Source organism: Vipera ursinii, assembly GCF_947247035.1.
Source record: "Vipera ursinii genome assembly, chromosome: 1".
NCBI classification, from domain to species: Eukaryota; Metazoa; Chordata; class Lepidosauria; order Squamata; family Viperidae; genus Vipera; species Vipera ursinii.
Window position 1 is genome coordinate 161,703,398 of NC_139512.1, and position 72,089 is coordinate 161,775,486.

The window sequence follows — 72,089 nt, forward strand, 5'->3', positions numbered from 1 at the left end:
TGTCTGTTACCATTGAGTAGTTCTTGCCGCCTCCAAGTGACCTACACGTGCACTGGCTGTTACCATTGACTAGGTATGACCGTCACTAAGTGAAACACGTCACTAAGTGAAACACATGTGTTGTCTGTTACGATTGAGTTGTTCTTGCCGCCTCCAAGTGACCTACACGTGCACTGGCTGTTACCATTGACTAGGTATGACCGTCACTAAGTGAAACACATCACTAAGTGAAACACATGTGTTGTCTGTTACCATTGAGTTGTTCTTGCCGCCTCCAAGTGACCTACACGTGCACTGGCTGTTACCATTGACTTGGTATGACCGTCGCTAAGTGAAACATGTCACTAAGTGAAACACATGTGTTGTCTGTTACCATTGAGTAGTTCTTGCCGCCTCCAAGTGATCTACACGTGCACTGGCTGTTACCATTGACTTGGTATGACCGTCACAAAGTGAAACACGTCACTAAGTGAAACACATGTGTTGTCTGTTACCATTGAGTTGTTCTTGCCGCCTCCAAGTGACCTACACGTGCACTGGCTGTTACCATTGACTAGGTATGACCGTCACTAAGTGAAACACGTCACTAAGTGAAACACATGTGTTGTCTGTTACCATTGAGTTGTTCTGGCCACCTACAAGTGAACTACACGTGCACTGGCTGTTACCATTGACTTGCCCTGTCCGCCGCTAACTGAAACACGTCACTAAGTGAAACACATGTGTTGTCTGTTACCATTGAGTAGTTCTTGCCGCCTCCAAGTGACCTACACGTGTACTGGCTGTTACCATTGACTTGCCCTGTCCGCCACTAAGTGAAACACGTCACTAAGTGAAACACATGTGTTGTCTGTTACCATTGAGTTGTTCTTGCCGCCTCCAAGTGACCTACACGTGCACTGGCTGTTACCATTGACTTGGTATGACCGTCGCTAAGTGAAACACGTCACTAAGTGAAACACATGTGTTGTCTGTTACCATTGAGTAGTTCTTGCCGCCTCCAAGTGACCTACACGTGCACTGGCTGTTACCATTGACTTGGTATGACCGTCACTAAGTGAAACATGTCACTAAGTGAAACACATGTGTTGTCTGTTACCATTGAGTAGTTCTTGCCGCCTCCAAGTGACCTACACGTGCACTGGCTGTTACCATTGACTTGGTATGACCGTCACTAAGTGAAACACGTCACTAAGTGAAACACATGTGTTGTCTGTTACCATTGAGTTGATCTTGCCGTCTGTAGGTGACCTACACGTGCACTGGCTGTTACCATTGACATGGTCTGACCGTCACTGAGTGAAACACGTCACTAAGTGAAACACATGTGTTGTCTGTTACCATTGAGTTGATCTTGCCGTCTCTAAGTGAACTACACGTGCACTGGCTGTTACTATTGACTTGGCCTGCCTGCCACTAAGTGAAACATGTCACTAAGTGAAACACATGTTTTGTCTGTAACCATTGAGTTGGTCTTGCCGTCTCCAAGTGACCTACACGTACACTGGCTGTTACCATTGACTTGGTCTGAACGTCACTAAGTGAAACACGTCACTAAGTGAAACACATGTGTTGTCTGTTACCATTGAGTTGATCTTGTCGTCCCTAAGTGACCTACACGTGCACTGGCTTGTACCATTGACTTGGTCTGACCGTCACTAAGTGAAACACGTCACTAAGTGAAACACATGTGTTGTCTGTTACCATTGAGTTGATCTTGTGGTCTCTAAGTGACCTACACATGCACTGGCTGTTACCATTGACTTGGTCTGACCTTCACTAAGTGAAACACATCACTAAGTGAAACACATGTGTTGTCTGTTACCATTGAGTTGATCTTGCCGTCTCTAAGTGACCTACACGTGCACTGGCTGTTACCATTGACTTGGTCTGACCGTCACTAAGTGAAACACGTCACTAAGTGAAACATATGTGTTCTCTGTTACCATTGAGTTGATCTTGCCGTCTCTAAGTGACCTACACGTGCACTGGCTGTTACCATTGACTTGGCCTGCCCGCCTCTAAGTGAAACACGTTACTAAGTGAAACACATGTGTTGTCTGTTACCATTGAGTTTATCTTGCCGTCTCTAAGTGACCTACACGTGCACTGGCTGTTACCATTGACTTGGCCTGCTCGTCACTAAGTGAAACACGTCACTAAGTGAAACACATGTGTTGTCTGTTACCATTGAGTTGATCTTCCCGTCTCTAGGTGACCTACATGTGCACTGGCTGTTACCATTGACTTGGTCTGACCGTCACTAAGTGAAACACGTCACTAAGTGAAACACATGTGTTGTCTGTTAACATTGAGTTGATCTTGCCGACTCTAAGTGACCTACAGGTGCAATGGCTGTTTCCATTGACACGGCCTGTCCGCCACTAAGTGAAACACGTCACTAAGTGAAACACATGTGTTGTCTGTTATCATTGAGTTGGTCTTGCCGTCTCTAAGTGACCTACACGTGCACTGGGTGTAACCATTGACTTCGTCTGACCATCACTAAGTGAAACACATCACTAAGTGAAGCACATGTGTTGTCTGTTACCATTGAGTTGATCTTGCCGTCTCTAAGTGACCTACACGTGCACTGGCTGTTACCATTGACTTGGCCTGTCCGCCACTAAGTGAAACACATCACTAAGTGAAACACATGTGTTGTCTGTTACCATTGAGTTGATCTTGCCGTCTCTAAGTGACCTACACGTGCACCGGCTGTTACCATTGATTTGGTCTGACCGTCACTAAGTGAAACACGTCACTAAGTGAAACACATGTGTTGTCTGTTACCATTGAGTTGGTCTTGCCGTCTCTAAGTGAACTACACGTGCACTGGCTGTTACCATTGACTTGGCCTGCCCGCCACTAAGTGAAACACGTCACTAAGTGAAACACATGTGTTGTCTGTTACCATTGAGTTGATCTTGCCGTCTCTAAGTGACCTACACGTGCACTGGCTGTTACCATTGACTTGGCCTGCCCGCCTCTAAGTGAAACACGTTACTAAGTGAAACACATGTGTTGTCTGTTACCATTGAGTTTATCTTGCCGTCTCTAAGTGACCTACACGTGCACTGGCTGTTACCATTGACTTGGCCTGCTCGTCACTAAGTGAAACACGTCACTAAGTGAAACACATGTGTTGTCTGTTACCATTGAGTTGATCTTCCCGTCTCTAGGTGACCTACATGTGCACTGGCTGTTACCATTGACTTGGTCTGACCGTCACTAAGTGAAACACGTCACTAAGTGAAACACATGTGTTGTCTGTTAACATTGAGTTTATCTTGCCGACTCTAAGTGACCTACAGGTGCAATGGCTGTTTCCATTGACACGGCCTGTCCGCCACTAAGTGAAACACGTCACTAAGTGAAACACATGTGTTGTCTGTTATCATTGAGTTGGTCTTGCCGTCTCTAAGTGACCTACACGTGCACTGGGTGTTTCCATTGACACGGCCTGTCCGCCACTAAGTGAAACACGTCACTAAGTGAAACACATGTGTTGTCTGTTATCATTGAGTTGGTCTTGCCGTCTCTAAGTGACCTACACGTGCACTGGGTGTAACCATTGACTTCGTCTGACCATCACTAATTGAAACACATCACTAAGTGAAGCACATGTGTTGTCTGTTACCATTGAGTTGATCTTGCCGTCTCTAAGTGACCTACACGTGCACTGGCTGTTACCATTGACTTGGCCTGTCCGCCAGTAAGTGAAACACATCACTAAGTGAAACACATGTGTTGTCTGTTACCATTGAGTTGATCTTGCCGTCTCTAAGTGACCTACACGTGCACCGGCTGTTACCATTGATTTGGTCTGACCGTCACTAAGTGAAACACGTCACTAAGTGAAACACATGTGTTGTCTGTTACCATTGAGTTGGTCTTGCCGTCTCTAAGTGAACTACACGTGGACTGGCTGTTACCATTGACTTGGCCTGCCCGCCACTAAGTGAAACACGTCACTAAGTGAAACACATGTGTTGTCTGTTACCATTGAGTTGATCTTGCCGTCTCTAAGTGACCTACACGTGCACTGGCTGTTACCATTGACTTGGCCTGTCCGCCACTAAGTGAAACACATCACTAAGTGAAACACATGTGTTGTCTGTTACCATTGAGTTGATCTTGCCGTCTCTAAGTGACCTACACGTGCACCGGCTGTTACCATTGATTTGGTCTGACCGTCACTAAGTGAAACACGTCACTAAGTGAAACACATGTGTTGTCTGTTACCATTGAGTTGGTCTTGCCGTCTCTAAGTGACCTACACGTGCACTGGCTGTTACCATTGACTTGGTCTGACCGTCACTAAGTGAAACACGTCACTAAGTGAAACACATGTGTTGTCTGTTACCATTGAGTTGATCTTGCCGTCTCTAAGTGACCTACACGTGCACTGGCTGTTACTATTGACTTGGCCTGCCCGCCACTAAGTGAAACATGTCACTAAGTGAAACACATGTGTTGTCTGTAACCATTGAGTTGGTCTTGCCGTCTCTAAGTGACCTACACCTGCACTGGCTGTTAGCATTGACTTGGTCTGAACGTCACTAAGTGAAACACGTCACTAAGTGAAACACATGTGTTGTCTGTTACCATTGAGTTGATCTTGCCGTCCCTAAGTGACCTACACGTGCACTGGCTTGTACCATTGACTTGGTCTGACCGTCACTAAGTGAAACACGTCACTAAGTGAAACACATGTGTTGTCTGTTACCATTGAGTTGATCTTGTGGTCTCTAAGTGACCTACACATGCACTGGCTGTTACCATTGACTTGGTCTGACCTTCACTAAGTGAAACACATCACTAAGTGAAACACATGTGTTGTCTGTTACCATTGAGTTGATCTTGCCGCCTGTAAGTGACCTACACGTGCAATGTCTGTTACCATTGACATGGTCTGACCGTCACTAAGTGAAACACGTTACGAAGTGAAACACATGTGTTGTCTGTTACCATTGAGTTGATCTTGCCGTCTCTAAGTGACCTACACATGCAATAGCTGTTACCATTGACTTGGACTGTCCGCCACTAAGTGAAACACGTCACTAAGTAAAACACATGTGTTGTCTGTTACCATTGAGTTGGTCTTGCCGTCTCTAAGTGATCTACACGTGCACTGGCTGTTACCATTGACTTGGTCTGACCGTCACTAAGTGAAACACGTCACTAAGTGAAACACATGTGTTGTCTGTTACCATTGAGTTGATCTTGCCGTCTCTAAGTGACCTACACGTGCACTGGCTGTTAGCATTGACTTGGTCTGACCGTCACTAAGTGAAACACGTCACTAAGTGAAACACATGTGTTGTCTGTTACCATTGAGTTGATCTTGCCGCCTCTAAGTGACCTACACGTGCAATGGCTGTTACCATTGACATGGCCTGTCCGCCACTAAGTGAAACACGTCACTAAGTGAAACACATGTGTTGTCTGTTACCATTGAGTTGATCTTGCCGTCTCTAAGTGACCTACACGTGCACTGGCTGTTACCATTGACTTGGTCTGACCGTCACTAAGTGAAACACGTCACTAAGTGAAACACATGTGTTGTCTGTTACCATTGAGTTGATCTTGCCGTCTCTAAGTGACCTACACGTGCACTAGCTTGTACCATTGACTTGGTCTGACCATCACTAAGTGAAACACGTCACTAAGTGAAACAAATGTGTTGTCCGTTACCATTGAGTTGATCTTGCTATCTCTAAGTGACCTACATGTGCACTGACAGTAACCGTTGACGTGGTCTGACCATCACTAAGTGAAACACGTCACTAAGTGAAACACGTGTTGTCTGTTACCATTGAGTTGGTCTTCCCACATCTGAGTGAGCTAAACATGCACTGGCTGTTACCATTGACATGGTCTGACCATCACTAAGTGAAACACGTCACTAAGTGAAACATGTTCCCTATTACCATTCAGTTGGTTTTGCTGCCTCATCAGGAATTTTCTTCCCCGGACACCAAACAATTCTTGATTTTTAAAAGCTATGAAAAACACCATTTTAAAGAATTAAATCCAACCCCGAATTGCATTCTGATGTCCGTTTTTAGATTTAGGTGAAAAAAAATTTAACCTCGGGGTACAAAAATCCCTGACCCCAGCATCTCGAATTTTCTTCCCCGGACACCAAAAAATCTTGATTTTTAAAATCTATGAAAAACACCATTTTCAAGTTTGAAATTCAACCCTGTATCTAATTCTGGCGTCCGTTTTTACATTTGGGTCAAAAAAAAATTTTCACCCGCTGGGCACAAAAATCCCTGAACCCTGCAACAGGAATTTTCTTCCCCGGACACCAAAAAATGCGTGATTTTTAAAAACTATAAAAAACACCAGTTTTAAGCGTGAAATTCAACCCCGAATGAAATTCTGGTGTCCATTTTTACATTTGGGTCAAAAAAAAAATTCACCTCCTGGGCACAAAAATCCCTGACCCCCGGCATCATGAATTTTCTTGCCCGGATACCAAAAAATTCTTGATTTTTAAAATCTATGAAAAAAACCATTTTTAAGGATGCAATTAAAACTCGAATCTAATTCTGGTGTCTGTTTTTACATTTGGGTCAAAAAAAATTTACCTCCTGGGCACAAAAATCCTGACCCCGGCATCACGAATTTTCTTCCCTGGACACAAAAAAATCTTGATTTTTAAAATCTATAAAAAACACCATTTCTAAGGATGAAATTCAACCCCGAATCTCATACTGTCCTCGGTTTTTACATTTGTGTCAAAAAAAAAAAATTCACCTCCTGGGCACAAAAATCCCTGACCCCGTCAACAGGAATTTTCTTCCCTGGACACCAAAAAACCTTGATTTTTAAAATCTATAAAAAACACCATTTCTAAGGATGAAATTCAACCCCGAATCTCATACTGGCCTCGGTTTTTACATTTGTGTCAAAAAATCTTTTTCACCTCCTGGGCACAAAAATCCCTGACTCCGGCATCAGGAATTTTCTTCCCCGGACACCAAAAAATCTTGATTTTTAAAAACTATGAAAAAACCATTTTTAAGGATTAAATTCAACCCTGAATCTCATACTGGCCTCGGTTTTTACATTTGTGTCAAAAAAAAATTTTACCTCCTGGGCACAAAAATCCCTGACCCCGGCATCACGAATTTTCTTCCCCGGACATCAAAAAATCTTGATTTTTAAAATCTATGAAAAAACCATTTCTAAGGATGAAATTCAACCCCGAATCTCATACTGGACTCGGTTTTTACATTTGTGTCAAAAAATCTTTTTCACCTCCTGGGCACAAAAATCCCTGACCCCGGCATCAGAAATTTACTAGCCCGGACACCAAAAAATGCTTGATTTTTAAAAAGTATAAAAAACACCATTTTTAAGCGTGAAATTAAACCCCGAATGTAATTCTGGCATCCGTTTTTACATTTGGGTCAACAACGAAAAATTCACCTCCTGGGCACAAAAATCCCTCACCCCGGCATCAGGAATTTTCTTCCCCGGACACCAAAAAGCCTTGATTTTTAAAATCTATAGAAAACACCATTTTTAAGCATGAAATTAAACCCCAAATCTAATTCTGGCGTCCGTTTTTACATTTGAGTAAAAAAAAATGTTCACCTCTTAGGCAAATAAAATCCCTGACCCCGGCATCAGTAATTTTCTTTCCCGGACAACAAAAAATTCTTGATTTTTAAAAACTATAAAAAACACCATTTTTAAGCGTGAAATTCAACCCCGAATGTAATTCTGGTGTCCATTTTTACATTTGGGTCAAAAAAAAAATTCACCTCCTGTGCACAAAAATCCCTGACCCCGGCATCAGGAATTTTCTTTCCTGGACACCAAAAAATTCTTGATTTTTAAAATCTATGAAAAAAACCATTTTTAAGGATGAAATTAAAACTCAAATCTAATTCTGGTGTCTGTTTTTACATTTGGGTCAAAAAAAAAATTACCTCCTGGGCACAAAAATCCCTGACTCCGGCATCACGAATTTTCTTCCCTGGACACAAAAAAATCTTGATTTTTAAAATTTATAAAAAACACCATTTCTAAGGATGAAATTCAACCCCGAATCTCATACTGGCCTCGGTTTTTACATTTGTGTCAAAAAATCTTTTTCACCTCCTGGGCACAAAAATCCTTGACTCTGGCATCAGGAATTTTCTTGCCCGGACACCAAAAAATTCTTGATTTTTAAAAACTATAAAAAGCACCATTTTTAAGGACGAAATTCAACCCCGAAACTAATTCTAGTGTCCATTTTTACATTTGGGTCAAAAAAAAAATTCACCCCCTGGGCACAAAAATCCCTGACCCCGGCATCAAAAATTTACTTGCCCGGACACCAAAAAATGCTTGATTTTTAAAAAGTATAAAAAACACAATTTTTAAGCGTGAAATTAAACCCCGAATGTAATTCTGGCATCCGTTTTTACATTTGGGTCAACAACGAAATATTCACCTCCTGGGCACAAAAATCCCTCACCCCGGCACCAGGAATTTTCTTCCCCGGACACCAAAAAACCTTGATTTTTAAAATCTATAGAAAACACCATTTTTAAGCATGAAATTAAACCCCAAATCTAATTCTGGCGTCCGTTTTTACATTTGAGTAAAAAAAAAATGTTCACCTCCTAGGCAAATAAAATCCCTGACCCCGGCAAAAGTAATTTTCTTTCCCGGACAACAAAAAATTCTTGATTTTTAAAAACTATAAAAAACACCAGTTTTAAGCGTGAAATTCAACCCCGAATGTAATTCTGGCATCCGTTTTTACATTTGGGTCAAAAAAAAAATTTCACCTTCTGTGCACAAAAATCCCTGACTCCGGCATCAGGAATTTTCTTCCCCGGACACCAAAAAATCTTGATTTTTAAAATCTATGAAAAAAACCATTTTTAAGGATTAAATTCAACCCCGAATCTCATACTGGCCTCGGTTTTTAAATTTGTGTCAAAAAAAAAAATTACCTCCTGGGCACAAAAATCCCTGACCCCGGCATCACGAATTTTCTTCCCCGGACATCAAAAAATCTTGATTTTTAAAATCTATGAAAAAAACCATTTTTAAGGATGAAATTAAAACTCGAATCTAATTCTGGTGTCTGTTTTTACATTTGGGTCAAAAAAAATTTACCTCCTGGGCACAAAAATCCCTGACCCCGGCATCACGAATTTTCTTCCCTGGACACAAAAAAATCTTGATTTTTAAAATCTATAAAAAACACCATTTCTAAGGATGAAATTCAACCCCGAATCTCATACTGGCCTCGGTTTTTACATTTGTGTCAAAAAATCTTTTTCACCTCCTGGGCACAAAAATCCCTGACCCCGGCATCAGGAATTTTCTTGCCCGGACACCAAAAAATTCTTGATTTTTAAAAACTATAAAAAGCACCATTTTTAAGGACGAAATTCAACCCCAAAACTAATTCTAGTGTCCATTTTTACATTTGGGTCAAAAAAAAAATTTCACCCCCTGGGCACAAAAATCCCTGACCCCGGCATCAGAAATTTACTTGCCCGGACACCAAAAAATGCTTGATTTTTAAAAAGTATAAAAAACACCATTTTTAAGCGTGAAATTAAACCCCGAATGTAATTCTGGCATCCGTTTTTACATTTGGGTCAACAAAAAAAATTCAACTCCTGGGCACAAAAATCCCTGACCCTGACATCAGGAATTCTCTTCCCCGGACACCAAAAAATCTTGATTTTTAAAATCTATGAAAAACACCATTTTCAAGGATGAAATTCAACCCTGAATCTAATTCTGGCGTCCGTTTTTACATTTGGGTCAAAAAAAAAATTTCACCCGCTGGGCACAAAAATCCCTGAACAGGAATTTTCTTCCCCGGACACCAAAAAATGCTTGATTTTTAAAAACTATAAAAAACACAATTTTTAAGCGTGAAATTCAACCCCGAATGTAATTCTGGCGTCCGTTTTTACATTTGGGTCAAAAAAAATGTCACCTCCTGGGCACAAAAATCCCTGACTACGAAATCAGAAATTTACTTGCCCGGACACCAAAAAATGCTTGATTTTTAAAAAGTATAAAAAACACCATTTCTAAGGATGAAATTCAACCCCGAATCTCATACTGGACTCGGTTTTTACATTTGTGTCAAAAAATCTTTTTCACCTCCTGGGCACAAAAATCCCTGACCCCGGCATCAGAAATTTACTAGCCCGGACACCAAAAAATGCTTGATTTTTAAAAAGTATAAAAAACACCATTTTTAAGCGTGAAATTAAACCCCGAATGTAATTCTGGCATCCGTTTTTACATTTGGGTCAACAACGAAAAATTCACCTCCTGGGCACAAAAATCCCTGACCCCGGCATCAGGAATTTTCTTTCCTGGACACCAAAAAATTCTTGATTTTTAAAATCTATAAAGAAACACCATTTTTAAGGAAGAAATTCAACCCCGAATCTAATTCTGGTGTCCGTTTTTACATTTGGGTCAAAAAAAAATTTCATCCCCTGGGCACAAAAATCCCTGACCCCGGCATCAAAAATTTACTTGCCCGGACACCAAAAAATGCTTGATTTTTAAAAAGTATAAAAAACACCATTTTTAAGCGTGAAATTCAACCCCGAATCTAATTCTGGTGTCCGTTTTTACATTTGGGTCAAAAAAAAAATTTCACCTTCTGTGCACAAAAATCCCTGACTCCGGCATCAGGAATTTTCTTCCCCGGACACCAAAAAATCTTGATTTTTAAAATCTATGAAAAAAACCATTTTTAAGGATGAAATTAAAACTCGAATCTAATTCTGGTGTCTGTTTTTACATTTGGGTCAAAAAAAATTTACCTCCTGGGCACAAAAATCCCTGACCCCGGCATCACGAATTTTCTTCCCCGGACACAAAAAAATCTTGATTTTTAAAATCTATAAAAAACACCATTTCTAAGGATGAAATTCAACCCCGAATCTCATACTGGCCTCGGTTTTTACATTTGTGTCAAAAAATCTTTTTCACCTCCTGGGCACAAAAATCCCTGACCCCGCCATCAGGAATTTTCTTGCCCGGACACCAAAAAATTCTTGATTTTTAAAAACTATAAAAAGCACCATTTTTAAGGACGAAATTCAACCCCAAAACTAATTCTAGTGTCCATTTTTACATTTGGGTCAAAAAAAAAAATTCACCCCCTGGGCACAAAAATCCCTGACCCCGGCATCAGAAATTTACTTGCCCGGACACCAAAAAATGCTTGATTTTTAAAAAGTATAAAAAACACTATTTTTAAGCGTAAAATTAAACCCCGAATGTAATTCTGGCATCCGTTTTTACATTTGGGTCAACAAAAAAAATTCAACTCCTGGGCACAAAAATCCCTGACCCTGACATCACGAATTTTCTTCCCCTGACACCAAAAAATCTTGATTTTTAAAATCTATGAAAAACACCATTTTCAAGGGTGAAATTCAACCCCGAATTTAATTCTGGCGTCCATTTTTACATTTGGGTCAAAAAAAAATTTTCACCCGCTGGGCACAAAAATCCCTGAACAGGAATTTTCTTCCCCGGACACCAAAAAATGCTTGATTTTTAAAACCTATAAATAACACCATTTTTAAGCGTGAAATTCAACCCCGAATGTAATTCTGGCGTCCGTTTTTACATTTGGGTCAAAAAAAATGTCACCTCCTGGGCACAAAAATCCCTGACTACGAAATCAGAAATTTACTTGCCCGGACACCAAAAAATGCTTGATTTTTAAAAAGTATAAAAAACACCATTTCTAAGGATGAAATTCAACCCCGAATCTCATACTGGACTCGGTTTTTACATTTGTGTCAAAAAATCTTTTTCACCTCCTGGGCACAAAAATCCCTGACCCCGGCATCAGAAATTTACTAGCCCGGACACCAAAAAATGCTTGATTTTTAAAAAGTATAAAAAACACCATTTTTAAGCGTGAAATTAAACCCCGAATGTAATTCTGGCATCCGTTTTTACATTTGGGTCAACAACGAAAAATTCACCTCCTGGGCACAAAAATCCCTCACCCCGGCATCAGGAATTTTCTTCCCCGGACACCAAAAAGCCTTGATTTTTAAAATCTATAGAAAACACCATTTTTAAGCATGAAATTAAACCCCAAATCTAATTCTGGCGTCCGTTTTTACATTTGAGTAAAAAAAAAATGTTCACCTCCTAGGCAAATAAAATCCCTGACCCCGGCAAAAGTAATTTTCTTTCCCGGACAACAAAAAATTCTTGATTTTTAAAAACTATAAAAAACACCAGTTTTAAGCGTGAAATTCAACCCCGAATGTAATTCTGGCATCCGTTTTTACATTTGGGTCAAAAAAAAAATTTCACCTTCTGTGCACAAAAATCCCTGACTCCGGCATCAGGAATTTTCTTCCCCGGACACCAAAAAATCTTGATTTTTAAAATCTATGAAAAAAACCATTTTTAAGGATTAAATTCAACCCCGAATCTCATACTGGACTCGGTTTATAAATTTGTGTCAAAAAAAAAATTTACCTCCTGGGCACAAAAATCCCTGACCCCGGCATCACGAATTTTCTTCCCCGGACATCAAAAAATCTTGATTTTTAAAATCTATGAAAAAAAACCATTTTTAAGGATGAAATTAAAACTCGAATCTAATTCTGGTGTCTGTTTTTACATTTGGGTCAAAAAAAATTTACCTCCTGGGCACAAAAATCCCTGACCCCGGCATCACGAATTTTCTTCCCTGGACACAAAAAAAATCTTGATTTTTAAAATCTATAAAAAACACCATTTCTAAGGATGAAATTCAACCCCGAATCTCATACTGGCCTCGGTTTTTACATTTGTGTCAAAAAATCTTTTTCACCTCCTGGGCACAAAAATCCCTGACCCCGGCATCAGGAATTTTCTTGCCCGGACACCAAAAAATTCTTGATTTTTAAAAACTATAAAAAGCACCATTTTTAAGGACGAAATTCAACCCCAAAACTAATTCTAGTGTCCATTTTTACATTTGGGTCAAAAAAAAATTTCACCCCCTGGGCACAAAAATCCCTGACCCCGGCATCAGAAATTTACTTGCCCGGACACCAAAAAATGCTTGATTTTTAAAAAGTATAAAAAACACCATTTTTAAGCGTGAAATTAAACCCCGAATGTAATTCTGGCATCCGTTTTTACATTTGGGTCAACAAAAAAAATTCAACTCCTGGGCACAAAAATCCCTGACCCTGACATCACGAATTTTCTTCCCCTGACACCAAAAAATCTTGATTTTTAAAATCTATGAAAAACACCATTTTCAAGGGTGAAATTCAACCCCGAATTTAATTCTGGCGTCCATTTTTACATTTGGGTCAAAAAAAAATCTCACCTCCCGGGCACAAAAATCCCTGACTCCGGCATCAGGAATTCTCTTCCCCAGACACCAAAAAATCTTGATTTTTAAAATCTATGAAAAACACCATTTTCAAGGATGAAATTCAACCCTGAATCTAATTCTGGCGTCCGTTTTTACATTTGGGTCAAAAAAAAAATTTCACCCGCTGGGCACAAAAATCCCTGAACAGGAATTTTCTTTCCCGGACACCAAAAAATGCTTGATTTTTAAAAACTATAAAAAACACCATTTTTAAGCGTGAAATTCAACCCCGAATGTAATTCTGGCATCCGTTTTTACATTTAGGTCAAAAAAAATGTCACCTCCTGGGCACAAAAATCCCTGACTACGAAATCAGAAATTTACTTGCCAAAAAATGCTTGATTTTTAAAAAGTATAAAAAACACCATTTCTAAGGATGAAATTCAACCCCGAATCTCATACTGGACTCGGTTTTTACATTTGTGTCAAAAAATCTTTTTCACCTCCTGGGCACAAAAATCCCTGAAGCCCGGCATCATGAATTTTCTTGCCCGGATACCAAAAAATTCTTGATTTTTAAAATCTATGAAAAAAACCATTTTTAAGGATGCAATTAAAACTCGAATCTAATTCTGGTGTCTGTTTTTACATTTGGGTCAAAAAAATTTTACCTCCTGGGCACAAAAATCCTGACCCCGGCATCACGAATTTTCTTCCCTGGACACAAGAAAATCTTGATTTTTAAAATCTATAAAAAACACCATTTCTAAGGATGAAATTCAACCCCGAATCTCATACTGTCCTCGGTTTTTACATTTGTGTCAAAAAAAAAAATTCACCTCCTGGGCACAAAAATCCCTGACCCCGTCAACAGGAATTTTCTTCCCTGGACACCAAAAAACCTTGATTTTTAAAATCTATAAAAAACACCATTTCTAAGGATGAAATTCAACCCCGAATCTCATACTGGCCTCGGTTTTTACATTTGTGTCAAAAAATCTTTTTCACCTCCTGGGCACAAAAATCCCTGACTCCGGCATCAGAAATTTACTTGCCCGGACACCAAAAAATGCTTGATTTTTAAAAAGTATAAAAAACACCATTTTTAAGCGTGAAATTAAACCCCGAATGTAATTCTGGCATCCGTTTTTACATTTGGGTCAAAAAAAAAATTCACCTCCTGGGCACAAAAATCCCTGACCCCGGCATCAGGAATTTTCTTCCCCGGAAACTAAAAAACCTTGATTTTTAAAATCTGTAAAAAACACCATTTTTAAGGAAGAAATTCAACCCCGAATCTAATTCTGGTGTCCGTTTTTACATTTGGGTCAAAAAAAAAATTTCACCTCCTGTGCACAAAAATCCCTGACTGCGGCATCAGGAATTTTCTTCCCCGGACACCAAAAAATCTTGATTTTTAAAATCTATGAAAAAAACCATTTTTAAGGATTAAATTCAACCCCGAATCTCATACTGGCCTCGGTTTATAAATTTGTGTCAAAAAAAAAATTTACCTCCTGGGCACAAAAATCCCTGACCCCGCCATCATGAATTTTCTTCCCTGGACATCAAAAAATCTTGATTTTTAAAATCTATGAAAAAAACCATTTTTAAGGATGAAATTAAAACTCGAATCTAATTCTGGTGTCTGTTTTTACATTTGGGTCAAAAAAAATTTACCTCCTGGGCACAAAAATCCCTGACCCCGGCATCACGAATTTTCTTCCCTGGACACAAAAAAAATCTTGATTTTTAAAATCTATAAAAAACACCATTTCTAAGGATGAAATTCAACCCCGAATCTCATACTGGCCTCGGTTTTTACATTTGTGTCAAAAAATCTTTTTCACCTCCTGGGCACAAAAATCCCTGACCCCGGCATCAGGAATTTTCTTGCCCGGACACCAAAAAATTCTTGATTTTTAAAAACTATAAAAAGCACCATTTTTAAGGACGAAATTCAACCCCAAAACTAATTCTAGTGTCCATTTTTACATTTGGGTCAAAAAAAAAATTTCACCCCCTGGGCACAAAAATCCCTGACCCCGGCATCAGAAATTTACTTGCCCGGACACCAAAAAATGCTTGATTTTTAAAAAGTATAAAAAACACCATTTTTAAGCGTGAAATTAAACCCCGAATGTAATTCTGGCATCCGTTTTTACATTTGGGTCAACAAAAAAAATTCAACTCCTGGGCACAAAAATCCCTGACCCTGACATCACGAATTTTCTTCCCCTGACACCAAAAAATCTTGATTTTTAAAATCTATGAAAAACACCATTTTCAAGGGTGAAATTCAACCCCGAATTTAATTCTGGCGTCCATTTTTACATTTGGGTCAAAAAAAAATCTCACCTCCCGGGCACAAAAATCCCTGACTCCGGCATCAGGAATTCTCTTCCCCGGACACCAAAAAATCTTGATTTTTAAAATCTATGAAAAACACCATTTTCAAGGATGCAATTAAAACTCGAATCTAATTCTGGTGTCTGTTTTTACATTTGGGTCAAAAAAAATTTACCTCCTGGGCACAAAAATCCTGACCCCGGCATCACGAATTTTCTTCCCTGGACACAAAAAAATCTTGATTTTTAAAATCTATAAAAAACACCATTTCTAAGGATGAAATTCAACCCCGAATCTCATACTGTCCTCGGTTTTTACATTTGTGTCAAAAAAAAAATTCACCTCCTGGGCACAAAAATCCCTGACCCCGTCAACAGGAATTTTCTTCCCTGGACACCAAAAAACCTTGATTTTTTAAATCTATAAAAAACACCATTTTGAAGCATGAAATTAAACCCCAAATCTAATTCTGGCGTCCGTTTTTACATTTGGGTAAAAAAAAAATGTTTACCTCCTAGGCAAATAAAATCCCTGACCCCGGCATCAGAAATTTACTTGGCCAGGCACCAAAAAATGGTTGATTTTTAAAAGTATAAAAAACACCATTTTTAAGCGTGAAATTCAACCCCGAATGTAATTCTGTTGTCCATTTTTACATTTGGGTCAAAAAAAAATTCACCTCCTGGGCACAAAAGTCCCTGACCCCGGCATCAGGAATTTTCTTCCCCGGACACCAAAAATATCTTCATTTACAAAAATTATAAAAAACACCATTTTTAAGGATGCAATGAAACCTCGAATCTAATTCTGGTGTCTGTTTTTACATTTGGGTGAAAAAACAATTTACCTGCTGCGCATAAAAATCCCCGGCATCACGAATTTTCTTCCCTGGACACAAAAAAATGTTCATTTTTAAAATCTATAAAAAACACCATTTCTAAGGATGAAATTCAACCCCGAATCTCATACTGGCCTCGGTTTTTACATTTGTGTCAAAAAATCTTTTTCACCTCCTGGGCACAAAAATCCCTGACTCCGGCATCAGGAATTTACTTGCACGGATACCAAAAAATGCTTGATTTTTAAAAAGTATAAAAAACACCATTTTTAAGCGTGAAATTAAACCCCGAATGTAATTCTGGCATCCGTTTTTACATTTGGGTCAAAAAAAAAATTCACCTCCTGGGCACAAAAATCCCTGACCCCGGCATCAGGAATTTTCTTCCCCGGAAACTAAAAAACCTTGATTTTTAAAATCTATAAAAAACACCATTTTTAAGGAAGAAATTCAACCCCGAATCTAATTCTGGTGTCCGTTTTTACATTTGTGTCAAAAAATCTTTTTCACCTCCTGGGCACAAAAATCCCTGACTCCGGCATCAGAAATTTACTTGCCCGGACACCAAAAAATGCTTGATTTTAAAAATCTATAAAAAACACCATTTCTAAGGATGAAATTCAACCCCGAATCTCATACTGGACTTGGTTTTTACATTTGTGTCAAAAAATCTTTTTCACCTCCTGGGCACAAAAATCCCTGACCCCGGCATCAGAAATTTACTAGCCCGGACACCAAAAAATGCTTGATTTTTTAAAAGTATAAAAAATACCATTTTTAAGCGTGAAATTAAATCCCGAATGTAATTCTGGCATCCGTTTTTACATTTGGGTCAACAACGAAAAATTCACCTCCTGGGCACAAAAATCCCTCACCCCGGCATCAGGAATTTTCTTCCCCGGACACCAAAAAACCTTGATTTTTAAAATCTATAGAAAACACCATTTTTAAGCATGAAATTAAACCCCAAATCTAATTCTGGCGTCCGTTTTTACATTTGAGTAAAAAAAAAATGTTCTCCTCTTAGGCAAATAAAATCCCTGACCCCGGCATCAGTAATTTTCTTTCCCGGACAACAAAAAATTCTTGATTTTTAAAAACTATAAAAAACACCATTTTTAAGCGTGAAATTCAACCCCGAATGTAATTCTGGCGTCCATTTTTACATTTGGGTCAAAAAAAAATCTCACCTCCCGGGCACAAAAATCCCTGACTCCGGCATCAGGAATTCTCTTCCCCGGACACCAAAAAATCTTGATTTTTAAAATCTATGAAAAACACCATTTTCAAGGATGCAATTAAAACTCGAATCTAATTCTGGTGTCTGTTTTTACATTTGGGTCAAAAAAAATTTACCTCCTGGGCACAAAAATCCTGACCCCGGCATCACGAATTTTCTTCCCTGGACACAAAAAAATCTTGATTTTTAAAATCTATAAAAAACACCATTTCTAAGGATGAAATTCAACCCCGAATCTCATACTGTCCTCGGTTTTTACATTTGTGTCAAAAAAAAAATTCACCTCCTGGGCACAAAAATCCCTGACCCCGTCAACAGGAATTTTCTTCCCTGGACACCAAAAAACCTTGATTTTTTAAATCTATAAAAAACACCATTTTGAAGCATGAAATTAAACCCCAAATCTAATTCTGGCGTCCGTTTTTACATTTGGGTAAAAAAAAAATGTTTACCTCCTAGGCAAATAAAATCCCTGACCCCGGCATCAGAAATTTACTTGGCCAGGCACCAAAAAATGGTTGATTTTTAAAAGTATAAAAAACACCATTTTTAAGCGTGAAATTCAACCCCGAATGTAATTCTGTTGTCCATTTTTACATTTGGGTCAAAAAAAAATTCACCTCCTGGGCACAAAAGTCCCTGACCCCGGCATCAGGAATTTTCTTCCCCGGACACCAAAAATATCTTCATTTACAAAAATTATAAAAAACACCATTTTTAAGGATGCAATGAAACCTCGAATCTAATTCTGGTGTCTGTTTTTACATTTGGGTGAAAAAACAATTTACCTGCTGCGCATAAAAATCCCCGGCATCACGAATTTTCTTCCCTGGACACAAAAAAATGTTCATTTTTAAAATCTATAAAAAACACCATTTCTAAGGATGAAATTCAACCCCGAATCTCATACTGGCCTCGGTTTTTACATTTGTGTCAAAAAATCTTTTTCACCTCCTGGGCACAAAAATCCCTGACTCCGGCATCAGGAATTTACTTGCACGGATACCAAAAAATGCTTGATTTTTAAAAAGTATAAAAAACACCATTTTTAAGCGTGAAATTAAACCCCGAATGTAATTCTGGCATCCGTTTTTACATTTGGGTCAAAAAAAAAATTCACCTCCTGGGCACAAAAATCCCTGACCCCGGCATCAGGAATTTTCTTCCCCGGAAACTAAAAAACCTTGATTTTTAAAATCTATAAAAAACACCATTTTTAAGGAAGAAATTCAACCCCGAATCTAATTCTGGTGTCCGTTTTTACATTTGTGTCAAAAAATCTTTTTCACCTCCTGGGCACAAAAATCCCTGACTCCGGCATCAGAAATTTACTTGCCCGGACACCAAAAAATGCTTGATTTTAAAAATCTATAAAAAACACCATTTCTAAGGATGAAATTCAACCCCGAATCTCATACTGGACTTGGTTTTTACATTTGTGTCAAAAAATCTTTTTCACCTCCTGGGCACAAAAATCCCTGACCCCGGCATCAGAAATTTACTAGCCCGGACACCAAAAAATGCTTGATTTTTTAAAAGTATAAAAAATACCATTTTTAAGCGTGAAATTAAATCCCGAATGTAATTCTGGCATCCGTTTTTACATTTGGGTCAACAACGAAAAATTCACCTCCTGGGCACAAAAATCCCTCACCCCGGCATCAGGAATTTTCTTCCCCGGACACCAAAAAACCTTGATTTTTAAAATCTATAGAAAACACCATTTTTAAGCATGAAATTAAACCCCAAATCTAATTCTGGCGTCCGTTTTTACATTTGAGTAAAAAAAAAATGTTCTCCTCTTAGGCAAATAAAATCCCTGACCCCGGCATCAGTAATTTTCTTTCCCGGACAACAAAAAATTCTTGATTTTTAAAAACTATAAAAAACACCATTTTTAAGCGTGAAATTCAACCCCGAATGTAATTCTGGTGTCCATTTTTACATTTGGGTCAAAAAAAAAATTCACCTCCTGGGCACAAAAATCCCTGACCCCGGCATCAGGAATTTTCTTTCCTGGACACCAAAAAATTCTTGATTTTTAAAATCTATAAAAAAACACCATTTTTAAGGAAGAAATTCAACCCCGAATCTAATTCTGGTGTCCGTTTTTACATTTGGGTCAAAAAAAAATTTCACCCCCTGGGCACAAAAATCCCTGACCCCGGCATCAAAAATTTACTTGCCCGGACACCAAAAAATGCTTGATTTTTAAAAAGTATAAAAAACACCATTTTTAAGCGTGAAACTAAACCCCGAATGTAATTCTGGCATCCGTTTTTACATTTGGGTCAAAAAAAAAATTTCACCTTCTGTGCACAAAAATCCCTGACTCCGGCATCAGGAATTTTCTTCCCCGGACACCAAAAAATCTTGATTTTTAAAATCTATGAAAAAAACCATTTTTAAGGATTAAATTCAACCCCGAATCTCATACTGGCCTCGGTTTTTAAATTTGTGTCAAAAAAAAATTTTTACCTCCTGGGCACAAAAATCCCTGACCCCGGCATCAAGAATTTTCTTCCCTGGACACAAAAAAATCTTGATTTTTAAAATCTATAAAAAACACCATTTCTAAGGATGAAATTCAACCCCGAATCTCATACTGGACTCGGTTTTTACATTTGTGTCAAAAAATCTTTTTCACCTCCTGGGCACAAAAATCCCTGACCCCGGCATCAGAAATTTACTTGCCCGGACACCAAAAAATGCTTGATTTTTAAAAAGTATAAAAAACACCATTTTTAAGCGTAAAATTAAACCCCGAATGTAATTCTGGCATCCGTTTTTACATTTGGGTCAACAAAAAAAATTCAACTCCTGGGCACAAAAATCCCTGACCCTGACATCACGAATTTTCTTCCCCTGACACCAAAAAATCTTGATTTTTAAAATCTATGAAAAACACCATTTTCAAGGGTGAAATTCAACCCCGAATTTAATTCTGGTGTCCATTTTTACATTTGGGTCAAAAAAAAATTTTCACCCGCTGGGCACAAAAATCCCTGAACAGGAATTTTCTTCCCCGGACACCAAAAAATGCTTGATTTTTAAAAACTATAAAAAACACCATTTTTAAGCGTGAAATTCAACCCCGAATGTAATTCTGGCGTCCGTTTTTACATTTGGGTCAAAAAAAATGTCACCTCCTGGGCACAAAAATCCCTGACTACGAAATCAGAAATTTACTTGCCCGGACACCAAAAAATGCTTGATTTTTAAAAAGTATAAAAAACACCATTTCTAAGGATGAAATTAAACCCCGAATGTAATTCTGGCATCCGTTTTTACATTTGGGTCAAAAAAAAAACTTCACCTCCTGGGCACAAAAATCCCTGACCCCGGCATCACGAATTTTCTTCCCTGGACACAAAAAAATCTTGATTTTTAAAATCTATAAAAAACACCATTTCTAAGGATGAAATTCAACCCCGAATCTCATACTGGCCTCGGTTTTTACATTTGTGTCAAAAAATCTTTTTCACCTCCTGGGCACAAAAATCCTTGACTCTGGCATCAGGAATTTTCTTGCCCGGACACCAAAAAATTCTTGATTTTTAAAAACTATAAAAAGCACCATTTTTAAGGACGAAATTCAACCCCGAAACTAATTCTAGTGTCCATTTCTACATTTGGGTCAAAAAAAAATTTCACCCACTGGGCACAAAAATCCCTGACCCCGGCATCAAAAATTTACTTGCCCGGACACCAAAAAATGCTTGATTTTTAAAAAGTATAAAAAACACAATTTTTAAGCGTGAAATTAAACCCCGAATGTAATTCTGGCATCCGTTTTTACATTTGGGTCAACAACGAAATATTCACCTCCTGGGCACAAAAATCCCTCACCCCGGCACCAGGAATTTTCTTCCCCGGACACCAAAAAACCTTGATTTTTAAAATCTATAGAAAACACCATTTTTAAGCATGAAATTAAACCCCAAATCTAATTCTGGCGTCCGTTTTTACATTTGAGTAAAAAAAAAATGTTCACCTCTTAGGCAAATAAAATCCCTGACCCCGGCATCAGTAATTTTCTTTCCCGGAAAACAACAAATTCTTGATTTTTAAAAACTATAAAACACACCATTTTTAAGCGTGAAATTCAACCCCGAATGTAATTCTGGTGTCCGTTTTTACATTTGGGTCAAAAAAAAATTTCACCCCCTGGGCACAAAAATCCCTGACCCCGGCATCAAAAATTTACTTGCCCGGACACCAAAAAATGCTTGATTTTTAAAAAGTATAAAAAACACCATTTTTAAGCGTGAAATTAAACCCCGAATGTAATTCTGGCATCCGTTTTTACATTTGGGTCAAAAAAAATTTTTCACCCGCTGGGCACAAAAATCCCTGAACCCGGACACCAAAAAATGCTTGATTTTTAAAAACTATAAAAAACACCATTTTTAAGCGTGAAATTCAACCCCGAATGTAATTCTGGCGTCCGTTTTTACATTTGGGTCAAAAAAAATGTCACCTCCTGGGCACAAAAATCCCTGACTACGAAATCAGAAATTTACTGGCCCGGACACCAAAAAATGCTTGATTTTTAAAAAGTATAAAAAACACCATTTCTAAGGATGAAATTCAACCCCGAATCTCATACTGGACTTGGTTTTTACATTTGTGTCAAAAAATCTTTTTCACCTCCTGGGCACAAAAATCCCTGACCTCGGCATCAGAAATTTACTAGCCCGGACACCAAAAAATGCTTGATTTTTAAAAAGTATAAAAAAACACCATTTTTAAGCGTGAAATTAAACCCCGAATGTAATTCTGGCATCCGTTTTTACATTTGGGTCAACAACGAAAAATTCACCTCCTGGGCACAAAAATCCCTCACCCCGGCATCAGGAATTTTCTTCCCCGGACACCAAAAAACCTTGATTTTTAAAATCTATAGAAAACACCATTTTTAAGCATGAAATTAAACCCCAAATCTAATTCTGGCGTCCGTTTTTACATTTGATTAAAAAAAAATGTTCACCTCTTAGGCAAATAAAATCCCTGACCCCGGTATCAGTAATTTTCTTTCCCGGACACCAAAAAATTCTTGATTTTTAAAAAGTATAAAAAACACCATTTTTAAGCGTGAAATTAAACCCCGAATGTAATTCTGGCATCCGTTTTTACATTTGGGTCAACAAAAAAAATTCAACTCCTGGGCACAAAAATCCCTGACCCTGACATCACGAATTTTCTTCCCCTGACACCAAAAAATCTTGATTTTTAAAATCTATGAAAAACACCATTTTCAAGGGTGAAATTCAACCCCGAATTTAATTCTGGCGTCCATTTTTACATTTGGGTCAAAAAAAAATCTCACCTCCCGGGCACAAAAATCCCTGACTCCGGCATCAGGAATTCTCTTCCCCGGACACCAAAAAATCTTGATTTTTAAAATCTATGAAAAACACCATTTTCAAGGATGAAATTCAACCCTGAATCTAATTCTGGCGTCCGTTTTTACATTTGGGTCAAAAAAAAAATTTCACCCGCTGGGCACAAAAATCCCTGAACAGGAATTTTCTTCCCCGGACACCAAAAAATGCTTGATTTTTAAAAACTATAAAAAACACGTTTTTTAAGCGTGAAATTCAACCCCGAATGTAATTCTGGCGTCCGTTTTTACATTTGGGTCAAAAAAAATGTCACCTCCTGGGCACAAAAATCCCTGACTACGAAATCAGAAATTTACTTGCCCGGACACCAAAAAATGCTTGATTTTTAAAAAGTATAAAAAACACCATTTCTAAGGATGAAATTCAACCCCGAATCTCATACTGGACTCGGTTTTTACATTTGTGTCAAAAAATCTTTTTCACCTCCTGGGCACAAAAATCCCTGACCCCGGCATCAGAAATTTACTAGCCCGGACAACAAAAAATGCTTGATTTTTAAAATCTATAAAAAAACACCATTTTTAAGGAAGAAATTCAACCCCGAATCTAATTCTGGTGTCCGTTTTTACATTTGGGTCAAAAAAAATTTCACCCCCTGGGCACAAAAATCCCTGACCCCGGCATCAAAAATTTACTTGCCCGGACACCAAAAAATGCTTGATTTTTAAAAAGTATAAAAAACACCATTTTTAAGCGTGAAATTAAACCCCGAATGTAATTCTGGCATCCGTTTTTACATTTGGGTCAAAAAAAAAATTTCACCTTCTGTGCACAAAAATCCCTGACTCCGGCATCAGGAATTTTCTTCCCCGGACACCAAAAAATCTTGATTTTTAAAATCTATGAAAAAAACCATTTTTAAGGATTAAATTCAACCCCGAATCTCATACTGGCCTCGGTTTTTAAATTTGTGTCAAAAAAAAAAATTTACCTCCTGGGCACAAAAATCCCTGACCCCGGCATCACGAATTTTCTTCCCCGGACATCAAAAAATCTTGATTTTTAAAATCTATGAAAAAAACCATTTTTAAGGATGAAATTAAAACTCGAATCTAATTCTGGTGTCTGTTTTTACATTTGGGTCAAAAAAAATTTACCTCCTGGGCACAAAAATCCCTGACCCCGGCATCACGAATTTTCTTCCCTGGACACAAAAAAATCTTGATTTTTAAAATCTATAAAAAACACCATTTCTAAGGATGAAATTCAACCCCGAATCTCATACTGGCCTTGGTTTTTACATTTGTGTCAAAAAATCTTTTTCACCTCCTGGGCACAAAAATCCCTGACCCCGGCATCAGGAATTTTCTTGCCCGGACACCAAAAAATTCTTGATTTTTAAAAACTATAAAAAGCACCATTTTTAAGGACGAAATTCAACCCCAAAACTAATTCTAGTGTCCATTTTTACATTTGGGTCAAAAAAAAAATTTCACCCCCTGGGCACAAAAATCCCTGAACCCGGCATCAGAAATTTAGTTGCCCGGACACCAAAAAATGCTTGATTTTTAAAAAGTATAAAAAACACCATTTTTAAGCGTGAAATTAAACCCCGAATGTAATTCTGGCATCCGTTTTTACATTTGGGTCAACAAAAAAAATTCAACTCCTGGGCACAAAAATCCCTGACCCTGACATCACGAATTTTCTTCCCCTGACACCAAAAAATCTTGATTTTTAAAATCTATGAAAAACACCATTTTCAAGGGTGAAATTCAACCCCGAATTTAATTCTGGCGTCCATTTTTACATTTGGGTCAAAAAAAAATCTCACCTCCCGGGCACAAAAATCCCTAACTCCGGCATCAGGAATTCTCTTCCCCGGACACCAAAAAATCTTGATTTTTAAAATCTATGAAAAACACCATTTTCAAGGATGAAATTCAACCCTGAATCTAATTCTGGCGTCCGTTTTTACATTTGGGTCAAAAAAAAAATTTCACCCGCTGGGCACAAAAATCCCTGAACAGGAATTTTCTTCCCCGGACACCAAAAAATGCTTGATTTTTAAAAACTATAAAAAACACGTTTTTTAAGCGTGAAATTCAACCCCGAATGTAATTCTGGCGTCCGTTTTTACATTTGGGTCAAAAAAAATGTCACCTCCTGGGCACAAAAATCCCTGACTACGAAATCAGAAATTTACTTGCCCGGACACCAAAAAATGCTTGATTTTTAAAAAGTATAAAAAACACCATTTCTAAGGATGAAATTCAACCCCGAATCTCATACTGGACTCGGTTTTTACATTTGTGTCAAAAAATCTTTTTCACCTCCTGGGCACAAAAATCCCTGACCCCGGCATCAGAAATTTACTAGCCCGGACAACAAAAAATGCTTGATTTTTAAAATCTATAAAAAAACACCATTTTTAAGGAAGAAATTCAACCCCGAATCTAATTCTGGTGTCCGTTTTTACATTTGGGTCAAAAAAAATTTCACCCCCTGGGCACAAAAATCCCTGACCCCGGCATCAAAAATTTACTTGCCCGGACACCAAAAAATGCTTGATTTTTAAAAAGTATAAAAAACACCATTTTTAAGCGTGAAATTAAACTCCGAATGTAATTCTGGCATCCGTTTTTACATTTGGGTCAAAAAAAAAATTTCACCTTCTGTGCACAAAAATCCCTGAGTCCGGCATCAGGAATTTTCTTCCCCGGACACCAAAAAATCTTGATTTTTAAAATCTATGAAAAAAACCATTTTTAAGGATTAAATTCAACCCCGAATCTCATACTGGCCTCGGTTTTTAAATTTGTGTCAAAAAAAAAAATTTACCTCCTGGGCACAAAAATCCCTGACCCCGGCATCACGAATTTTCTTCCCCGGACATCAAAAAATCTTGATTTTTAAAATCTATGAAAAAAACCATTTTTAAGGATGAAATTAAAACTCGAATCTAATTCTGGTGTCTGTTTTTACATTTGGGTCAAAAAAAATTTACCTCCTGGGCACAAAAATCCCTGACCCCGGCATCACGAATTTTCTTCCCTGGACACAAAAAAATCTTGATTTTTAAAATCTATAAAAAACACCATTTCTAAGGATGAAATTCAACCCCGAATCTCATACTGGCCTTGGTTTTTACATTTGTGTCAAAAAATCTTTTTCACCTCCTGGGCAAAAAAATCACTGACCCCGGCATCAGGAATTTTCTTGCCCGGACACCAAAAAATTCTTGATTTTTAAAAACTATAAAAAGCACCATTTTTAAGGACGAAATTCAACCCCAAAACTAATTCTAGTGTCCATTTTTACATTTGGGTCAAAAAAAAAATTTCACCCCCTGGGCACAAAAATCCCTGAACCCGGCATCAGAAATTTAGTTGCCCGGACACCAAAAAATGCTTGATTTTTAAAAAGTATAAAAAACACCATTTTTAAGCGTGAAATTAAACCCCGAATGTAATTCTGGCATCCGTTTTTACATTTGGGTCAACAAAAAAAATTCAACTCCTGGGCACAAAAATCCCTGACCCTGACATCACGAATTTTCTTCCCCTGACACCAAAAAATCTTGATTTTTAAAATCTATGAAAAACACCATTTTCAAGGGTGAAATTCAACCCCGAATTTAATTCTGGCGTCCATTTTTACATTTGGGTCAAAAAAAAATCTCACCTCCCGGGCACAAAAATCCCTAACTCCGGCATCAGGAATTCTCTTCCCCGGACACCAAAAAATCTTGATTTTTAAAATCTATGAAAAACACCATTTTCAAGGATGAAATTCAACCCTGAATCTAATTCTGGCGTCCGTTTTTACATTTGGGTCAAAAAAAAATTTTCACCCGCTGGGCACAAAAATCCCTGAACAGGAATTTTCTTCCCCGGACACCAAAAAATGCTTGATTTTTAAAAACTATAAAAAACACCATTTTTAAGCGTGAAATTCAACCCCGAATGTAATTCTGGCGTCCGTTTTTACATTTGGGTCAAAAAAAATGTCACCTCCTGGGCACAAAAATCCCTGACAACGAAATCAGAAATTTACTTCCTCGGACACCAAAAAATGCTTGATTTTTAAAAAGTATAAAAAACACCATTTCTAAGGATGAAATTCAACCCCGAATCTCATACTGGACTCGGTTTTTACATTTGTGTCAAAAAATCTTTTTCACCTCCTGGGCACAAAAATCCCTGACCCCGGCATCAGAAATTTAGTTGCCCGGACACCAAAAAATGCTTGATTTTTAAAAAGTATAAAAAACACCATTTTTAAGCGTGAAATTAAACCCCGAATGTAATTCTGGCATCCGTTTTTACATTTGGGTCAACAACGAAAAATTCACCTCCTGGGCACAAAAATCCCTCACCCCGGCATCAGGAATTTTCTTCCCCGGACACCAAAAAGCCTTGATTTTTAAAATCTATAGAAAACACCATTTTTAAGCATGAAATTAAACCCCAAATCTAATTCTGGCGTCCGTTTTTACATTTGAGTAAAAAAAAATGTTCACCTCTTAGGCAAATAAAATCCCTGACCCCGGCATCAGTAATTTTCTTTCCCGGACAACAAAAAATTCTTGATTTTTAAAAACTATAAAAAACACCATTTTTAAGCGTGAAATTCAACCCCGAATGTAATTCTGGCGTCCGTTTTTACATTTGGGTCAAAAAAAATGTCACCTCCTGGGCACAAAAATCCCTGACTACGAAATCAGAAATTTACTTGCCCGGACACCAAAAAATGCTTGATTTTTAAAAAGTATAAAAAACACCATTTCTAAGGATGAAATTCAACCCCGAATATCATACTGGACTCGGTTTTTACATTTGTGTCAAAAAATCTTTTTCACCTCCTGGGCACAAAAATCCCTGACCCCGTCATCAGAAATTTACTAGCCCGGACACCAAAAAATGCTTGATTTTTAAAAAGTATAAAAAACACCATTTTTAAGCGTGAAATTAAACCCCGAATGTAATTCTGGCATCCGTTTTTACATTTGGGTCAACAACGAAAAATTCACCTCCTGGGCACAAAAATCCCTGACCCCGGCATCAGGAATTTTCTTTCCTGGACACCAAAAAATTCTTGATTTTTAAAATCTATAAAAAAACACCATTTTTAAGCGTGAAATTCAACCCCGAATGTAATTCTGGTGTCCGTTTTTACATTTGGGTCAAAAAAAAATTTCATCCCCTGGGCACAAAAATCCCTGACCCCGGCATCAAAAATTTACTTGCCCGGACACCAAAAAATGCTTGATTTTTAAAAAGTATAAAAAACACCATTTTTAAGCGTGAAATTCAACCCCGAATCTAATTCTGGTGTCCGTTTTTACATTTGGGTCAAAAAAAAAATTTCACCTTCTGTGCACAAAAATCCCTGACTCCGGCATCAGGAATTTTCTTCCCCGGACACCAAAAAATCTTGATTTTTAAAATCTATGAAAAAAACCATTTTTAAGGATGAAATTAAAACTCGAATCTAATTCTGGTGTCTGTTTTTACATTTGGGTCAAAAAAAATTTACCTCCTGGGCACAAAAATCCCTGACCCCGGCATCATGAATTTTCTTCCCCGGACACAAAAAAATCTTGATTTTTAAAATCTATAAAAAACACCATTTCTAAGGATGAAATTCAACCCCGAATCTCATACTGGCCTCGGTTTTTACATTTGTGTCAAAAAATCTTTTTCACCTCCTGGGCACAAAAATCCCTGACCCCGGCATCAGGAATTTTCTTGCCCGGACACCAAAAAATTCTTGATTTTTAAAAACTATAAAAAGCACCATTTTTAAGGACGAAATTCAACCCCAAAACTAATTCTAGTGTCCATTTTTACATTTGGGTCAAAAAAAAAAATTCACCCCCTGGGCACAAAAATCCCTGACCCCGGCATCAGAAATTTACTTGCCCGGACACCAAAAAATGCTTGATTTTTAAAAAGTATAAAAAACACCATTTTTAAGCGTAAAATTAAACCCCGAATGTAATTCTGGCATCCGTTTTTACATTTGGGTCACCAAAAAAAATTCAACTCCTGGGCACAAAAATCCCTGACCCTGACATCACGAATTTTCTTCCCCTGACACCAAAAAATCTTGATTTTTAAAATCTATGAAAAACACCATTTTCAAGGGTGAAATTCAACCCCGAATTTAATTCTGGCGTCCATTTTTACATTTGGGTCAAAAAAAAATTTTCACCCGCTGGGCACAAAAATCCCTGAACAGGAATTTTCTTCCCCGGACACCAAAAAATGCTTGATTTTTAAAACCTATAAAAAACACCATTTTTAAGCGTGAAATTCAACCCCGAATGTAATTCTGGCGTCCGTTTTTACATTTGGGTCAAAAAAAATGTCACCTCCTGGGCACAAAAATCCCTGACTACGAAATCAGAAATTTACTTGCCCGGACACCAAAAAATGCTTGATTTTTAAAAAGTATAAAAAACACCATTTCTAAGGATGAAATTCAACCCCGAATCTCATACTGGACTCGGTTTTTACATTTGTGTCAAAAAATCTTTTTCACCTTCTGTGCACAAAAATCCCTGACTCCGGCATCAGGAATTTTCTTCCCCGGACACCAAAAAATCTTGATTTTTAAAATCTATGAAAAAAACCATTTTTAAGGATGAAATTAAAACTCGAATGTAATTCTGGTGTCTGTTTTTACATTTGGGTCAAAAAAAATTTACCTCCTGGGCACAAAAATCCCTGACCCCGGCATCATGAATTTTCTTCCCCGGACACAAAAAAATCTTGATTTTTAAAATCTATAAAAAACACCATTTCTAAGGATGAAATTCAACCCCGAATCTCATACTGGCCTCGGTTTTTACATTTGTGTCAAAAAATCTTTTTCACCTCCTGGGCACAAAAATCCCTGACCCCGGCATCAGGAATTTTCTTGCCCGGACACCAAAAAATTCTTGATTTTTAAAAACTATAAAAAGCACCATTTTTAAGGACGAAATTCAACCCCAAAACTAATTCTAGTGTCCATTTTTACATTTGGGTCAAAAAAAAAATTCACCCCCTGGGCACAAAAATCCCTGACCCCGGCATCAGAAATTTACTTGCCCGGACACCAAAAAATGCTTGATTTTTAAAAAGTATAAAAAACACCATTTTTAAGCGTAAAATTAAACCCCGAATGTAATTCTGGCATCCGTTTTTACATTTGGGTCACCAAAAAAAATTCAACTCCTGGGCACAAAAATCCCTGACCCTGACATCACGAATTTTCTTCCCCTGACACCAAAAAATCTTGATTTTTAAAATCTATGAAAAACACCATTTTCAAGGGTGAAATTCAACCCCGAATTTAATTCTGGCGTCCATTTTTACATTTGGGTCAAAAAAAAATTTTCACCCGCTGGGCACAAAAATCCCTGAACAGGAATTTTCTTCCCCGGACACCAAAAAATGCTTGATTTTTAAAACCTATAAAAAACACCATTTTTAAGCGTGAAATTCAACCCCGAATGTAATTCTGGCGTCCGTTTTTACATTTGGGTCAAAAAAAATGTCACCTCCTGGGCACAAAAATCCCTGACTACGAAATCAGAAATTTACTTGCCCGGACACCAAAAAATGCTTGATTTTTAAAAAGTATAAAAAACACCATTTCTAAGGATGAAATTCAACCCCGAATCTCATACTGGACTCGGTTTTTACATTTGTGTCAAAAAATCTTTTTCACCTCCTGGGCACAAAAATCCCTGACCCCGGCATCAGAAATTTACTAGCCCGGACACCAAAAAATGCTTGATTTTTAAAAAGTATAAAAAACACCATTTTTAAGCGTGAAATTAAACCCCGAATGTAATTCTGGCATCCGTTTTTACATTTGGGTCAACAACAAAAAATTCACCTCCTGGGCACAAAAATCCCTCACCCCGGCATCAGGAATTTTCTTCCCCGGACACCAAAAAGCCTTGATTTTTAAAATCTATAGAAAACACCATTTTTAAGCATGAAATTAAACCCCAAATCTAATTCTGGCGTCCGTTTTTACATTTGAGTAAAAAAAAAAATGTTCACCTCCTAGGCAAATAAAATCCCTGACCCCGGCAAAAGTAATTTTCTTTCCCGGACAACAAAAAATTCTTGATTTTTAAAAACTATAAAAAACACCAGTTTTAAGCGTGAAATTCAACCCCGAATGTAATTCTGGCATCCGTTTTTACATTTGGGTCAAAAAAAAATTTCACCTTCTGTGCACAAAAATCCCTGACTCCGGCATCAGGAATTTTCTTCCCCGGACACCAAAAAATCTTGATTTTTAAAATCTATGAAAAAAACCATTTTTAAGGATTAAATTCAACCCCGAATCTCATACTGGCCTCGGTTTATAAATTTGTGTCAAAAAAAAAATTTACCTCCTGGGCACAAAAATCCCTGACCCCGGCATCAAGAATTTTCTTCCCCGGACATCAAAAAATCTTGATTTTTAAAATCTATGAAAAAAACCATTTTTAAGGATGAAATTAAAACTCGAATCTAATTCTGGTGTCTGTTTTTACATTTGGGTCAAAAAAAATTTACCTCCTGGGCACAAAAATCCCTGACCCCGGCATCACGAATTTTCTTCCCTGGACACAAAAAAAATCTTGATTTTTAAAATCTATAAAAAACACCATTTCTAAGGATGAAATTCAACCCCGAATCTCATACTGGCCTCGGTTTTTACATTTGTGTCAAAAAATCTTTTTCACCTCCTGGGCACAAAAATCCCTGACCCCGGCATCAGGAATTTTCTTGCCCGGACACCAAAAAATTCTTGATTTTTAAAAACTATAAAAAGCACCATTTTTAAGGACGAAATTCAACCCCAAAACTAATTCTAGTGTCCATTTTTACATTTGGGTCAAAAAAAAATTTCACCCCCTGGGCACAAAAATCCCTGACCCCGGCATCAGAAATTTACTTGCCCGGACACCAAAAAATGCTTGATTTTTAAAAAGTATAAAAAACACCATTTTTAAGCGTGAAATTAAACCCAGAATGTAATTCTGGCATCCGTTTTTACATTTGGGTCACCAAAAAAAATTCAACTCCTGGGCACAAAAATCCCTGACCCTGACATCACGAATTTTCTTCCCCTGACACCAAAAAATCTTGATTTTTAAAATCTATGAAAAACACCATTTTCAAGGGTGAAATTCAACCCCGAATTTAATTCTGGCGTCCATTTTTACATTTGGGTCAAAAAAAAATCTCACCTCCCGGGCACAAAAATCCCTGACTCCGGCATCAGGAATTCTCTTCCCCGGACACCAAAAAATCTTGATTTTTAAAATCTATGAAAAACACCATTTTCAAGGATGAAATTCAACCCTGAATCTAATTCTGGCGTCCGTTTTTACATTTGGGTCAAAAAAAAAATTTCACCCGCTGGGCACAAAAATCCCTGAACAGGAATTTTCTTTCCCGGACACCAAAAAATGCTTGATTTTTAAAAACTATAAAAAACACCATTTTTAAGCGTGAAATTCAACCCCGAATGTAATTCTGGCATCCGTTTTTACATTTGGGTCAAAAAAAATGTCACCTCCTGGGCACAAAAATCCCTGACTACGAAATCAGAAATTTACTTGCCCGGACACCAAAAAATGCTTGATTTTTAAAAAGTATAAAAAACACCATTTCTAAGGATGAAATTCAACCCCGAATCTCATACTGGACTCGGTTTTTACATTTGTGTCAAAAAATCTTTTTCACCTCCTGGGCACAAAAATCCCTGAAGCCCGGCATCATGAATTTTCTTGCCCGGATACCAAAAAATTCTTGATTTTTAAAATCTATGAAAAAAACCATTTTTAAGGATGCAATTAAAACTCGAATCTAATTCTGGTGTCTGTTTTTACATTTGTGTCAAAAAAATCTCACCTCCCGGGCACAAAAATCCCTGACTCCGGCATCAGGAATTCTCTTCCCCGGACACCAAAAAATCTTGATTTTTAAAATCTATGAAAAACACCATTTTCAAGGATGCAATTAAAACTCGAATCTAATTCTGGTGTCTGTTTTTACATTTGGGTCAAAAAAAATTTACCTCCTGGGCACAAAAATCCTGACCCCGGCATCACGAATTTTCTTCCCTGGACACAAAAAAATCTTGATTTTTAAAATCTATAAAAAACACCATTTCTAAGGATGAAATTCAACCCCGAATCTCATACTGTCCTCGGTTTTTACATTTGTGTCAAAAAAAAAAATTCACCTCCTGGGCACAAAAATCCCTGACCCCGTCAACAGGAATTTTCTTCCCTGGACACCAAAAAACCTTGATTTTTAAAATCTATAAAAAACACCATTTTTAAGCATGAAATTAAACCCCAAATCTAATTCTGGCGTCCGTTTTTACATTTGGGTAAAAAAAAAAATGTTTACCTCCTAGGCAAATAAAATCCCTGACCCCGGCATCAGAAATTTACTTGGCCAGACACCAAAAAATGGTTTTTTTTTAAAAGTATAAAAAACACCATTTTTAAGCGTGAAATTCAACCCCGAATGTAATTCTGGTGTCCATTTTTACATTTGGGTCAAAAAAAAATTCACCTCCTGGGCACAAAAGTCCCTGACCCCGGCATCAGGAATTTTCTTCCCCGGACACCAAAAATATCTTCATTTACAAAAATTATAAAAAACACCATTTTTAAGGATGCAATGAAACCTCGAATCTAATTCTGGTGTCTGTTGTTACATTTGGGTGAAAAAACAATTTACCTGCTGGGCATAAAAATCCCCGGCATCACGAATTTTCTTCCCTGGACACAAAAAAATGTTCATTTTTAAAATCTATAAAAAACACCATTTCTAAGGATGAAATTCAACCCCGAATCTCATACTGGCCTCGGTTTTTACATTTGTGTCAAAAAATCTTTTTCACCTCCTGGGCACAAAAATCCCTGACTCCGGCATCAGGAATTTACTTGCCCGGATACCAAAAAATGCTTGATTTTTAAAAAGTATAAAAAACACCATTTTTAAGCGTGAAATTAAACCCCGAATGTAATTCTGGCATCCGTTTTTACATTTGGGTCAAAAAAAAAAATTCAACTCCTGGGCACAAAAATCCCTGACCCTGACATCACGAATTTTCTTCCCCTGACACCAAAAAATCTTGATTTTTAAAATCTATGAAAAACACCATTTTCAAGGGTGAAATTCAACCCCGAATTTAATTCTGGCGTCCATTTTTACATTTGGGTCAAAAAAAAATTTCACCCCCTGGGCACAAAAATCCCTGACCCCGGCATCAAAAATTTACTTGCCCGGACACCAAAAAATGCTTGATTTTTAAAAAGTATAAAAAACACCATTTTTAAGCGTGAAATTAAACCCCGAATGTAATTCTGGCATCCGTTTTTACATTTGGGTCAAAAAAAAAAATTCACCTTCTGTGCACAAAAATCCCTGACTCCGGCATCAGGAATTTTCTTCCCCGGACACCAAAAAATCTTGATTTTTAAAATCTATGAAAAAAACCATTTTTAAGGATTAAATTCAACCCCGAATCTCAAACTGCCCTCGGTTTTTAAATTTGTGTCAAAAAAAAAATTTTACCTCCTGGGCACAAAAATCCCTGACCCCGGCATCACGAATTTTCTTCCCCGGACATCAAAAAATCTTGATTTTTAAAATCTATGAAAAAAACCATTTTTAAGGATGAAATTAAAACTCGAATCTAATTCTGGTGTCTGTTTTTACATTTGGGTCAAAAAAAATTTACCTCCTGGGCACAAAAATCCCTGACCCCGGCATCACGAATTTTCTTCCCTGGACACAACAAAATCTTGATTTTTAAAATCTATAAAAAACACCATTTCTAAGGATGAAATTCAACCCCGAATCTCATACTGGCCTCGGTTTTTACATTTGTGTCAAAAAATCTTTTTCACCTCCTGGGCACAAAAATCCCTGACCCCGGCATCAGGAATTTTCTTGCCCGGACACCAAAAAATTCTTGATTTTTAAAAACTATAAAAAGCACCATTTTTAAGGACGAAATTCAACCCCAAAACTAATTCTAGTGTCCATTTTTAAATTTGGGTCAAAAAAAAAATTTCACCCCCTGGGCACAAAAATCCCTGACCCCGGCATCAGAAATTTACTTGCCCGGACACCAAAAAATGCTTGATTTTTAAAAAGTATAAAAAACACCATTTTTAAGCGTGAAATTAAACCCCGAATGTAATTCTGGCATCCGTTTTTACATTTGGGTCAAAAAAAAAACTTCACCTCCTGGGCACAAAAATCCCTGACCCCGGCATCACGAATTTTCTTCCCTGGACACAAAAAAATCTTGATTTTTAAAATCTATAAAAAACACCATTTCTAAGGATGAAATTCAACCCCGAATCTCATACTGGCCTCAGTTTTTACATTTGTGTCAAAAAATCTTTTTCACCTCCTGGGCACAAAAATCCCTGACCCCGGCATCAGAAATTTACTTGCCCGGACACCAAAAAATGCTTGATTTTTAAAAAGTATAAAAAACACCATTTTTAAGCGTGAAATTCAACCCCGAATGTAATTCTGGCATCCGTTTTTACATTTGGGTCAAAAAAAAAATTCACCTCCTGGGCACAAAAATCCCTGACCCCGACATCAGGAATTTTCTTCCCCGGAAACTAAAAAACCTTGATTTTTAAAATCTATAAAAAACACCATTTTTAAGCATGAAATTAAACCCCAAATCTAATTCTGGCGTCCGTTTTTACATTTGGGTCAAAAAAAAATTTTCACCCGCTGGGCACAAAAATCCCTGAACCCGGACACCAAAAAATGCTTGATTTTTAAAAACTATAAAAAACACCATTTTTAAGCCTGAAATTCAACCCCGAATGTAATTCTGGCGTCCGTTTTTACATTTGGGTCAAAAAAAATGTCACCTCCTGGGCACAAAAATCCCTGACTACGAAATCAGAAATTTACTGGCCCGGACACCAAAAAATGCTTGATTTTTAAAAAGTATAAAAAACACCATTTCTAAGGATGAAATTCAACCCCGAATCTCATACTGGACTTGGTTTTTACATTTGTGTCAAAAAATCTTTTTCACCTCCTGGGCACAAAAATCCCTGACCCCGGCATCAGAAATTTACTAGCCCGGACACCAAAAAATGCTTGATTTTTAAAAAGTATAAAAAATACCATTTTTAAGCGTGAAATTAAACCCCGAATGTAATTCTGGCATCCGTTTTTACATTTGGGTCAACAACGAAAAATTTACCTCCTGGGCACAAAAATCCCTCACCCCGGCATCAGGAATTTTCTTCCCCGGACACCAAAAAACCTTGATTTTTAAAATCTATAGAAAACACCATTTTTAAGCATGAAATTAAACCCCAAATCTAATTCTGGCGTCCGTTTTTACATTTGAGTAAAAAAAAAATGTTCACCTCTTAGGCAAATAAAATCCCTGACCCCGGCATCAGTAATTTTCTTTCCCGGACAACAAAAAATTCTTGATTTTTAAAAACTATAAAAAACACCATTTTTAAGCGTGAAATTCAACCCCGAATGTAATTCTGGTGTCCATTTTTACATTTGGGTCAAAAAAAAAATTCACCTCCTGGGCACAAAAATCCCTGACCCCGGCATCAGGAATTTTCTTTCCTGGACACCAAAAAATTCTTGATTTTTAAAATCTATAAAAAAAACACCATTTTTAAGGAAGAAATTCAACCCCGAATCTAATTCTGGTGTCCGTTTTTACATTTGGGTCAAAAAAAAATCTCACCTCCCGGGCACAAAAATCCCTGACTCCGGCATCAGGAATTCTCTTCCCCGGACACCAAAAAATCTTGATTTTTAAAATCTATGAAAAACACCATTTTCAAGGATGCAATTAAAACTCGAATCTAATTCTGGTGTCTGTTTTTACATTTGGGTCAAAAAAAATTTACCTCCTGGGCACAAAAATCCTGACCCCGGCATCACGAATTTTCTTCCCTGGACACAAAAAAATCTTGATTTTTAAAATCTATAAAAAACACCATTTCTAAGGATGAAATTCAACCCCGAATCTCATACTGTCCTCGGTTTTTACATTTGTGTCAAAAAAAAAAATTCACCTCCTGGGCACAAAAATCCCTGACCCCGTCAACAGGAATTTTCTTCCCTGGACACCAAAAAACCTTGATTTTTAAAATCTATAAAAAACACCATTTTTAAGCATGAAATTAAACCCCAAATCTAATTCTGGCGTCCGTTTTTACATTTGGGTCAAAAAAAATGTCACCTCCTGGGCACAAAAATCCCTGACTACGAAATCAGAAATTTACTGGCCCGGACACCAAAAAATGCTTGATTTTTAAAAAGTATAAAAAACACCATTTCTAAGGATGAAATTCAACCCCGAATCTCATACTGGACTTGGTTTTTACATTTGTGTCAAAAAATCTTTTTCACCTCCTGGGCACAAAAATCCCTGACCCCGGCATCAGAAATTTACTAGCCCGGACACCAAAAAATGCTTGATTTTTAAAAAGTATAAAAAATACCATTTTTAAGCGTGAAATTAAACCCCGAATGTAATTCTGGCATCCGTTTTTACATTTGGGTCAACAACGAAAAATTTACCTCCTGGGCACAAAAATCCCTCACCCCGGCATCAGGAATTTTCTTCCCCGGACACCAAAAAACCTTGATTTTTAAAATCTATAGAAAACACCATTTTTAAGCATGAAATTAAACCCCAAATCTAATTCTGGCGTCCGTTTTTACATTTGAGTAAAAAAAAAATGTTCACCTCTTAGGCAAATAAAATCCCTGACCCCGGCATCAGTAATTTTCTTTCCCGGACAACAAAAAATTCTTGATTTTTAAAAACTATAAAAAACACCATTTTTAAGCGTGAAATTCAACCCCGAATGTAATTCTGGTGTCCATTTTTACATTTGGGTCAAAAAAAAAATTCACCTCCTGGGCACAAAAATCCCTGACCCCGGCATCAGGAATTTTCTTTCCTGGACACCAAAAAATTCTTGATTTTTAAAATCTATAAAAAAACACCATTTTTAAGTAAGAAATTCAACCCCGAATCTAATTCTGGTGTCCGTTTTTACATTTGGGTCAAAAAAAAATTTCACCCCCTGGGCACAAAAATCCCTGACCCCGGCATCAAAAATTTACTTGCCCGGACACCAAAAAATGCTTGATTTTTAAAAAGTATAAAAAACACCATTTTTAAGCGTGAAATTAAACCCCGAATGTAATTCTGGCATCCGTTTTTACATTTGGATCAAAAAAAAAAATTCACCTTCTGTGCACAAAAATCCCTGACTCCGGCATCAGGAATTTTCTTCCCCGGACACCAAAAAATCTTGATTTTTAAAATCTATGAAAAAAACCATTTTTAAGGATTAAATTCAACCCCGAATCTCATACTGGCCTCGGTTTTTAAATTTGTGTCAAAAAAAAAATTTTACCTCCTGGGCACAAAAATCCCTGACCCCGGCATCACGAATTTTCTTCCCCGGACATCAAAAAATCTTGATTTTTAAAATCTATGAAAAAAACCATTTTTAAGGATGAAATTAAAACTCGAATCTAATTCTGGTGTCTGTTTTTACATTTGGGTCAAAAAAAATTTACCTCCTGGGCACAAAAATCCCTGACCCCGGCATCACGAATTTTCTTCCCTGGACACAAAAAAATCTTGATTTTTAAAATCTATAAAAAACACCATTTCTAAGGATGAAATTCAACCCCGAATCTCATACTGGCCTCGGTTTTTACATTTGTGTCAAAAAATCTTTTTCACCTCCTGGGCACAAAAATCCCTGACCCCGGCATCAGGAATTTTCTTGCCCGGACACCAAAAAATTCTTGATTTTTAAAAACTATAAAAAGCACCATTTTTAAGGACGAAATTCAACCCCAAAACTAATTCTAGTGTCCATTTTTACATTTGGGTCAAAAAAAAAATTTCACCCCCTTGGCACAAAAATCCCTGACCCCGGCATCAGAAATTTACTTGCCCGGACACCAAAAAATGCTTGATTTTTAAAAAGTATAAAAAACACCATTTTTAAGCGTGAAATTAAACCCCGAATGTAATTCTGGCATCCGTTTTTACATTTGGGTCAAAAAAAAAACTTCACCTCCTGGGCACAAAAATCCCTGACCCCGGCATCACGAATTTTCTTCCCTGGATACAAAAAAATCTTGATTTTTAAAATCTATAAAAAACACCATTTCTAAGGATGAAATTCAACCCCGAATCTCATACTGGCCTCAGTTTTTACATTTGTGTCAAAAAATCTTTTTCACCTCCTGGGCACAAAAATCCCTGACTCCGGCATCAGGAATTTACTTGCCCGGACACCAAAAAATGCTTGATTTTTAAAAAGTATAAAAAACACCATTTTTAAGCGTGAAATTCAACCCCGAATGTAATTCTGGCGTCCGTTTTTACATTTGGGTCAAAAAAAATGTCACCTCCTGGGCACAAAAATCCCTGACTCCGGCATCAGGAATTTACTTGCCCGGATACCAAAAAATGCTTGATTTTTAAAAAGTATAAAAAACACCATTTTTAAGCGTGAAATTAAACCCCGAATGTAATTCTGGCATCCGTTTTTACATTTGGGTCAAAAAAAAAATTCACCTCCTGGGCACAAAAATCCCTGACCCCGACATCAGGAATTTTCTTCCCCGGAAACTAAAAAACCTTGATTTTTAAAATCTATAAAAAACACCATTTTTAAGCATGAAATTAAACCCCAAATCTAATTCTGGCGTCCGTTTTTACATTTGGGTCAAAAAAAAATTTTCACCCGCTGGGCACAAAAATCCCTGAACCCGGACACCAAAAAATGCTTGATTTTTAAAAACTATAAAAAACACCATTTTTAAGCCTGAAATTCAACCCCGAATGTAATTCTGGCGTCCGTTTTTACATTTGGGTCAAAAAAAATGTCACCTCCTGGGCACAAAAATCCCTGACTACGAAATCAGAAATTTACTGGCCCGGACACCAAAAAATGCTTGATTTTTAAAAAGTATAAAAAACACCATTTCTAAAGATGAAATTCAACCCCGAATCTCATACTGGACTCGGTTTTTACATTTGTGTCAAAAAATCTTTTTCACCTCCTGGGCACAAAAATCCCTGACCCCAGCATCAGAAATTTACTAGCCCGGACACCAAAAAATGCTTGATTTTTAAAAAGTATAAAAAACACCATTTTTAAGCGTGAAATTAAACCCCGAATGTAATTCTGGCATCCGTTTTTACATTTGGGTCAACAACGAAAAATTCACCTCCTGGGCACAAAAATCCCTCACCCTGGCATCAGGAATTTTCTTCCCCGGACACCAAAAAAACCTTGATTTTTAAAAGCTATGAAAAACACCATTTTTGAGAATGAAATTCAACCCCGAATCTCATTCTGGTGTCCGTTTTTAGATTTGAGTAAAAAAAACCATTCACCTCCTGGGCACAAAAATCCCTGACCTCGGCATCAGGAATTTTCTTCCCCGGACACCAAAAAAATCTTGATTTTTAAAAGCTATAAAAAACACCATTTTTAAGGAAGAAATTCAACCCCGAATCTCATTCTGGTGTCGGTTTTTAGATTTGAGTCAGAAATTTTTTTTCACCTCCTGGGCACAAAAATCGGCATCAGGAATTTTCTTCCCCGGACACCAAATAATCTTGATTTTCATTAACTATGAAAAACACCATTTTTAAGGATGAAATTCAACCCCGAATCTCATTCGGGTGTCCGTTTTTAGATTTGAGTAAAAAAAAACCATTCACCTCCTGGGCACAAAAATCCCTGACTCCAGCATCAGGAATTTTCTTCCCCGCACACCAAAAAAATCTTGAATTTAAAATCTATGAAAAACACCATTTTGAAGGACAAAATTCAACCCCGAATCTCATTCTGGTGTCTATTTATACATTTGGGTGGGGGAAAAAAATTCACCTCCTGGGCACAAAAATCGCCGGGACTTAAAAACCTGGTTGTTTGAATTGTCTGGCCTGAACAGAGGGATTTTAAATTAAATTAAATTAAATTAAAGAAATTTGAAATTTGAAATTTGAAATTTGAAATTTGCCTTGCCTTGCCTTGCCTTGCCTTTGGCATCAGGAATTTTCTTCCCCAGACACCAAAAAATTCTTAATTTTTAAAAGCTATGAAAAACACCATTTTTAAGAATGAAATTCAACCCCAAATCTCATTCTAGTGTGCGTTTTAACATTTGGGTGGGAAAAAATTTCACCTCCTGGGCACAAAAATCCCTGACTCCGGCATCAGGAATTTTCTTCCCAACAAAATCTTGATTTTTAAAAATTATGATAAACACCATTTTAAAGGACAAAATTCAACCCTGAATCTCATTCGGGTGTCCGTTTTTAGATTTGGGTAAAAAAAAACATTCACCTCCTGGGCACAAAAATCCCTGACTCCAGCATCAGGAATTTTCTTCCCCGCACAACAAAAAAATCTTGAATTTAAAATCTATGAAAAACACCATTTTGAAGGACAAAATTCAACCCCGAATCTCATTCTGGTGTCTATTTATACATTTGGGTGGGGGAAAAAAATTCACCTCCTGGGCACAAAAATCGCCGGGACTTAAAAACCTGGTTGTTTGAATTGTCTGGCCTGAACAGAGGGATTTTAAATTAAATTAAATTAAATTAAAGAAATTTGAAATTTGAAATTTGAAATTTGAAATTTGCCTTGCCTTGCCTTGCCTTGCCTTTGGCATCAGGAATTTTCTTCCCCAGACACCAAAAAATTCTTAATTTTTAAAAGCTATGAAAAACACCATTTTTAAGAATGAAATTCAACCCCAAATCTCATTCTAGTGTGCGTTTTAACATTTGGGTGGGAAAAAATTTCACCTCCTGGGCACAAAAATCCCTGACTCCGGCATCAGGAATTTTCTTCCCAACAAAATCTTGATTTTTAAAAATTATGATAAACACCATTTTAAAGGACAAAATTCAACCCTGAATCTCATTCGGGTGTCCGTTTTTAGATTTGGGTAAAAAAAAACATTCACCTCCTGGGCACAAAAATCCCTGACTCCAGCATCAGGAATTTTCTTCCCCGCACAACAAAAAAATCTTGAATTTAAAATCTATGAAAAACACCATTTTGAAGGACAAAATTCAACCCCGAATCTCATTCTGGTGTCTATTTATACATTTGGGTGGGGGAAAAAAATTCACCTCCTGGGCACAAAAATCGCCGGGACTTAAAAACCTGGTTGTTTGAATTGTCTGGCCTGAACAGAGGGATTTTAAATTAAATTAAATTAAATTAAAGAAATTTGAAATTTGAAATTTGAAATTTGAAATTTGCCTTGCCTTGCCTTGCCTTGCCTTTGGCATCAGGAATTTTCTTCCCCAGACACCAAAAAATTCTTAATTTTTAAAAGCTATGAAAAACACCATTTTTAAGAATGAAATTCAACCCCAAATCTCATTCTAGTGTGCGTTTTAACATTTGGGTGGGAAAAAATTTCACCTCCTGGGCACAAAAATCCCTGACTCCGGCATCAGGAATTTTCTTCCCAACAAAATCTTGATTTTTAAAAATTATGATAAACACCATTTTAAAGGACAAAATTCAACCCTGAATCTCATTCGGGTGTCCGTTTTTAGATTTGGGTAAAAAAAAACATTCACCTCCTGGGCACAAAAATCCCTGACTCCAGCATCAGGAATTTTCTTCCCCGCACAACAAAAAAATCTTGAATTTAAAATCTATGAAAAACACCATTTTGAAGGACAAAATTCAACCCCGAATCTCATTCTGGTGTCTATTTATACATTTGGGTGGGGGAAAAAAATTCACCTCCTGGGCACAAAAATCGCCGGGACTTAAAAACCTGGTTGTTTGAATTGTCTGGCCTGAACAGAGGGATTTTAAATTAAATTAAATTAAATTAAAGAAATTTGAAATTTGAAATTTGAAATTTGAAATTTGCCTTGCCTTGCCTTGCCTTGCCTTTGGCATCAGGAATTTTCTTCCCCAGACACCAAAAAATTCTTAATTTTTAAAAGCTATGAAAAACACCATTTTTAAGAATGAAATTCAACCCCAAATCTCATTCTAGTGTGCGTTTTAACATTTGGGTGGGAAAAAATTTCACCTCCTGGGCACAAAAATCCCTGACTCCGGCATCAGGAATTTTCTTCCCAACAAAATCTTGATTTTTAAAAATTATGATAAACACCATTTTAAAGGACAAAATTCAACCCTGAATCTCATTCGGGTGTCCGTTTTTAGATTTGGGTAAAAAAAAACATTCACCTCCTGGGCACAAAAATCCCTGACTCCAGCATCAGGAATTTTCTTCCCCGCACAACAAAAAAATCTTGAATTTAAAATCTATGAAAAACACCATTTTGAAGGACAAAATTCAACCCCGAATCTCATTCTGGTGTCTATTTATACATTTGGGTGGGGGAAAAAAATTCACCTCCTGGGCACAAAAATCGCCGGGACTTAAAAACCTGGTTGTTTGAATTGTCTGGCCTGAACAGAGGGATTTTAAATTAAATTAAATTAAATTAAAGAAATTTGAAATTTGAAATTTGAAATTTGAAATTTGCCTTGCCTTGCCTTGCCTTGCCTTTGGCATCAGGAATTTTCTTCCCCAGACACCAAAAAATTCTTAATTTTTAAAAGCTATGAAAAACACCATTTTTAAGAATGAAATTCAACCCCAAATCTCATTCTAGTGTGCGTTTTAACATTTGGGTGGGAAAAAATTTCACCTCCTGGGCACAAAAATCCCTGACTCCGGCATCAGGAATTTTCTTCCCAACAAAATCTTGATTTTTAAAAATTATGATAAACACCATTTTAAAGGACAAAATTCAACCCTGAATCTCATTCGGGTGTCCGTTTTTAGATTTGGGTAAAAAAAAACATTCACCTCCTGGGCACAAAAATCCCTGACTCCAGCATCAGGAATTTTCTTCCCCGCACAACAAAAAAATCTTGAATTTAAAATCTATGAAAAACACCATTTTGAAGGACAAAATTCAACCCCGAATCTCATTCTGGTGTCTATTTATACATTTGGGTGGGGGAAAAAAATTCACCTCCTGGGCACAAAAATCGCCGGGACTTAAAAACCTGGTTGTTTGAATTGTCTGGCCTGAACAGAGGGATTTTAAATTAAATTAAATTAAATTAAAGAAATTTGAAATTTGAAATTTGAAATTTGAAATTTGCCTTGCCTTGCCTTGCCTTGCCTTTGGCATCAGGAATTTTCTTCCCCAGACACCAAAAAATTCTTAATTTTTAAAAGCTATGAAAAACACCATTTTTAAGAATGAAATTCAACCCCAAATCTCATTCTAGTGTGCGTTTTAACATTTGGGTGGGAAAAAATTTCACCTCCTGGGCACAAAAATCCCTGACTCCGGCATCAGGAATTTTCTTCCCAACAAAATCTTGATTTTTAAAAATTATGATAAACACCATTTTAAAGGACAAAATTCAACCCTGAATCTCATTCGGGTGTCCGTTTTTAGATTTGGGTAAAAAAAAACATTCACCTCCTGGGCACAAAAATCCCTGACTCCAGCATCAGGAATTTTCTTCCCCGCACAACAAAAAAATCTTGAATTTAAAATCTATGAAAAACACCATTTTGAAGGACAAAATTCAACCCCGAATCTCATTCTGGTGTCGATTTATACATTTGGGTGGAAAAAAAAATTCACCTCCTGGGCACAAGAATCGCCGGGACTTAAAAACCTGGTTGTTTGAATTGTCTGGCCTGAACTGAGGGATTTTAAATTAAATTAAAGAAATTTGAAGCCTTGCCTTGCCTTGCCTTGCCTTGCCTTGCCTTGCCTTGCCTTGCCTTGCCTTGCCTTGCCTTGCCTTGCCTTGCCTTGCCTTGCCTTGCCTTGCCTTGCCTTGCCTTGCCTTGCCTTGCCTTGCCTTGCCTTGCCTTGCCTTGCCTTGCCTTGCCTTGCCTTGCCTTGCCTTGCCTTGCCTTGCCTTGCCTTGCCTTGCCTTGCCTTGCCTTGCCTTGCCTTGCCTTGCCTTGCCTTGCCTTGCCTTGCCTTGCCTTGCCTTGCCTTGCCTTGCCTTGCCTTGCCTTGCCTTGCCTTGCCTTGCCTTGCCTTGCCTTGCCTTGCCTTGCCTTGCCTTGCCTTGCCTTGCCTTGCCTTGCCTTGCCTTGCCTTGCCTTGCCTTGCCTTGCCTTGCCTTGCCTTGCCTTGCCTTGCCTTGCCTTGCCTTGCCTTGCCTTGCCTTGCCTTGCCTTGCCTTGCCTTGCCTTGCCTTGCCTTGCCTTGCCTTGCCTTGCCTTGCCTTGCCTTGCCTTGCCTTGCCTTGCCTTGCCTTGCCTTGCCTTGCCTTGCCTTGCCTTGCCTTGCCTTGCCTTGCCTTGCCTTGCCTTGCCTTGCCTTGCCTTGCCTTGCCTTGCCTTGCCTTGCCTTGCCTTGCCTTGCCTTGCCTTGCCTTGCCTTGCCTTGCCTTGCCTTGCCTTGCCTTGCCTTGCCTTGCCTTGCCTTGCCTTGCCTTGCCTTGCCTTGCCTTGCCTTGCCTTGCCTTGCCTTGCCTTGCCTTGCCTTGCCTTGCCTTGCCTTGCCTTGCCTTGCCTTGCCTTGCCTTGCCTTGCCTTGCCTTGCCTTGCCTTGCCTTGCCTTGCCTTGCCTTGCCTTGCCTTGCCTTGCCTTGCCTTGCCTTGCCTTGCCTTGCCTTGCCTTGCCTTGCCTTGCCTTGCCTTGCCTTGCCTTGCCTTGCCTTGCCTTGCCTTGCCTTGCCTTGCCTTGCCTTGCCTTGCCTTGCCTTGCCTTGCCTTGCCTTGCCTTGCCTTGCCTTGCCTTGCCTTGCCTTGCCTTGCCTTGCCTTGCCTTGCCTTGCCTTGCCTTGCCTTGCCTTGCCTTGCCTTGCCTTGCCTTGCCTTGCCTTGCCTTGCCTTGCCTTGCCTTGCCTTGCCTTGCCTTGCCTTGCCTTGCCTTGCCTTGCCTTGCCTTGCCTTGCCTTGCCTTGCCTTGCCTTGCCTTGCCTTGCCTTGCCTTGCCTTGCCTTGCCTTGCCTTGCCTTGCCTTGCCTTGCCTTGCCTTGCCTTGCCTTGCCTTGCCTTGCCTTGCCTTGCCTTGCCTTGCCTTGCCTTGCCTTGCCTTGCCTTGCCTTGCCTTGCCTTGCCTTGCCTTGCCTTGCCTTGCCTTGCCTTGCCTTGCCTTGCCTTGCCTTGCCTTGCCTTGCCTTGCCTTGCCTTGCCTTGCCTTGCCTTGCCTTGCCTTGCCTTGCCTTGCCTTGCCTTGCCTTGCCTTGCCTTGCCTTGCCTTGCCTTGCCTTGCCTTGCCTTGCCTTGCCTTGCCTTGCCTTGCCTTGCCTTGCCTTGCCTTGCCTTGCCTTGCCTTGCCTTGCCTTGCCTTGCCTTGCCTTGCCTTGCCTTGCCTTGCCTTGCCTTGCCTTGCCTTGCCTTGCCTTGCCTTGCCTTGCCTTGCCTTGCCTTGCCTTGCCTTGCCTTGCCTTGCCTTGCCTTGCCTTGCCTTGCCTTGCCTTGCCTTGCCTTGCCTTGCCTTGCCTTGCCTTGCCTTGCCTTGCCTTGCCTTGCCTTGCCTTGCCTTGCCTTGCCTTGCCTTGCCTTGCCTTGCCTTGCCTTGCCTTGCCTTGCCTTGCCTTGCCTTGCCTTGCCTTGCCTTGCCTTGCCTTGCCTTGCCTTGCCTTGCCTTGCCTTGCCTTGCCTTGCCTTGCCTTGCCTTGCCTTGCCTTGCCTTGCCTTGCCTTGCCTTGCCTTGCCTTGCCTTGCCTTGCCTTGCCTTGCCTTGCCTTGCCTTGCCTTGCCTTGCCTTGCCTTGCCTTGCCTTGCCTTGCCTTGCCTTGCCTTGCCTTGCCTTGCCTTGCCTTGCCTTGCCTTGCCTTGCCTTGCCTTGCCTTGCCTTGCCTTGCCTTGCCTTGCCTTGCCTTGCCTTGCCTTGCCTTGCCTTGCCTTGCCTTGCCTTGCCTTGCCTTGCCTTGCCTTGCCTTGCCTTGCCTTGCTGTAGCCAGTTTATTTATTTATAGAGTCGACAGTTTGCTTTTCTGCCTTAAAATAAAAACCAGACACATTTTTCTCCTGATCAGCTGAGGAGAGCTATGGTTTTTGTAGGAAGCTGAGTGTATGCGTGAGTCTAGCCCCCCTTGGAATGGGCCGGGTCTGCGGGAAGCGGATGCACTCTTCCATGCAACGCAAACAAAATGCAGGCTACACTTGAGGGACAAAGATTGGCAGGATCAGAGTGTGAATGTCCCATGGTGGCAGTGCCAGAATCGAGGTACGCAGGCCCTGGGAATATCAGAACAAGGGAAGATATGGCGGGTAAGCTGGTGGCAAGAAAAAGCAGCCACACTGTCACCACTCTCTGATCTTGCCACTCTTTGTCTCTTAAGTGTAGTCTGCCTTTCGTTCCCTTCCTTGAGTTTGGTGCCGCCATTGCTTTCCCTTGCCACCAGCGTACCTGCCCGATCTTTTCCAGCTCTCATGTTCAAATTGCCTAACATTCCCTCAATCCCAGCACTGCCACCAGTAGGCATTGACTCTCTGAACTTGGCACTCTTTGTCTTTTTAGTGTATAATCCACCGGATTCTTTTGTTCCCTTCTTTGATTTTGGTACCATCATTGCTTTTCCTTTCCGCCAGCTTACCTGCCGTATCTTCTCTAGCTTTCATGTTGTAATTGCCTGCGTGTCTCCATTGTGGCCCTGCCACCCCTGGGCACTGACACTCTGATTAATGATAGCAGTGCTTGAATTGAGGCATGTAGGCAATGAGAACATCGGTTAGAGAAGATACGGCGGGTACTCTGGCAGGAAAGGAAAACAATGGTGGCACCAAAGGGAGGGAACAAAAGGCAGACTACACTTAAGAGACAAAGAGTGCCAAGATCAGAGAGTCAATGCCAAGTGGTGGCGGTGCCAGAATGGAACCACACAGGCGATGAGAACATCAGGAAAAAAATGAGATACAGCGGGTAAGCTGGCGGCAAGTTAAAGCAATGGCAGCACCAAAGTCAGGGAAGGGAATGAAAGCATCAGAGAGGTGTAGTGCCAGAAGCGAGGCACACAGGCCCTCTGAAGATCAGAAGAAGAGAAGATACGGCGGGTACGCTGGCGGCAAGTTAAAGCAATGGCGGCACCAAAGTCAGGGAAGGGAATGAAAGCATCAGAGAGGTGTAGTGCCAGAAGCGAGGCACGCAGGCCCTCTGAAGATCAGAAGAACAGAAGATACAGCGGGTACGCTGGCAGCAAGTTAAAGCAATGGCGGCACCAAAGTCAAGGAAGGGAATGAAAGCATCAGAGGTGTAGTGCCAGAAGCGAGGCACGCAGGCCCTCTGAAGATCAGAAGAAGAAGAAGAGAAGTTACGGCGGGTACGCTGGCGGCAAGTTAAAGCAATGGCGGCACCAAAGTCAAGGAAGGGAATGAAAGCATCAGAGAGGTGTAGTGCCAGAAGCGAGGCACAAAGGCCCTCTGAAGATCAGAAGAAGAGAAGATACGGCGGGTATGCTGGCGGCAAGTTAAAGCAATGGCGGCACCAAAGTCAAGGAAGGGAATGAAAGCATCAGAGAGGTGTAGTGCCAGAAGCGAGGCACGCAGGCCCTCTGAAGATCAGAAGAAGAGAAGATACGGCGGGTATGCTGGCGGCAAGTTAAAGCAATGGCGGCACCAAAGTCAAGGAAGGGAATGAAAGCAACAGAGAGGTGTAGTGCCAGAAGTGAGGCACGCAGGCCCTCTGAAGATCAGAAGAAGAAGAAGAAGAAGAGGAAGAGAAGATACGGCGGGTATGCTGGCGGCGAGAGAAAACAATGGCGGCACCAAAGTCAAGGAAGGGAACGAAAGAAAAAAAAACATTACACTTAAGGGAAGCTGTGCCACCCCACCCATCACCCCACCCAATCTCTGCTCTGTTCTCCTCCATCTCAATCGTTCTGGGCACGTGTCAAAGCTTTTTCCCAGGGTTCCTTCGTAGCAGCAGCTGCAGCAGCGTACAAGTAACTCCATCTGCGACGACGTAGGGGGGCCCCCCCTTCCTTCATCCGGAAACATGCAGGTGCAATGTCTTCTGAGCAGGATGACTCCAGCTGAATACGTTTACTCTGCAAAAAAAGTACAAAAAAAGCCTAAATAAGTAAAAAACAAAAGTTATTCTCAGGATTTCTCAAGAAGGTAAAGCTTGGGGAACAGCACTAGCCTCTCCTCTCCTCTGCCTCTACTAGGAACACCAACTGATGCAGTGTCCCGGTGGGGAAAAGACAAGCTTTCAATGGGTTTGAGGGGCCAGTATTTACATCACCCAACCCAGTAGTGCCCATTAAGAAATATGACTCAAATCACCTGCTCCTTACCTGTAAACTCCAAGCTCTCGCTGTCCCGCCACACAAAGGAAAACGTGGTCATCTTGGTATCTCTCTTCTCCAAAAGGCAGGCTGATGAAAGGTCTTCGCAGAAGGGCTCTACGTCCATCCATCGAGCAGGCTAATTCTAGAAAGAGGAAGAAACAGGTGGTTAAAGACTGCTTCTTGTCCCAAAAGAGGGCTAAATGCAAATTGATTAATGCAAAACAGCTACTGAAGTTGACCCTATCTATGCTCAGAAAAAAAGTGTGTGAAGTGAATAGGACCCAAAATATTGGAACAATTCTGCGTTTCACCAGCCACTAGCTTGCCGCAAAGCTACTCAACTACCTTGTCCTATCACTTTGTTTTGGATTTTGTTGCTAAAATGGCCCCTGGAGGTCTTTCTAAATCTCTCCTCTTTGCCCAACCCTCAGAGGATTTGAGAATAGGATAATCGTACATCTCTTTGACCGAGCTTCAATCTGAAACTTATTCCCAAAGCTTAATTTGAACTAATTTCAATTGCTCCAATTTTCAATTGGTATTTTTTTTTATCATGGTAGGCACCTTGATGATTTAAAAAAACAAAAGTACTGGTGCTGCAGGCACAGTGATGGTTATATTTCTGTTTTTTTACGTTATAACTGTGGGCAGCAATTAACCTTAGCAATTTTAAAAGTTTAGGTTACATTTATTCCTATTGTTTAGTAGACTAAGGTTTAAGGTATAACCTACATTTAGAGTTATTTCTAATTGTACATTTGTACGTTTCTAAGTTGCTTTATGTCTATCCAGCTTTTGTTTCTTCTACCATCTAAGTGCCTCAAAAAATACTAACAGGTAATCTATAAATAATGCAATTAAAATTGCTCTTAAAATTACACAAGAGAATCATTCAGAAATCAAAAGCTCGGCAAAAGAGATGCGTTCCTACCTTGTCTCTAAATACCTGGAAAGTGGGGCCCACGAGCACCACCTGGCAGGCAAGCTAAAGGGCCCTTTGCAGTAGACTGCAAAACTCCGGACCTGGGCTGTGGGAAGACATTTCAAAAGGTCCATCCTGCTATTTCCCACCCAAACTGCAATATGTAGAGTGGAAATTGAGTATGTTTGGGAGCCAACTAAAAGCTACAACAGGCAGTGGGAAACAGGGTTAGCCACCTGTTACAGCTTTTAGTTGGCTCCCAAACATACTCAATTTCCATCCCCATCACTTTAAAAGGAAAAAGCCTGAACCTCAATAAAACTGGGAAAGAAAGAAAGACACCCCAAATTCCCCATTGACTACTTATCCAGTTTCCTGAGCTCCTTTGCAACAGCCTGCAGGACAGGTCAGCATCCAGCAGCGCTTCTTTCCCCAGAGCTGGCTCCAAAAGACTGAACCGCTCTGCTCAGCCAGCAGCCTTTTATAGCACTGGCCTCAGCCTTCTACCTTGGCCACACCCAATAGATCAGTGAAGGCAGCTGCGACTGGGAGGAACTAGCAAAATTGCAAGCCAGACTCTGCAAAGACTCAAGTCTCCTGTTGCCTCCATGACCCGCTTTTGATTCTGAGACATCTGAAGCAATGACTTGGTCTTGCCGCCTCTAAGTGACCTACACGTGTACTGGCTGTTACCATTGACTTGCCCTGTCCGCCACTAAGTGAAACACGTCACTAAGTGAAACACATGTGTTGTCTGTTACCATTGAGTTGTTCTTGCCGCCTCCAAGTGACCTACACGTGCACTGGCTGTTACCATTGACTTGGTATGACCGTCGCTAAGTGAAACACGTCACTAAGTGAAACACATGTGTTGTCTGTTACCATTGAGTAGTTCTTGCCGCCTCCAAGTGACCTACACGTGCACTGGCTGTTACCATTGACTTGGTATGACCGTCGCTAAGTGAAACACGTCACTAAGTGAAACACATGTGTTGTCTGTTACCATTGAGTAGTTCTTGCCGCCTCCAAGTGACCTACACGTGCACTGGCTGTTACCATTGACTTGGTATGACCGTCGCTAAGTGAAACACGTCACTAAGTGAAACACATGTGTTGTCTGTTACCATTGAGTAGTTCTTGCCGCCTCCAAGTGACCTACACGTGCACTGGCTGTTACCATTGACTTGGTATGACCGTCACTAAGTGAAACACGTCACTAAGTGAAACACATGTGTTGTCTGTTACCATTGAGTAGTTCTTGCCGCCTCCAAGTGACCTACACGTGCACTGGCTGTTACCATTGACTTGGTATGACCGTCACTAAGTGAAACACGTCACTAAGTGAAACACATGTGTTGTCTGTTACCATTGAGTAGTTCTTGCCGCCTCCAAGTGACCTACACGTGCACTGGCTGTTACCATTGACTAGGTATGACCGTCACTAAGTGAAACACGTCACTAAGTGAAACACATGTGTTGTCTGTTACGATTGAGTTGTTCTTGCCGCCTCCAAGTGACCTACACGTGCACTGGCTGTTACCATTGACTAGGTATGACCGTCACTAAGTGAAACACATCACTAAGTGAAACACATGTGTTGTCTGTTACCATTGAGTTGTTCTTGCCGCCTCCAAGTGACCTACACGTGCACTGGCTGTTACCATTGACTTGGTATGACCGTCGCTAAGTGAAACATGTCACTAAGTGAAACACATGTGTTGTCTGTTACCATTGAGTAGTTCTTGCCGCCTCCAAGTGATCTACACGTGCACTGGCTGTTACCATTGACTTGGTATGACCGTCACAAAGTGAAACACGTCACTAAGTGAAACACATGTGTTGTCTGTTACCATTGAGTTGTTCTTGCCGCCTCCAAGTGACCTACACGTGCACTGGCTGTTACCATTGACTAGGTATGACCGTCACTAAGTGAAACACGTCACTAAGTGAAACACATGTGTTGTCTGTTACCATTGAGTTGTTCTGGCCACCTACAAGTGAACTACACGTGCACTGGCTGTTACCATTGACTTGCCCTGTCCGCCGCTAACTGAAACACGTCACTAAGTGAAACACATGTGTTGTCTGTTACCATTGAGTAGTTCTTGCCGCCTCCAAGTGACCTACACGTGTACTGGCTGTTACCATTGACTTGCCCTGTCCGCCACTAAGTGAAACACGTCACTAAGTGAAACACATGTGTTGTCTGTTACCATTGAGTTGTTCTTGCCGCCTCCAAGTGACCTACACGTGCACTGGCTGTTACCATTGACTTGGTATGACCGTCGCTAAGTGAAACACGTCACTAAGTGAAACACATGTGTTGTCTGTTACCATTGAGTAGTTCTTGCCGCCTCCAAGTGACCTACACGTGCACTGGCTGTTACCATTGACTTGGTATGACCGTCACTAAGTGAAACATGTCACTAAGTGAAACACATGTGTTGTCTGTTACCATTGAGTAGTTCTTGCCGCCTCCAAGTGACCTACACGTGCACTGGCTGTTACCATTGACTTGGTATGACCGTCACTAAGTGAAACACGTCACTAAGTGAAACACATGTGTTGTCTGTTACCATTGAGTTGATCTTGCCGTCTGTAGGTGACCTACACGTGCACTGGCTGTTACCATTGACATGGTCTGACCGTCACTGAGTGAAACACGTCACTAAGTGAAACACATGTGTTGTCTGTTACCATTGAGTTGATCTTGCCGTCTCTAAGTGAACTACACGTGCACTGGCTGTTACTATTGACTTGGCCTGCCTGCCACTAAGTGAAACATGTCACTAAGTGAAACACATGTTTTGTCTGTAACCATTGAGTTGGTCTTGCCGTCTCCAAGTGACCTACACGTACACTGGCTGTTACCATTGACTTGGTCTGAACGTCACTAAGTGAAACACGTCACTAAGTGAAACACATGTGTTGTCTGTTACCATTGAGTTGATCTTGTCGTCCCTAAGTGACCTACACGTGCACTGGCTTGTACCATTGACTTGGTCTGACCGTCACTAAGTGAAACACGTCACTAAGTGAAACACATGTGTTGTCTGTTACCATTGAGTTGATCTTGTGGTCTCTAAGTGACCTACACATGCACTGGCTGTTACCATTGACTTGGTCTGACCTTCACTAAGTGAAACACATCACTAAGTGAAACACATGTGTTGTCTGTTACCATTGAGTTGATCTTGCCGTCTCTAAGTGACCTACACGTGCACTGGCTGTTACCATTGACTTGGTCTGACCGTCACTAAGTGAAACACGTCACTAAGTGAAACATATGTGTTCTCTGTTACCATTGAGTTGATCTTGCCGTCTCTAAGTGACCTACACGTGCACTGGCTGTTACCATTGACTTGGCCTGCCCGCCTCTAAGTGAAACACGTTACTAAGTGAAACACATGTGTTGTCTGTTACCATTGAGTTTATCTTGCCGTCTCTAAGTGACCTACACGTGCACTGGCTGTTACCATTGACTTGGCCTGCTCGTCACTAAGTGAAACACGTCACTAAGTGAAACACATGTGTTGTCTGTTACCATTGAGTTGATCTTCCCGTCTCTAGGTGACCTACATGTGCACTGGCTGTTACCATTGACTTGGTCTGACCGTCACTAAGTGAAACACGTCACTAAGTGAAACACATGTGTTGTCTGTTAACATTGAGTTGATCTTGCCGACTCTAAGTGACCTACAGGTGCAATGGCTGTTTCCATTGACACGGCCTGTCCGCCACTAAGTGAAACACGTCACTAAGTGAAACACATGTGTTGTCTGTTATCATTGAGTTGGTCTTGCCGTCTCTAAGTGACCTACACGTGCACTGGGTGTAACCATTGACTTCGTCTGACCATCACTAAGTGAAACACATCACTAAGTGAAGCACATGTGTTGTCTGTTACCATTGAGTTGATCTTGCCGTCTCTAAGTGACCTACACGTGCACTGGCTGTTACCATTGACTTGGCCTGTCCGCCACTAAGTGAAACACATCACTAAGTGAAACACATGTGTTGTCTGTTACCATTGAGTTGATCTTGCCGTCTCTAAGTGACCTACACGTGCACCGGCTGTTACCATTGATTTGGTCTGACCGTCACTAAGTGAAACACGTCACTAAGTGAAACACATGTGTTGTCTGTTACCATTGAGTTGGTCTTGCCGTCTCTAAGTGAACTACACGTGCACTGGCTGTTACCATTGACTTGGCCTGCCCGCCACTAAGTGAAACACGTCACTAAGTGAAACACATGTGTTGTCTGTTACCATTGAGTTGATCTTGCCGTCTCTAAGTGACCTACACGTGCACTGGCTGTTACCATTGACTTGGCCTGCCCGCCTCTAAGTGAAACACGTTACTAAGTGAAACACATGTGTTGTCTGTTACCATTGAGTTTATCTTGCCGTCTCTAAGTGACCTACACGTGCACTGGCTGTTACCATTGACTTGGCCTGCTCGTCACTAAGTGAAACACGTCACTAAGTGAAACACATGTGTTGTCTGTTACCATTGAGTTGATCTTCCCGTCTCTAGGTGACCTACATGTGCACTGGCTGTTACCATTGACTTGGTCTGACCGTCACTAAGTGAAACACGTCACTAAGTGAAACACATGTGTTGTCTGTTAACATTGAGTTTATCTTGCCGACTCTAAGTGACCTACAGGTGCAATGGCTGTTTCCATTGACACGGCCTGTCCGCCACTAAGTGAAACACGTCACTAAGTGAAACACATGTGTTGTCTGTTATCATTGAGTTGGTCTTGCCGTCTCTAAGTGACCTACACGTGCACTGGGTGTTTCCATTGACACGGCCTGTCCGCCACTAAGTGAAACACGTCACTAAGTGAAACACATGTGTTGTCTGTTATCATTGAGTTGGTCTTGCCGTCTCTAAGTGACCTACACGTGCACTGGGTGTAACCATTGACTTCGTCTGACCATCACTAATTGAAACACATCACTAAGTGAAGCACATGTGTTGTCTGTTACCATTGAGTTGATCTTGCCGTCTCTAAGTGACCTACACGTGCACTGGCTGTTACCATTGACTTGGCCTGTCCGCCAGTAAGTGAAACACATCACTAAGTGAAACACATGTGTTGTCTGTTACCATTGAGTTGATCTTGCCGTCTCTAAGTGACCTACACGTGCACCGGCTGTTACCATTGATTTGGTCTGACCGTCACTAAGTGAAACACGTCACTAAGTGAAACACATGTGTTGTCTGTTACCATTGAGTTGGTCTTGCCGTCTCTAAGTGAACTACACGTGGACTGGCTGTTACCATTGACTTGGCCTGCCCGCCACTAAGTGAAACACGTCACTAAGTGAAACACATGTGTTGTCTGTTACCATTGAGTTGATCTTGCCGTCTCTAAGTGACCTACACGTGCACTGGCTGTTACCATTGACTTGGCCTGTCCGCCACTAAGTGAAACACATCACTAAGTGAAACACATGTGTTGTCTGTTACCATTGAGTTGATCTTGCCGTCTCTAAGTGACCTACACGTGCACCGGCTGTTACCATTGATTTGGTCTGACCGTCACTAAGTGAAACACGTCACTAAGTGAAACACATGTGTTGTCTGTTACCATTGAGTTGGTCTTGCCGTCTCTAAGTGACCTACACGTGCACTGGCTGTTACCATTGACTTGGTCTGACCGTCACTAAGTGAAACACGTCACTAAGTGAAACACATGTGTTGTCTGTTACCATTGAGTTGATCTTGCCGTCTCTAAGTGACCTACACGTGCACTGGCTGTTACTATTGACTTGGCCTGCCCGCCACTAAGTGAAACATGTCACTAAGTGAAACACATGTGTTGTCTGTAACCATTGAGTTGGTCTTGCCGTCTCTAAGTGACCTACACCTGCACTGGCTGTTAGCATTGACTTGGTCTGAACGTCACTAAGTGAAACACGTCACTAAGTGAAACACATGTGTTGTCTGTTACCATTGAGTTGATCTTGCCGTCCCTAAGTGACCTACACGTGCACTGGCTTGTACCATTGACTTGGTCTGACCGTCACTAAGTGAAACACGTCACTAAGTGAAACACATGTGTTGTCTGTTACCATTGAGTTGATCTTGTGGTCTCTAAGTGACCTACACATGCACTGGCTGTTACCATTGACTTGGTCTGACCTTCACTAAGTGAAACACATCACTAAGTGAAACACATGTGTTGTCTGTTACCATTGAGTTGATCTTGCCGCCTGTAAGTGACCTACACGTGCAATGTCTGTTACCATTGACATGGTCTGACCGTCACTAAGTGAAACACGTTACGAAGTGAAACACATGTGTTGTCTGTTACCATTGAGTTGATCTTGCCGTCTCTAAGTGACCTACACATGCAATAGCTGTTACCATTGACTTGGACTGTCCGCCACTAAGTGAAACACGTCACTAAGTAAAACACATGTGTTGTCTGTTACCATTGAGTTGGTCTTGCCGTCTCTAAGTGATCTACACGTGCACTGGCTGTTACCATTGACTTGGTCTGACCGTCACTAAGTGAAACACGTCACTAAGTGAAACACATGTGTTGTCTGTTACCATTGAGTTGATCTTGCCGTCTCTAAGTGACCTACACGTGCACTGGCTGTTAGCATTGACTTGGTCTGACCGTCACTAAGTGAAACACGTCACTAAGTGAAACACATGTGTTGTCTGTTACCATTGAGTTGATCTTGCCGCCTCTAAGTGACCTACACGTGCAATGGCTGTTACCATTGACATGGCCTGTCCGCCACTAAGTGAAACACGTCACTAAGTGAAACACATGTGTTGTCTGTTACCATTGAGTTGATCTTGCCGTCTCTAAGTGACCTACACGTGCACTGGCTGTTACCATTGACTTGGTCTGACCGTCACTAAGTGAAACACGTCACTAAGTGAAACACATGTGTTGTCTGTTACCATTGAGTTGATCTTGCCGTCTCTAAGTGACCTACACGTGCACTAGCTTGTACCATTGACTTGGTCTGACCATCACTAAGTGAAACACGTCACTAAGTGAAACAAATGTGTTGTCCGTTACCATTGAGTTGATCTTGCTATCTCTAAGTGACCTACATGTGCACTGACAGTAACCGTTGACGTGGTCTGACCATCACTAAGTGAAACACGTCACTAAGTGAAACACGTGTTGTCTGTTACCATTGAGTTGGTCTTCCCACATCTGAGTGAGCTAAACATGCACTGGCTGTTACCATTGACATGGTCTGACCATCACTAAGTGAAACACGTCACTAAGTGAAACATGTTCCCTATTACCATTCAGTTGGTTTTGCTGCCTCATCAGGAATTTTCTTCCCCGGACACCAAACAATTCTTGATTTTTAAAAGCTATGAAAAACACCATTTTAAAGAATTAAATCCAACCCCGAATTGCATTCTGATGTCCGTTTTTAGATTTAGGTGAAAAAAAATTTAACCTCGGGGTACAAAAATCCCTGACCCCAGCATCTCGAATTTTCTTCCCCGGACACCAAAAAATCTTGATTTTTAAAATCTATGAAAAACACCATTTTCAAGTTTGAAATTCAACCCTGTATCTAATTCTGGCGTCCGTTTTTACATTTGGGTCAAAAAAAAATTTTCACCCGCTGGGCACAAAAATCCCTGAACCCTGCAACAGGAATTTTCTTCCCCGGACACCAAAAAATGCGTGATTTTTAAAAACTATAAAAAACACCAGTTTTAAGCGTGAAATTCAACCCCGAATGAAATTCTGGTGTCCATTTTTACATTTGGGTCAAAAAAAAAATTCACCTCCTGGGCACAAAAATCCCTGACCCCCGGCATCATGAATTTTCTTGCCCGGATACCAAAAAATTCTTGATTTTTAAAATCTATGAAAAAAACCATTTTTAAGGATGCAATTAAAACTCGAATCTAATTCTGGTGTCTGTTTTTACATTTGGGTCAAAAAAAATTTACCTCCTGGGCACAAAAATCCTGACCCCGGCATCACGAATTTTCTTCCCTGGACACAAAAAAATCTTGATTTTTAAAATCTATAAAAAACACCATTTCTAAGGATGAAATTCAACCCCGAATCTCATACTGTCCTCGGTTTTTACATTTGTGTCAAAAAAAAAAAATTCACCTCCTGGGCACAAAAATCCCTGACCCCGTCAACAGGAATTTTCTTCCCTGGACACCAAAAAACCTTGATTTTTAAAATCTATAAAAAACACCATTTCTAAGGATGAAATTCAACCCCGAATCTCATACTGGCCTCGGTTTTTACATTTGTGTCAAAAAATCTTTTTCACCTCCTGGGCACAAAAATCCCTGACTCCGGCATCAGGAATTTTCTTCCCCGGACACCAAAAAATCTTGATTTTTAAAAACTATGAAAAAACCATTTTTAAGGATTAAATTCAACCCTGAATCTCATACTGGCCTCGGTTTTTACATTTGTGTCAAAAAAAAATTTTACCTCCTGGGCACAAAAATCCCTGACCCCGGCATCACGAATTTTCTTCCCCGGACATCAAAAAATCTTGATTTTTAAAATCTATGAAAAAACCATTTCTAAGGATGAAATTCAACCCCGAATCTCATACTGGACTCGGTTTTTACATTTGTGTCAAAAAATCTTTTTCACCTCCTGGGCACAAAAATCCCTGACCCCGGCATCAGAAATTTACTAGCCCGGACACCAAAAAATGCTTGATTTTTAAAAAGTATAAAAAACACCATTTTTAAGCGTGAAATTAAACCCCGAATGTAATTCTGGCATCCGTTTTTACATTTGGGTCAACAACGAAAAATTCACCTCCTGGGCACAAAAATCCCTCACCCCGGCATCAGGAATTTTCTTCCCCGGACACCAAAAAGCCTTGATTTTTAAAATCTATAGAAAACACCATTTTTAAGCATGAAATTAAACCCCAAATCTAATTCTGGCGTCCGTTTTTACATTTGAGTAAAAAAAAATGTTCACCTCTTAGGCAAATAAAATCCCTGACCCCGGCATCAGTAATTTTCTTTCCCGGACAACAAAAAATTCTTGATTTTTAAAAACTATAAAAAACACCATTTTTAAGCGTGAAATTCAACCCCGAATGTAATTCTGGTGTCCATTTTTACATTTGGGTCAAAAAAAAAATTCACCTCCTGTGCACAAAAATCCCTGACCCCGGCATCAGGAATTTTCTTTCCTGGACACCAAAAAATTCTTGATTTTTAAAATCTATGAAAAAAACCATTTTTAAGGATGAAATTAAAACTCAAATCTAATTCTGGTGTCTGTTTTTACATTTGGGTCAAAAAAAAAATTACCTCCTGGGCACAAAAATCCCTGACTCCGGCATCACGAATTTTCTTCCCTGGACACAAAAAAATCTTGATTTTTAAAATTTATAAAAAACACCATTTCTAAGGATGAAATTCAACCCCGAATCTCATACTGGCCTCGGTTTTTACATTTGTGTCAAAAAATCTTTTTCACCTCCTGGGCACAAAAATCCTTGACTCTGGCATCAGGAATTTTCTTGCCCGGACACCAAAAAATTCTTGATTTTTAAAAACTATAAAAAGCACCATTTTTAAGGACGAAATTCAACCCCGAAACTAATTCTAGTGTCCATTTTTACATTTGGGTCAAAAAAAAAATTCACCCCCTGGGCACAAAAATCCCTGACCCCGGCATCAAAAATTTACTTGCCCGGACACCAAAAAATGCTTGATTTTTAAAAAGTATAAAAAACACAATTTTTAAGCGTGAAATTAAACCCCGAATGTAATTCTGGCATCCGTTTTTACATTTGGGTCAACAACGAAATATTCACCTCCTGGGCACAAAAATCCCTCACCCCGGCACCAGGAATTTTCTTCCCCGGACACCAAAAAACCTTGATTTTTAAAATCTATAGAAAACACCATTTTTAAGCATGAAATTAAACCCCAAATCTAATTCTGGCGTCCGTTTTTACATTTGAGTAAAAAAAAAATGTTCACCTCCTAGGCAAATAAAATCCCTGACCCCGGCAAAAGTAATTTTCTTTCCCGGACAACAAAAAATTCTTGATTTTTAAAAACTATAAAAAACACCAGTTTTAAGCGTGAAATTCAACCCCGAATGTAATTCTGGCATCCGTTTTTACATTTGGGTCAAAAAAAAAATTTCACCTTCTGTGCACAAAAATCCCTGACTCCGGCATCAGGAATTTTCTTCCCCGGACACCAAAAAATCTTGATTTTTAAAATCTATGAAAAAAACCATTTTTAAGGATTAAATTCAACCCCGAATCTCATACTGGCCTCGGTTTTTAAATTTGTGTCAAAAAAAAAAATTACCTCCTGGGCACAAAAATCCCTGACCCCGGCATCACGAATTTTCTTCCCCGGACATCAAAAAATCTTGATTTTTAAAATCTATGAAAAAAACCATTTTTAAGGATGAAATTAAAACTCGAATCTAATTCTGGTGTCTGTTTTTACATTTGGGTCAAAAAAAATTTACCTCCTGGGCACAAAAATCCCTGACCCCGGCATCACGAATTTTCTTCCCTGGACACAAAAAAATCTTGATTTTTAAAATCTATAAAAAACACCATTTCTAAGGATGAAATTCAACCCCGAATCTCATACTGGCCTCGGTTTTTACATTTGTGTCAAAAAATCTTTTTCACCTCCTGGGCACAAAAATCCCTGACCCCGGCATCAGGAATTTTCTTGCCCGGACACCAAAAAATTCTTGATTTTTAAAAACTATAAAAAGCACCATTTTTAAGGACGAAATTCAACCCCAAAACTAATTCTAGTGTCCATTTTTACATTTGGGTCAAAAAAAAAATTTCACCCCCTGGGCACAAAAATCCCTGACCCCGGCATCAGAAATTTACTTGCCCGGACACCAAAAAATGCTTGATTTTTAAAAAGTATAAAAAACACCATTTTTAAGCGTGAAATTAAACCCCGAATGTAATTCTGGCATCCGTTTTTACATTTGGGTCAACAAAAAAAATTCAACTCCTGGGCACAAAAATCCCTGACCCTGACATCAGGAATTCTCTTCCCCGGACACCAAAAAATCTTGATTTTTAAAATCTATGAAAAACACCATTTTCAAGGATGAAATTCAACCCTGAATCTAATTCTGGCGTCCGTTTTTACATTTGGGTCAAAAAAAAAATTTCACCCGCTGGGCACAAAAATCCCTGAACAGGAATTTTCTTCCCCGGACACCAAAAAATGCTTGATTTTTAAAAACTATAAAAAACACAATTTTTAAGCGTGAAATTCAACCCCGAATGTAATTCTGGCGTCCGTTTTTACATTTGGGTCAAAAAAAATGTCACCTCCTGGGCACAAAAATCCCTGACTACGAAATCAGAAATTTACTTGCCCGGACACCAAAAAATGCTTGATTTTTAAAAAGTATAAAAAACACCATTTCTAAGGATGAAATTCAACCCCGAATCTCATACTGGACTCGGTTTTTACATTTGTGTCAAAAAATCTTTTTCACCTCCTGGGCACAAAAATCCCTGACCCCGGCATCAGAAATTTACTAGCCCGGACACCAAAAAATGCTTGATTTTTAAAAAGTATAAAAAACACCATTTTTAAGCGTGAAATTAAACCCCGAATGTAATTCTGGCATCCGTTTTTACATTTGGGTCAACAACGAAAAATTCACCTCCTGGGCACAAAAATCCCTGACCCCGGCATCAGGAATTTTCTTTCCTGGACACCAAAAAATTCTTGATTTTTAAAATCTATAAAGAAACACCATTTTTAAGGAAGAAATTCAACCCCGAATCTAATTCTGGTGTCCGTTTTTACATTTGGGTCAAAAAAAAATTTCATCCCCTGGGCACAAAAATCCCTGACCCCGGCATCAAAAATTTACTTGCCCGGACACCAAAAAATGCTTGATTTTTAAAAAGTATAAAAAACACCATTTTTAAGCGTGAAATTCAACCCCGAATCTAATTCTGGTGTCCGTTTTTACATTTGGGTCAAAAAAAAAATTTCACCTTCTGTGCACAAAAATCCCTGACTCCGGCATCAGGAATTTTCTTCCCCGGACACCAAAAAATCTTGATTTTTAAAATCTATGAAAAAAACCATTTTTAAGGATGAAATTAAAACTCGAATCTAATTCTGGTGTCTGTTTTTACATTTGGGTCAAAAAAAATTTACCTCCTGGGCACAAAAATCCCTGACCCCGGCATCACGAATTTTCTTCCCCGGACACAAAAAAATCTTGATTTTTAAAATCTATAAAAAACACCATTTCTAAGGATGAAATTCAACCCCGAATCTCATACTGGCCTCGGTTTTTACATTTGTGTCAAAAAATCTTTTTCACCTCCTGGGCACAAAAATCCCTGACCCCGCCATCAGGAATTTTCTTGCCCGGACACCAAAAAATTCTTGATTTTTAAAAACTATAAAAAGCACCATTTTTAAGGACGAAATTCAACCCCAAAACTAATTCTAGTGTCCATTTTTACATTTGGGTCAAAAAAAAAAATTCACCCCCTGGGCACAAAAATCCCTGACCCCGGCATCAGAAATTTACTTGCCCGGACACCAAAAAATGCTTGATTTTTAAAAAGTATAAAAAACACTATTTTTAAGCGTAAAATTAAACCCCGAATGTAATTCTGGCATCCGTTTTTACATTTGGGTCAACAAAAAAAATTCAACTCCTGGGCACAAAAATCCCTGACCCTGACATCACGAATTTTCTTCCCCTGACACCAAAAAATCTTGATTTTTAAAATCTATGAAAAACACCATTTTCAAGGGTGAAATTCAACCCCGAATTTAATTCTGGCGTCCATTTTTACATTTGGGTCAAAAAAAAATTTTCACCCGCTGGGCACAAAAATCCCTGAACAGGAATTTTCTTCCCCGGACACCAAAAAATGCTTGATTTTTAAAACCTATAAATAACACCATTTTTAAGCGTGAAATTCAACCCCGAATGTAATTCTGGCGTCCGTTTTTACATTTGGGTCAAAAAAAATGTCACCTCCTGGGCACAAAAATCCCTGACTACGAAATCAGAAATTTACTTGCCCGGACACCAAAAAATGCTTGATTTTTAAAAAGTATAAAAAACACCATTTCTAAGGATGAAATTCAACCCCGAATCTCATACTGGACTCGGTTTTTACATTTGTGTCAAAAAATCTTTTTCACCTCCTGGGCACAAAAATCCCTGACCCCGGCATCAGAAATTTACTAGCCCGGACACCAAAAAATGCTTGATTTTTAAAAAGTATAAAAAACACCATTTTTAAGCGTGAAATTAAACCCCGAATGTAATTCTGGCATCCGTTTTTACATTTGGGTCAACAACGAAAAATTCACCTCCTGGGCACAAAAATCCCTCACCCCGGCATCAGGAATTTTCTTCCCCGGACACCAAAAAGCCTTGATTTTTAAAATCTATAGAAAACACCATTTTTAAGCATGAAATTAAACCCCAAATCTAATTCTGGCGTCCGTTTTTACATTTGAGTAAAAAAAAAATGTTCACCTCCTAGGCAAATAAAATCCCTGACCCCGGCAAAAGTAATTTTCTTTCCCGGACAACAAAAAATTCTTGATTTTTAAAAACTATAAAAAACACCAGTTTTAAGCGTGAAATTCAACCCCGAATGTAATTCTGGCATCCGTTTTTACATTTGGGTCAAAAAAAAAATTTCACCTTCTGTGCACAAAAATCCCTGACTCCGGCATCAGGAATTTTCTTCCCCGGACACCAAAAAATCTTGATTTTTAAAATCTATGAAAAAAACCATTTTTAAGGATTAAATTCAACCCCGAATCTCATACTGGACTCGGTTTATAAATTTGTGTCAAAAAAAAAATTTACCTCCTGGGCACAAAAATCCCTGACCCCGGCATCACGAATTTTCTTCCCCGGACATCAAAAAATCTTGATTTTTAAAATCTATGAAAAAAAACCATTTTTAAGGATGAAATTAAAACTCGAATCTAATTCTGGTGTCTGTTTTTACATTTGGGTCAAAAAAAATTTACCTCCTGGGCACAAAAATCCCTGACCCCGGCATCACGAATTTTCTTCCCTGGACACAAAAAAAATCTTGATTTTTAAAATCTATAAAAAACACCATTTCTAAGGATGAAATTCAACCCCGAATCTCATACTGGCCTCGGTTTTTACATTTGTGTCAAAAAATCTTTTTCACCTCCTGGGCACAAAAATCCCTGACCCCGGCATCAGGAATTTTCTTGCCCGGACACCAAAAAATTCTTGATTTTTAAAAACTATAAAAAGCACCATTTTTAAGGACGAAATTCAACCCCAAAACTAATTCTAGTGTCCATTTTTACATTTGGGTCAAAAAAAAATTTCACCCCCTGGGCACAAAAATCCCTGACCCCGGCATCAGAAATTTACTTGCCCGGACACCAAAAAATGCTTGATTTTTAAAAAGTATAAAAAACACCATTTTTAAGCGTGAAATTAAACCCCGAATGTAATTCTGGCATCCGTTTTTACATTTGGGTCAACAAAAAAAATTCAACTCCTGGGCACAAAAATCCCTGACCCTGACATCACGAATTTTCTTCCCCTGACACCAAAAAATCTTGATTTTTAAAATCTATGAAAAACACCATTTTCAAGGGTGAAATTCAACCCCGAATTTAATTCTGGCGTCCATTTTTACATTTGGGTCAAAAAAAAATCTCACCTCCCGGGCACAAAAATCCCTGACTCCGGCATCAGGAATTCTCTTCCCCAGACACCAAAAAATCTTGATTTTTAAAATCTATGAAAAACACCATTTTCAAGGATGAAATTCAACCCTGAATCTAATTCTGGCGTCCGTTTTTACATTTGGGTCAAAAAAAAAATTTCACCCGCTGGGCACAAAAATCCCTGAACAGGAATTTTCTTTCCCGGACACCAAAAAATGCTTGATTTTTAAAAACTATAAAAAACACCATTTTTAAGCGTGAAATTCAACCCCGAATGTAATTCTGGCATCCGTTTTTACATTTAGGTCAAAAAAAATGTCACCTCCTGGGCACAAAAATCCCTGACTACGAAATCAGAAATTTACTTGCCAAAAAATGCTTGATTTTTAAAAAGTATAAAAAACACCATTTCTAAGGATGAAATTCAACCCCGAATCTCATACTGGACTCGGTTTTTACATTTGTGTCAAAAAATCTTTTTCACCTCCTGGGCACAAAAATCCCTGAAGCCCGGCATCATGAATTTTCTTGCCCGGATACCAAAAAATTCTTGATTTTTAAAATCTATGAAAAAAACCATTTTTAAGGATGCAATTAAAACTCGAATCTAATTCTGGTGTCTGTTTTTACATTTGGGTCAAAAAAATTTTACCTCCTGGGCACAAAAATCCTGACCCCGGCATCACGAATTTTCTTCCCTGGACACAAGAAAATCTTGATTTTTAAAATCTATAAAAAACACCATTTCTAAGGATGAAATTCAACCCCGAATCTCATACTGTCCTCGGTTTTTACATTTGTGTCAAAAAAAAAAATTCACCTCCTGGGCACAAAAATCCCTGACCCCGTCAACAGGAATTTTCTTCCCTGGACACCAAAAAACCTTGATTTTTAAAATCTATAAAAAACACCATTTCTAAGGATGAAATTCAACCCCGAATCTCATACTGGCCTCGGTTTTTACATTTGTGTCAAAAAATCTTTTTCACCTCCTGGGCACAAAAATCCCTGACTCCGGCATCAGAAATTTACTTGCCCGGACACCAAAAAATGCTTGATTTTTAAAAAGTATAAAAAACACCATTTTTAAGCGTGAAATTAAACCCCGAATGTAATTCTGGCATCCGTTTTTACATTTGGGTCAAAAAAAAAATTCACCTCCTGGGCACAAAAATCCCTGACCCCGGCATCAGGAATTTTCTTCCCCGGAAACTAAAAAACCTTGATTTTTAAAATCTGTAAAAAACACCATTTTTAAGGAAGAAATTCAACCCCGAATCTAATTCTGGTGTCCGTTTTTACATTTGGGTCAAAAAAAAAATTTCACCTCCTGTGCACAAAAATCCCTGACTGCGGCATCAGGAATTTTCTTCCCCGGACACCAAAAAATCTTGATTTTTAAAATCTATGAAAAAACCATTTTTAAGGATTAAATTCAACCCCGAATCTCATACTGGCCTCGGTTTTTACATTTGTGTCAAAAAAAAAATTTACCTCCTGGGCACAAAAATCCCTGACCCCGGCATCACGAATTTTCTTCCCCGGACATCAAAAAATCTTGATTTTTAAAATCTATGAAAAAAACCATTTTTAAGGATGAAATGAAAACTCGAATCTAATTCTGGTGTCTGTTTTTACATTTGGGTCAAAAAAAATTTACCTCCTGGGCACAAAAATCCCTGACCCCGGCATCACGAATTTTCTTGCCCGGACACCAAAAAATTCTTGATTTTTAAAAACTATAAAAAGCACCATTTTTAAGGACGAAATTCAACCCCAAAACTAATTCTAGTGTCCATTTTTACATTTGGGTCAAAAAAAAAATTTCACCCCCTGGGCACAAAAATCCCTGACCCCGGCATCAGAAATTTACTAGCCCGGACACCAAAAAATGCTTGATTTTTAAAAAGTATAAAAAACACCATTTTTAAGCGTGAAATTAAACTCTGAATGTAATTCTGGCATCCGTTTTTACATTTGGGTCAACAAAAAAAATTCAACTCCTGGGCACAAAAATCCCTGACCCTGACATCACGAATTTTCTTCCCCTGACACCAAAAAATCTTGATTTTTAAAATCTATGAAAAACACCATTTTCAAGGGTGAAATTCAACCCCGAATTTAATTCTGGCGTCCATTTTTACATTTGGGTCAAAAAAAAATCTCACCTCCCGGGCACAAAAATCCCTGACTCCGGCATCAGGAATTCTCTTCCCCGGACACCAAAAAATCTTGATTTTTAAAATCTATGAAAAACACCATTTTCAAGGATGCAATTAAAACTCGAATCTAATTCTGGTGTCTGTTTTTACATTTGGGTCAAAAAAAATTTACCTCCTGGGCACAAAAATCCTGACCCCGGCATCACGAATTTTCTTCCCTGGACACAAAAAAATCTTGATTTTTAAAATCTATAAAAAACACCATTTCTAAGGATGAAATTCAACCCCGAATCTCATACTGTCCTCGGTTTTTACATTTGTGTCAAAAAAAAAATTCACCTCCTGGGCACAAAAATCCCTGACCCCGTCAACAGGAATTTTCTTCCCTGGACACCAAAAAACCTTGATTTTTTAAATCTATAAAAAACACCATTTTGAAGCATGAAATTAAACCCCAAATCTAATTCTGGCGTCCGTTTTTACATTTGGGTAAAAAAAAAATGTTTACCTCCTAGGCAAATAAAATCCCTGACCCCGGCATCAGAAATTTACTTGGCCAGGCACCAAAAAATGGTTGATTTTTAAAAGTATAAAAAACACCATTTTTAAGCGTGAAATTCAACCCCGAATGTAATTCTGTTGTCCATTTTTACATTTGGGTCAAAAAAAAATTCACCTCCTGGGCACAAAAGTCCCTGACCCCGGCATCAGGAATTTTCTTCCCCGGACACCAAAAATATCTTCATTTACAAAAATTATAAAAAACACCATTTTTAAGGATGCAATGAAACCTCGAATCTAATTCTGGTGTCTGTTTTTACATTTGGGTGAAAAAACAATTTACCTGCTGCGCATAAAAATCCCCGGCATCACGAATTTTCTTCCCTGGACACAAAAAAATGTTCATTTTTAAAATCTATAAAAAACACCATTTCTAAGGATGAAATTCAACCCCGAATCTCATACTGGCCTCGGTTTTTACATTTGTGTCAAAAAATCTTTTTCACCTCCTGGGCACAAAAATCCCTGACTCCGGCATCAGGAATTTACTTGCACGGATACCAAAAAATGCTTGATTTTTAAAAAGTATAAAAAACACCATTTTTAAGCGTGAAATTAAACCCCGAATGTAATTCTGGCATCCGTTTTTACATTTGGGTCAAAAAAAAAATTCACCTCCTGGGCACAAAAATCCCTGACCCCGGCATCAGGAATTTTCTTCCCCGGAAACTAAAAAACCTTGATTTTTAAAATCTATAAAAAACACCATTTTTAAGGAAGAAATTCAACCCCGAATCTAATTCTGGTGTCCGTTTTTACATTTGTGTCAAAAAATCTTTTTCACCTCCTGGGCACAAAAATCCCTGACTCCGGCATCAGAAATTTACTTGCCCGGACACCAAAAAATGCTTGATTTTAAAAATCTATAAAAAACACCATTTCTAAGGATGAAATTCAACCCCGAATCTCATACTGGACTTGGTTTTTACATTTGTGTCAAAAAATCTTTTTCACCTCCTGGGCACAAAAATCCCTGACCCCGGCATCAGAAATTTACTAGCCCGGACACCAAAAAATGCTTGATTTTTTAAAAGTATAAAAAATACCATTTTTAAGCGTGAAATTAAATCCCGAATGTAATTCTGGCATCCGTTTTTACATTTGGGTCAACAACGAAAAATTCACCTCCTGGGCACAAAAATCCCTCACCCCGGCATCAGGAATTTTCTTCCCCGGACACCAAAAAACCTTGATTTTTAAAATCTATAGAAAACACCATTTTTAAGCATGAAATTAAACCCCAAATCTAATTCTGGCGTCCGTTTTTACATTTGAGTAAAAAAAAAATGTTCTCCTCTTAGGCAAATAAAATCCCTGACCCCGGCATCAGTAATTTTCTTTCCCGGACAACAAAAAATTCTTGATTTTTAAAAACTATAAAAAACACCATTTTTAAGCGTGAAATTCAACCCCGAATGTAATTCTGGCGTCCATTTTTACATTTGGGTCAAAAAAAAATCTCACCTCCCGGGCACAAAAATCCCTGACTCCGGCATCAGGAATTCTCTTCCCCGGACACCAAAAAATCTTGATTTTTAAAATCTATGAAAAACACCATTTTCAAGGATGCAATTAAAACTCGAATCTAATTCTGGTGTCTGTTTTTACATTTGGGTCAAAAAAAATTTACCTCCTGGGCACAAAAATCCTGACCCCGGCATCACGAATTTTCTTCCCTGGACACAAAAAAATCTTGATTTTTAAAATCTATAAAAAACACCATTTCTAAGGATGAAATTCAACCCCGAATCTCATACTGTCCTCGGTTTTTACATTTGTGTCAAAAAAAAAATTCACCTCCTGGGCACAAAAATCCCTGACCCCGTCAACAGGAATTTTCTTCCCTGGACACCAAAAAACCTTGATTTTTTAAATCTATAAAAAACACCATTTTGAAGCATGAAATTAAACCCCAAATCTAATTCTGGCGTCCGTTTTTACATTTGGGTAAAAAAAAAATGTTTACCTCCTAGGCAAATAAAATCCCTGACCCCGGCATCAGAAATTTACTTGGCCAGGCACCAAAAAATGGTTGATTTTTAAAAGTATAAAAAACACCATTTTTAAGCGTGAAATTCAACCCCGAATGTAATTCTGTTGTCCATTTTTACATTTGGGTCAAAAAAAAATTCACCTCCTGGGCACAAAAGTCCCTGACCCCGGCATCAGGAATTTTCTTCCCCGGACACCAAAAATATCTTCATTTACAAAAATTATAAAAAACACCATTTTTAAGGATGCAATGAAACCTCGAATCTAATTCTGGTGTCTGTTTTTACATTTGGGTGAAAAAACAATTTACCTGCTGCGCATAAAAATCCCCGGCATCACGAATTTTCTTCCCTGGACACAAAAAAATGTTCATTTTTAAAATCTATAAAAAACACCATTTCTAAGGATGAAATTCAACCCCGAATCTCATACTGGCCTCGGTTTTTACATTTGTGTCAAAAAATCTTTTTCACCTCCTGGGCACAAAAATCCCTGACTCCGGCATCAGGAATTTACTTGCACGGATACCAAAAAATGCTTGATTTTTAAAAAGTATAAAAAACACCATTTTTAAGCGTGAAATTAAACCCCGAATGTAATTCTGGCATCCGTTTTTACATTTGGGTCAAAAAAAAAATTCACCTCCTGGGCACAAAAATCCCTGACCCCGGCATCAGGAATTTTCTTCCCCGGAAACTAAAAAACCTTGATTTTTAAAATCTATAAAAAACACCATTTTTAAGGAAGAAATTCAACCCCGAATCTAATTCTGGTGTCCGTTTTTACATTTGTGTCAAAAAATCTTTTTCACCTCCTGGGCACAAAAATCCCTGACTCCGGCATCAGAAATTTACTTGCCCGGACACCAAAAAATGCTTGATTTTAAAAATCTATAAAAAACACCATTTCTAAGGATGAAATTCAACCCCGAATCTCATACTGGACTTGGTTTTTACATTTGTGTCAAAAAATCTTTTTCACCTCCTGGGCACAAAAATCCCTGACCCCGGCATCAGAAATTTACTAGCCCGGACACCAAAAAATGCTTGATTTTTTAAAAGTATAAAAAATACCATTTTTAAGCGTGAAATTAAATCCCGAATGTAATTCTGGCATCCGTTTTTACATTTGGGTCAACAACGAAAAATTCACCTCCTGGGCACAAAAATCCCTCACCCCGGCATCAGGAATTTTCTTCCCCGGACACCAAAAAACCTTGATTTTTAAAATCTATAGAAAACACCATTTTTAAGCATGAAATTAAACCCCAAATCTAATTCTGGCGTCCGTTTTTACATTTGAGTAAAAAAAAAATGTTCTCCTCTTAGGCAAATAAAATCCCTGACCCCGGCATCAGTAATTTTCTTTCCCGGACAACAAAAAATTCTTGATTTTTAAAAACTATAAAAAACACCATTTTTAAGCGTGAAATTCAACCCCGAATGTAATTCTGGTGTCCATTTTTACATTTGGGTCAAAAAAAAAATTCACCTCCTGGGCACAAAAATCCCTGACCCCGGCATCAGGAATTTTCTTTCCTGGACACCAAAAAATTCTTGATTTTTAAAATCTATAAAAAAACACCATTTTTAAGGAAGAAATTCAACCCCGAATCTAATTCTGGTGTCCGTTTTTACATTTGGGTCAAAAAAAAATTTCACCCCCTGGGCACAAAAATCCCTGACCCCGGCATCAAAAATTTACTTGCCCGGACACCAAAAAATGCTTGATTTTTAAAAAGTATAAAAAACACCATTTTTAAGCGTGAAACTAAACCCCGAATGTAATTCTGGCATCCGTTTTTACATTTGGGTCAAAAAAAAAATTTCACCTTCTGTGCACAAAAATCCCTGACTCCGGCATCAGGAATTTTCTTCCCCGGACACCAAAAAATCTTGATTTTTAAAATCTATGAAAAAAACCATTTTTAAGGATTAAATTCAACCCCGAATCTCATACTGGCCTCGGTTTTTAAATTTGTGTCAAAAAAAAATTTTTACCTCCTGGGCACAAAAATCCCTGACCCCGGCATCAAGAATTTTCTTCCCTGGACACAAAAAAATCTTGATTTTTAAAATCTATAAAAAACACCATTTCTAAGGATGAAATTCAACCCCGAATCTCATACTGGACTCGGTTTTTACATTTGTGTCAAAAAATCTTTTTCACCTCCTGGGCACAAAAATCCCTGACCCCGGCATCAGAAATTTACTTGCCCGGACACCAAAAAATGCTTGATTTTTAAAAAGTATAAAAAACACCATTTTTAAGCGTAAAATTAAACCCCGA